Here is a 72,089-nt window from a genome sequence, read left to right as displayed (position 1 = left end):
TGTGTCCCGGGTAAAGTTGATAGGAGCATATGCTCCCAAACAACTTTGAGTGGAGTCGTTCGAAAAGAAGTTTCTATGGCCCCCTTGCTCATTTAACACTGCATCCGGGTGCCGATGGAGATACAGCGACCCTTGCTCACTTATCACTGTGCTCAGGCCACACAGCGCGCCACTTACGGGTGACGCCCTAGCTTTAGCGCGATTTTGTTCTGGATTCATTTTCATAAGGATTCGACGTGATCATGGAGTGCCGGCTGTCGACTACCTGACGCCCTCCCCCTCCTCCTTTATCCGGGCTTGGGACCGGCCATGTAAGACATAGGCGGAGTTTAGAAAACAAAAGATCAAAAAAATAAAAATAAATATGTACATCTAACAATTGAAAATTCCCTTCGACAAGAAAAAAAAACAATTGAAAAGTCCCAACTCTCACATCAAGAACAATTCCCAACAATTTCAAGCACCATCGTCAATCTTTTCCCGACGAAGATTTTGAAAGACGAAAAATCCATCATAGATTCAATTTATTTTTTTGTGACTGACATACGGAGTGATACACCACGTGTTACTATACAAATGGTGGGATATGTTTATTAAAAAGTTAATAACTTAAAAAATAAAATATCCTACAACTTATATAAAAACACGTGATGTACCACAGTGTTCCCGTCACAATAAAAAAATTGATTTTTCAGTGTGACCGTATTGGAAGATGAGTGTAAGTGGTTTAAGTAGGTTAGTTGTTTTCATCAGCTAAGAAGTGTAAGTAGGTTGGCTGTGTAAATCATCTGTCTTGTGTCCTTAATTCAAGGGATATCTAACTTGTGTCCTTAATTCAAGGGATCTCTCTTAACTGTAAAGCAATTTTAGGCGTGTGTTATGGGAGGTCAGAAGGTTATGTCTTCTACCTTGCCTATATAGTGTAACCAAGTCTCTTGTGTAAGATACAATTCATTAATATACAAAAACCTTCAAATTACAACATGGTATCAGAGCAGTAACCCTAACAGACCTGTCTCTGTATATCCTTGTGTGTTAAACTCCTTCTCAACCTTCTAGAATGGCTGAAGAGAGCTCAGTTAATCTAGAGGCAGAAACCTCTCATGCTTCTCCGTCTTCCATCTTGTCCGACGTTGATGTAAACCCAAACCAACGTCTAAGTTCAGTATTATTAAATGAATTTAATTATCTTCCATGGGAAAGAGCTGTGACACTTGCTTTGGGAGGACGATCGAAACTCGGCTATGTCAATAGAGCCTTTCCTATTCCTGAAATCGAGTCACCAAAGTATGACGCATGGCTCTGCAAAGATCAGCTTGTTATGTCATGGTTGCTTAACTCTATGGAACGAAAGATTGCTGAGATCTTCAGCTATGCCAAATCTTTCATGCATCTTTGGAAAAATCTTAAAGAGATGTATGGAAACCAGAATAATGTTGCTCGAGTTTTTCAACTTAAGAAAGACATTGCTGGGTTGCAACAGAAAGGGAAATCATTTGTACAGCACCTTGGAATATTGACAACGATGTGGAATGAACTCAATGTTTATCGCCCTCACACCACCGACACTAAAGTGCTGCTGAAACGTGCCGAGGAAGACAAAATATTCCAACTATTGGCAAGCTTAAGTTCATACTTTAAGGATCTTCGAAGCCACATTCTCATGAACGTTAACCTTCATTCTTTTTCAAGCATCTGTGCTACTATTCAAAGGGAGGAAGTTCGTAGAAAGATGATGAACATGGAGGTGAAAACTAACCTACCTGAAAATAGGGCTTATGCTTCAAATTATAAACCTATTGAGGAAAGAAGTTACAAAGGAAAGAAAGGGGATTTGAAGTGCAGCTATTGTAATAATGGTCATCACTCATGGGATAGGTGCTAGATTCTTCATCCAGAATTAAAGCCTAAATTCTTGAGAGATCACAAGGCTCCCTTGAAGGCTACGTATGGCTTGCCTCACAAAGCTAATCTCGCAGCTTTTGATCTCGTAGCTTCGGCCCCCTCTGATGAGATGTCCAAATTCACTACTAATCTTGTAACTCTAATCAATGAGTTTACAGCTTTCCTTCACAAGAAACAAGGGGTCAGAGAATGTGAAGAAGGTTCCTCAAATCAGACAGCTCTACTTGGGCATTTTGCAGGGTTTCTAGCTGAAAATAAGAGCATTGCTTCCAAAGATATCCCAGGTATTCTGAAATCTTTTTCAACTGCTCTCTCAGTTAGTAGTGCACATGATTATTGGATTATAGATTCAGGTGCTTCTGATCACATGACAAATAAGGTTACAACCTACATAATTTTGAAACAATCTCCGCACCCTCTCATGTGTCAGTTACCAATGGCAAAGGGGCTTAAGTTCTAGGAAAAGGGAAAATAAACTTGATATCCAACAATGTTGAGTCAAATGTTCTTTATGTTCCGTCATTTCCTTTCCAGCTTTTATCTGTTGGCTAACTCATAAACTCACTCAAATGTCTTGCCATTTTTTCTCCATGCAATGTCTTGTCTCAGGATTTAGTCACCAAGAAGAAGATTGGTGAAGGTTTTTATTTAAATGGTCTCTATTATGTGTCCAGGGAAATCCACGTACCCAAAGCTTTTCAAGTCAGTACAAACCAAGCTCAAGAACAAATTTTGTGGCACCAACGATTAGCACACCCCTCTGAGAAGGTCTTGACCTCATTGTTTCCAAACCTATGCAAAAATGTAAACCAATGTGATGTTTGTCACTTGTCTAAGTTTGCTAGGTTACCATTTTCTTCTTCAATGTCTAGAGCTAGTAATCCTTTTAAAATCGTGCATTCTAATATTTGGGGGCTAGTTTTAGAGTCCTTTGATGGATACAAATATTTTGTAACCTTTGTGGATGATTTCACAAGGATCACTTGATTATACCTTTTGAAATTTAAGAGTGAAGTTATGGATGTTTTCCAAGATTTTCACAAACTTGTCACTACTCAATTTTCGTCAAAAATTCATATCTTAAGATCAGATAACGACACTGAATATATGTCCAATAAGATGTCACACTATATGAGCACACAAGGTATACTACATCAAACAAGTTGTGTTGGAACACCCCAACAAAATGGGATTGCCAAAAGAAAAAATAGGGACCTTCTTGAGAAAACTAGGGCTCTAATGTTTCACATGAATGTGCCAAAGAAGTTTTGGTCCCAATGAGTGTTTACTGCAACCTATCTCATTAATAGGTTACCAAGTAGAGTTTTGAATTTCAAATCACCTCATGAAGTTTTGAAAGGAAAATCTCTAAATCTACCACACTTGAGAGTATTTGGATGCACATGTTTTGTTCATGTTCAAACACCCCATCAAGATAAGTTGGATCCAAAGGCTACAAAGTATGTGTTTTTGGGTTATCCATCCACTTAAAAGGGTTATAGATGTTACAATCCAACAACAACAAAAATGATGATCTCAAGCAATGTAAAGTTTGAGGAAAACATGCCCTACTTTGCTCGTCCAACTAAGTATTCTAGTCAAAGGGAGCACTTGATGGATCTTTTTCCCATGCCTCACTTGGGCATTATTGAGCATGATGTCTTAGAGCCTCTTCCAAGCCAACTCCCATTGTTTGGGAGGAACTTGATGAGCAGAAAATATCTTTGGCACTTGAACAGTCGTCCAGTCCAAATGACACCATCCCCTCAATGATGGCACCAACTCCACAACCTATCAATCAAGCTCATCGTAATCCTTCACGACAAAGAAACCCTCCACCTAGATTGCATGATTATGTGACCTATAATGCCAAATACATGTTGACAAGTGTTCTTGATTATAAGAAGTTTTCGTCTAACCATGATGTCTTTTTAACGGCAATCACAAATGCACATGAGCCCCAGACCTTTGATGAGGCAAACATTCATGATGAATGGAAAAGAGCAATGGAAGAAGAACTTCAGGCTCTCCATAAAAATCACACATGGACTGTTGTCAAACTTCCTAAGGGAAAGAAGGTTGTGGGGAGTCTATGGATATACAAAATTAAGTTCACGTCTCATAGAACCATTGAGAGGCATAAAGCTCACCTGGTTGCTCGTGGATTCACACAAACTTATGGGGTTAATTATAAGAAGACTTTTGCCCCTGTAGCAAAAATGAACACTATCCGAGTTCTCTTATCAATTGCCATCAATTGTGCATGACCTCTTTTTCAAATGGACGTCAAGAATGCCTTCCTATATCGTGATCTCCAAGAAGAAGTTTATGTGAAACTTCCACCAGGCCACTCACAAGTAGGTGACAAAGATATGGTGTGCAAATTACATAAGTCCATCTATGGTCTTAAGCAATCTTCTCGAGCATGGTATGCCAAACTCAGTTTGATGCTGGAAAATGTTAGTTTTCGATGGAGCAATGCTGATTCATCTCTCTTCATTCGAATTGGTTCCACTGGAAAACTTGTTGTACTCATCTATGTCGATGATCTTATTGTGACCGGTGACAACATATCTGAGATTCACTCCCTCAAGCAGTATCTTCGCAACAAATTTGCTTTCAAAGATCTTGGTATTCTCAAGTATTTTTTTGGGATTGAAATGGCTCGTTCTAGCAAAGGTTTATTCTTAAACCAACGAAAGTATATTCTTGATCTCCTGCAAAAAGCTGAAATGTCAGCATACAAACTAGCTCGTGCCCTAATGGACACCAATCTTAAACTAGACATTCAAGGAGAGCCACTCACAAATTTGAACTACTATCAACGAATGGTTGACAAGCTCATTTATCTTACCATTACAAGACTTGACATCTCATATGATGTGAGCCTTGTTAGTCAATTCATGCATTCCTCAACTATAACTCACTTGAAGATTATACATCGCATTCTTCGTTATCTCAAAGGTTCAGTTGGTAGGGGCATGTTGATGAAGAACAACAACCATACAACAATCGTAGGCTACACGGATGCGAATTGGGCAGGCAACTCTATGGATCATAAATCAACTACAGGTTTTTGCACGTTTGTTGGTGGAAATCTTATCACTTGGAAAAGTAAGAAACAAAGTTTTGTGGCCCGATCAAGCGCAGAGGCTGAGTATTGTGCAATGGCATCCACTTGCCTGTGAACTAATTTGGCTTAAAGGTCTTCTTGGTGATTTGGGTTTCTTTCATACTCAACACATGTCTATGTTTTGTGACAATCAAGTTGTAATGCACATGCATCCAACCCTATGTTTCACGAACGCATAAAGCATATCGAAGTTGATTGTCACTATGTTTGCACCCAGGTTCAATCCAATATCATTGATACTCACTACACGTAAAGCCATGATCAGTTAGCCGATATTTTCACCAAAAGTCTTGCTTCTACTGGTTTTCAGCATATTTTGGTCAAGCTTGGATCAATCAACCCCTTTGATCCAACTTGAAGCGGAGTATTGGAAGATGAGTGTAAGTAGGTTTAAGTAGGTTGGCTGTTTTCATCAGCTAAGAAGTGTAAGTAGGTTGGCTGTGTACATCATTTGTCTTGTGTCCTTAATTCAAGGGATATCTTACTTGTGTCCTTAATTCAAGCAATCTCTCTTAGCTGTAAAGCAGTTTTAGGCGTGTGTTATGGGAGGTCAGAAGGTTATGTCTTCTACCTTGCCTATATAGTGTAACCAAGTCTCTTGTGTAAGATACAATTCATTAATATACAAAATTCTTCAAATTACAACATACCAGCCCACAGAGTGATACACCACGTGTCACTATACAAATGGTGGGATATGTGTGTTAAAAAGTTAATAACTTAAAAAATAAAATTTAAAATTTCCCCTTATTTAGAGCAAGTCAGTGAATTTGTAGGGCTTGTGAAAGCGTCTGAATGAGTGTTGCATTCACGAGTTTTCAAAATGGTACAAATGGTACTGAAGTGGAGATGATCAAATATCTTTCTTACATAATTGATTTGAAACAATACTTGTCAGATTGGGTAATTGTTGGGTTCTCTGCTGCTATCGGTCAAGATATTGCTGTTCATAAGATCATTCCATGGAATTTCACTTCAACTGCTCTAGTTGAGAATCAAGATGAATTGCGAGCTTTTTCACCACAAAGTCTTTTGCCATTCGGAGGCCTGCTAGTAGGGCCTCGTACTCTGCTTCATTGTTGGATGCTTTGAAGCCTAGAGTGATCGCCTGCTCGAGCATTGAGCTGTCTGGGGTGACAAAGACCACGCCTGCTCCTAAGCCTTTATAGTTGGACGCGTCGTGTATAAACCTGGTACTGCACACCTTACAGCGTATTTTGATGTTGATTATGCTGGGAATCCTGATACACGGCATTCCACAGGTGGTTTTTGCATTTACTTAGGGTCTAATCTCGTGTCTTGGAGTTCTAAAAAGCAGAAAACTGTCAGTAGGTCGAGTTCAGAAGCTGAATATAGGCAGTTTGCTTATACTGCTGCAGAATTATCATGGTTCCTATCTTTATTTCGTGACCTACACTTGCATCTTGATCGACCAACAATCTGGTGTGACAATGTTTTCTCCATTGCCCTCGCTTCAAATCCAGTTTTTCACTCCCGTACAAAGCACTTGGAGGTGGATTATCATTATGTTCGTGAGAAAGTGGTTCGTCAAGAGTTATTTGTGAATTTCATATGTTCTCAAGACCATATTACTGATCTTTTTACAAAAGGATTGTCCTCTTCACGGTTCAAGCATCTTGTTTCCAAGCTTTCAGTTGTTTCTCCTCCTGTCAGCTTGCGGGGGGCTGTTAGACCAAGTCCGAGTCTGGTGGTGGTTTCCTAAAATTCAGGAGGTTGTGATCAACCTAAACTCTTATCCAAGAAGAGTTAGATTAGTTCAAACTTCTTTTCGAATGTTAGTTGTTTTCCGTAATACATTTTGTAGCTTATGTTGTAATTTTGAATTTGAAACAGCCTTGTAAATAGGGATTTCAATCCCTGATGTAATCTGAACGTGAATATAAATACATGCAGCCTCTCTTTGAAAGGGCATGCAATTAAAGTGAAACCTTGAGAGTTCTTAAGTTTTACAAATAGGGTATCAAGTCAGTCTAAACAGGGGATGAAGGAGTACGCGGCGAAGTAAGGATCATCAGTCGACTTAGGCATCGGAATCTAGTGCAACTCATTGGTTGGTGCCACAAAAAAAAAGAGCTCATACTTGTTTACGAGTTCATGTCCACTGGAAGTCTAGATTCCCATTTGTTCAAACCGAAAACCTTGTTACCTTGGGAGGCAAGGTACAGAATCGCTCAAGGCTTGGCATCCGGGTAGTTCTATCTACACGAAGAATGGGAGCAATGCGTGCTACATAGGGATATCAAATCTAGCAACATCATGTTAGACTAAAATTTCAACGCGAAACTTAGGGATTTCAGGTTAGCTCAGCTTGTGGACCATGGAAAACAATCACAAACAACAATATTGGCCGGAACTATGGGCTACATGGCTCCTGAATGTCTTACCACAGGAAAGGCTATCAAGGAAACATATTTCTACAACTTTGGAGTTGTTGCTTTGGAGATAGCTTATGGGCGAAAACCCATTGATCCCAAGTCGGAAAAGAGTAAAATCAATATGGTGGAGTGGGTTTGGGAGCTTTATGGGGAAGGAAAAGTCATTGAAGCAGCTGATCTCTTCTGACACCGTTTTCAATCTCATCGACTTACAATACTGATTCGGAAAGAGGTCAGGCAGAGTCTTCAGGTCATGGTTACAACACTAAATCTTCGTAGTTTTCCTCATCTTCTGCATCCAATTCTTCATCTGCCTCACTTTTGTACCCAAAATAAATTTAATCTAGAGTAAATGACAAAAAACTACCTCAATTATTAGTGTCACGACACTTTCATACCTCATCTTTTAAAGTTGACAATATCATACCTCATCTTACGAATTTGTGTCAATGTTATTCCTTCCGTTAATTGACCGTGAATTTTTCAGTTAAATGCTGACGTGGCTTGGTTCAGACCCATTTTTATTAAAAAATTAATAAATTATTATTAAAAAGTTATTTAATATTTTTTTAAATATTAAAATAATAAAGGAAAAAAAACCTCAGGTCAGTTCGTTCCTCCCCCCTATCTCTCCCCATCTTCCTGCAACCCAGAAAGAAGAAGAAAAAGGAAGAAGAATGAGCGAGGAAGAAGAAGAAGAAGAAGAAAAAAGAAAGAAAAGAAAAAAGGAAGCACCCAGTTCGTTCGCCCCGCCCCACCCCACCCCCACCCCCACCCCCACCCCCACCCCCAGTCCCACCCACCAAACCTACAGAATAAGGAACACCCAGTCCGCCTGCCCCACCCCACCCCCACCCCACTCCCACACACCCAACCTTAAAAAAAAGAAGAAGAAGAAGAAGAAGAACAAGAACAAGAACAAGAAAAACAAGAAAAAAAAAAAAAAAAAAGGAAACCCAGTTCGTCTGTCCCCCCCTCCCACCCTCCCACCCTCTTCCATCCACACTCATTCCTCCCATTTTCTCTGCACCCATGTTCTTAACCTTCAAAATCGGCCTGCCGAAGGTTTCCCAATTCCACCTCAACGGGATCTGGGTTTTTTTTTTTTTTTTTTGGTTTTCAGGTAGTGGGTGCGAAGGTGGGGAGGTTGGGTGCGGAGAGAAGAGGGGGTGGGGATAGGGGAAGACAAATTGGTGTTTTGTTTTTCTCTTCTTTTTTCTGGGTTGCAGTTGCAGGAAGGGGAAAGAAAGATGGAGATAGGGAGAAGAGAGAGATGGGGGGGAAGGGGACGAGTGTTGATTTATTTATTTATTTATTTTTGTAATATTTAAAAATATATTAAATGATTTTTTTTTAATTTTTAATAATTTTTTAATAGAAAATTGGCCTCGGATCAAGCCACGTCAGCATTTAATTGAAAAATTCACGGCCAATTAACGGAAAGTATAACATTGGCACAAATTCATAAAATGAGGTATGACATTGTCAACTTTAAAAGATGAGGTATGAAAGTGTCGTGATACCAATAGTTGAGGTAGTTTTTTGTAATTTACCTTTTAATGTAACTCTGTTATAAAGTATACAAATTTTTGTGTAATTTATTTTATGTAGTGAATATCTTGAAGTAAATATGCCGACGACATTGTTGTTACTTCAATGATAATAAAGTAACAACATCATCTCCCACGAGTCTCCATCACCATCGCGCTACTCTTCAGTTTTGATCCAAATATTTTAATTTCAAGTTGACAATGAAAATTCTGACAAGTAGAAACTAAAATGAAATGGATATCAATGCAGCCCATTTGTAACATGACAAAAAATGCACCGACACTAAATAAAAGGATAATACTTGTTCTCTTATGGGGCAACCTACTTGTTTTCCCATTTATGATTAATGTATCTTTATCGTTTGAACATCATAATCGGAACAACTTATTCTCTTTATGATCATCTAAAGATTATATCTAAGATCTTTCAATTTGGTGATAGTTTAGTCATTATGTGTCAACCCAGTCAACTATTTTCGTAACAAGTAGCATCCTCCATCTATTTATTTTATGCATATGAAAGGCTAAACGATCTCCAAATTGAATAAGTTTTTGTATATATGATCTTTAGATGATAACAAGACAATGAACAGTTCGGTTATGATGTTCGTACAGTAACATTCTTTAATCATAAGTGGGTAGGCAAGTAGGTTCGCCCATGAGGGGAACACTAACATTATCCTTAAATAAATTAATACTTCTTTTTTATCATTAAAAAGGGAGTTGAACTTCAAACATCATTAAACATGGAGAACTCAAGTTTTTCAATAAGATGTCAAGATTTCATTTTTTTTAATGCATACATTGAAGAAGAAGTTTATGTGGAGCAGTTGCAACGATATAGTGAAAAAGGAAGGAAGACAAAGTTTGTCGATTTCAGAAAGCATTGTATGACTTAAAGTAAGGGCCATGAGCCTGACATAGCAAAATTGATCAATACTTTCGTCAAAGTGGATTTGTAAGAAGTCCAAGTGAGCCATCACTTTATCTCAAGAAAGAAGGTACATGTGAATTTCTTGTTGCATGTCTTTATGTTGATGACTTAATTTATACAAGTACCAAACCAAGGATGGCAGAAGCATTCAAGAAGGGCATGATGAAAGAATCTGAGATGACAAATTTGGGCACTATAAAGTATTTTCTAGGAATTGATGTCCAACAATTGGATGAAGGGACTTTTATGTATCAAGAAAAGTATGTAGAAAACCTCTTGAAAAGATTAAATACGTTGAATTGCAAGCCAATTGATGCTTGGATGGCAATTAATTCAAAGCTTCAAGTGATAACCAATTGTCAATATGGGGAGTAGTTCAATTACTTATAAGTACATATAAAGCCCATTTTCTCATCAATGTGATATTTATTCTCAACACACCCCTTTACTTGTAGCGAATTTTTCAAGCCTAACACGTGGATACCATAACTTGAGTGATGTAGAGCACGTGTGGCCGTTGGGCTTCACACATGGACAACATGCTCTGGTACCAAGTAAAAAATTGAGGTTCCACCTAATCCGATGAGGGATTTCTACTCTCAACACCCCCCAAGTTTAGCGAATTTTTAAGCGCATAATCAAGGTAATATGGATCACAAGTGGCTGGTGTGCTTCACACGTGGGATAACCATACCATCTAGAAAGTTGAGGTTCCACCATAAAACCAATTGGTTTTATGGTGGAACCCCATCTTGCTTACCAAGAGTTGATGCTTCTATGCATAGACGTGTTGTTGGCTCACTAATTTATTTATCTAATACAAGACATATATAGTTTACACAATCAGTGTAGTATCTCGATTCATGAATGATCCAAGTGATCATCATTTGTTGTTGTGAAATGAATACTAAGATAAGGAACCAATGACCACAAGTCCCCCTTGGCCTCTTTGTATGCAATGGTTTATTTGTTTGGACTGCATTCGAAAAATGACTTTCTATGCATCTTACATATATAGCGAAGGAAATGTTGTTGCGGACAATTTTTCTAACATGAGCTTGTCTTCTCCAACTTTAATATGACATGATTACCAGAATCCGTATTACACTTGGAGAATCCCAAAAGATATCTAGGAGTAGATATTGCATCCTCTTTTAAGTGTGAGTACTTACTTCGCACGCAAAATCCTTAAATTGTAAGAATCTCCAAAAATATAAGAAACCTGGCTGATTTCATACCGGATCAGGTTTTCGTATCTTGGGGAGAAAGACTGGTCAGTCTCAGCGAAGTCGACGGACTTCACTCACTTATCCGATCAGGATGATGGTGGCATCGCTGGTCTGTTTGTGTAGATGTGCGATAAAAGTTGTTGAGTCCATGACCAAACTTTTGAGATATTCGTATTCCAATCTGCCTTGCTTGTCGTCTATAGTTAATTAATTCTCAGTTGGTTAAGAGCATTCTTCTTTATACTCAAAGTCCCATTTTTTAGTCCCTCTCTCTATAAATTAATGTAACTTATCCTACTTGTTACAAAACATAATATAAAATAAAAGTAGTTATAACTCATTTGTCGTATCATTCATGTAGTTTCTCTTCACCTCATTAGTAAACAAAAGACCAAAAAAATCAAAATAAATATGTACATCTAACAATGGGGATCTGACCTATCTCTCGCAAGGCGCCTACTATTATTCATGTCCTTTGGTCTCCTCCTTGGTTTCCTTGGATTAAACTTAATACAGATGGTTTATCTAAAGGAAATCCCGATCCTACTGCTTGTGGAGGAGTTTTCAAGAATTGCCATGGTCATTTTCTTGGTGGTTTCTGCTAGTGGATTGGTTATCGCAACTCTTTTTTTTTTTTTGCAGAATTATCTGCAATTATTATTGGTATGGAGTTTGCATATGAAAAGTGACAGCTCTAGTGTTATTTCTGCTCTTCAATCGTCTGATTTTGATCCCCCATGGCCTCTTCGTACACAATGGTCTATTTGTTTGGACCGCATTCAAAAAATGACTTTCTACTCATCTCACATATATCGGGAGGGAAATTTTGTTGCGGACAATTTTGCTAACATGGGCTTGTCTTCTCCAACTTTAACTTGGCATGGTTCTCTTTCGCCAGCGGTTCGTGTTGCATTGTTTTCGGACTATGTTGGCTTGCCTGGTTACCGCTTCTCAAATTAATGTGCATCTTCACATCCATGTTTGTCTTACTTTTTTTTTCCCCTAACTTTGTGGTGTTGCTCAACTTGTTTTGTAGGTTTAGACCTTTAGGTTTGGTTTCAGAGGGGTTAGGTTTCATATATCCCCCTCTTTTCTTTGTATCTCTTTTGTTTTCGTTTCTAGAAGGGTATGGTTTATGTCCCCCCTTCTTTTTCATGTATTGTTTCCAAGCACCATCGTCCCGACAAAGATTTTAAAAGACGAAAAATCCATCATAGACTCAGTTTTTTGTTCCCACAATGAACGCGTAGTGGAATCAGAGTCGGCGTTGGGAGAGTGCGACCGGTTCGATGGCATAGGGTCCTCAAAACCCCAAAAAAAAATATTTTTGAATATAATAATATATATAAAATAATATTATATAAAAATAATATATAAAGATATTAATCAAATCAAAATATATACATATAAAAATCAGATGGGTCAAAATCAAATCAAAATATATGCATAAAAAATTTTGATGGGCCAAAAGCCATCAGACTACTACCCATCAAAGTCATATTACTAGTACCTAAAAGCCATCACCCATCAGACTACCTACAACTTATACGAAAATATATAAAAAAATAATTAACAAAGGGCAAAGTTAATCAGAGAAGCCCACTGACCAATTACCTAAAAGCCATCACCCATCAGACTACCTACAACTTGTACGAAAATATATAAAAAAATAATTAACAAAGGGCAAAGTTAATCAGAGAAGCCCACTGATCGAGGCAAACAATTCAAAGACAGTATTCCTCTCACGCCAAAATCCCATCACTATGTTCCACTTTCTTCTTTTCACAGCAGACTACCAGTACAAAAGCACCGGAATCATAGACGTTGTGTGACATCCCAAATCACCCGGGGAATGATCTTCAAATGTACATTCTCATCCCTACCTAGCACGAGGCATTTCAGGAGCTAACTGACTTCGGGTTCAATAGGAACTCTGAAGTTAAGCGAGAAGGAGGCCAGAGCACTCTCAGGATGGATGACCCACTGAGAAGTTGCTCGTGAATTCCCAGAAACAATAACCATGAGGGCTTGGTTGGGGCCCAAAGCAGACAATATCGTGCTACGGTGGTGGAGCAGGCCGGGGAAGTGATATGCCCCGGTCTGGGATGTAACACGTTGTGCCAATGTCCTAGATTCCCAGTGTAATTCCCTTCTCTCTTCGTCCCATTGTTAGATTTCCCACAAATTATTAAACCTTAATTTATAAATTTATGAAATTAAAGAGAAACTTCCAAATTATCAGAATGAAGGAGACTTCGATCAAAGCATGATATTTACTAATTTAAGTATATTGACTCGAAATTTGAAGATTTGGCTATTTTTCATCTATAATGTTTTTTTTTTGGTACTTTTCAGGGCAAAATGAAGAGAAGAGCAGTCACAAAAAATCGTTAGACGCACACATATTACGGGTTATCATGTTTCATCGTTCATACTTACTATAGTTTTATTGTGATCTTGTTTGAGATATAAAAGATAGCACTTATTAGAAAATATACATCTAGCTACTTGAAGCGTCAAAGAAAAAGAAAAGTTAAACAATTGATTCAGCCTAAAAAATGAGCTATTTCGATATTGTTTTTTAACATCAATACGTTGTTCAATTTTTTTTAAGATGTCGTATAAGAAGGGCCCTTTTATGAATTTCACAGAACCTCCAAAACCTCAGAAACAGCCCTGAGTTGAATGAGCGCAAATTTTCCACCATCGTCTATTCTTCAACCACGCAACAAAAATCTTGGGCAATTTTAATCCATGACAGTTCAATTTTTCGTAAACTGTTTTCGGCTCTACTTTATTGATAATTTATTTAATAGTTTTCAATTAAAAAACCAACGAAACTACAAGTTAAAAACAAAATAATTATTAAACTGCCCCTAAGCGCCAGTCTACTAGCCAATGTTGCTTGTTGGATTGCAGAGTGCGGTTTATCTAATGATGGTAGCTTCCCTTGGTTAGAGACTTACAACACCTTTGTACAAGATTTTTTAACCCCAACCGCAGAGTACTTAATTTTTTCAAAAATAATAAAGTTTACCTCCAACCATCGAGTTTCCCAAATAAATAAAAATATGCCGTAGATGTATTAATTAAACTTTTGAATTGGATCGATGGACATGACCAATGACATTTCAGCAAAAGAAAAACCCAACTCGATAAATGGGGCTGCTGATTAGATTAGAGCAAGTCAGTCAAGCTACATTATTTCGAAAAACAAAGTTTCAGTGTGATCGGGAGATTATAAACATGGTGGTTGTCCTTCTTCTCAAACTTCTCTTGTTTCAGCTACTTCCTTGTGCAGCTCCATTATCCTTCAACTTCTCCTCCTTCCCAAAAGTCCCCCGCAATTTATCTCTCGAGGGAGATGCTTCCGTCGACGGCACGTTCCTCCGTCTGACTATTAGTGCTGCCGACATCCAACGGAACAAAAGTGTCGGCCGAGCCACCTGTTCTCAACCCTTCCTCCTCCGCGAGAACGCCACCGGAAAACTCGCTGATTTCACCACAAACTTCACATTCGCCATCGACTCCTTAGGCAATACGCGCTACCGCGACGGACTCGCCTTCTTTTTGGCGCCAAACGGGTCCTCACTCAACACCACAGTAGGCCTAGGCGGCTATCTAGGCCTCCCCGTCATAGAGCTGCCAAATAATGAATCGACGAATCTGTACCCCTTTGTGGCAGTGGAGTTTGATATCTACAAGAATAACCGAATTTCCATCAAAGATCCTGACGGCGGTCATGTTGGTATTGACATGAACTCTCTCAAGTCTAAAGTTACAAAGCCTTGGAATGGATCCATTACAACCGGAGGGGAAAATACTGCTCGGATTCGCTACGATTCTGGATCCAAAAATCTTAGTGTTGTTTACACTAGTTTTGAGAATGCTTCCCTAGTGTGGAGGAATATTAGTTACATTGTAGACCTGAATGAGTACTTGCAGGGTTATGTTGTTGTTGGGTTCACTGCCGCGACAGGGACTCTTACAGCTCTACATAAAATCAACTCATGGAATTTTAGTTCTACAGAACTGCGCGATGAGAACGAGTTTAACAACTCGGCGCCAGTAAACGGGGTCAATGTCGGACTGCTTGTTGGGTTGGTTGTTGGTGGGTGTGTGGTTTTGGCTGGTGGGTTGGTTTTGGTTTGGTGCATTTGTTGGAGGAAGGGAAAAACAGGGGGAAGTAGTGATGATGAGGATCCTACGGTGAACGACTCGATCGATGAGGAATTCGAGAAGGGGACGGGCCCGAAGAAGTTTTCGTACAAGAAATTGGCTCAATCCACGGGTAATTTCGATGAGAAAAGCTTGGAGAAGGAGGATTTGGTGGGGTTTATAGAGGGTTCATAAAAGACTTGGACTCGTATGTTGCCGTTAAGAGGGTGTCAAGTCGGTCTAGACAGGGGATGAAGGAGTACGCGGCGGAAGTAAGGATCATCAGTCGACTTAGGCATCGGAATCTGGTGCAACTAATCGGTTGGTGCCATGAAAAAGGAGAGCTCCTGCTTGTTTACGAGTTCATGTCCAACGGAAGCTTAGATTCCCATTTGTTCAAACCGAAAACCTTGTTACATTGGGAGGCAAGATACAGAATTGCTCAAGGCTTGGCATCCGGGTTGTTCTATCTACACGAAGAATGGGAACAATGTGTGCTGCACAGGGATATTAAATCGAGCAATATTATGCTGGATTCAAATTTCAACGCCAAACTTGGGGATTTCGGATTAGCTCGACTTGCGGATCATGGAAAACAATCGCAAACCACGGTTCTGGCTGGAACCATGGGATACATGGCTCCGGAATGCGTTACCACAGGAAAGGCAAGCAAGGAAACAGATGTCTACAGCTTCGGAGTTGTTGCTTTGGAGATAGCTTGCGGGAGAAAACCCATTGATCCAAAGTTTGGAAGGACTCAAATTAACATGGTGGAGTTGGTTTGGGAGCTTTATGGAGAAGGGAAAATCATTGAAGCAGCTGACCCTAAATTGTGTGGAGAGATCGATGTGAAACAGATGGAGTGTTTGTTGATTGTTGGGCTGTGGTGTGCTCATCCGGATTACATGATGAGGCCTTCGATACTACAAACAATTCAAGTACTTAACTTCGAAGTTCCGTTGCCCATTCTCCCATCAAAGATGCCGGTGGCCAGCTACGTATCTCTTCCGGTACCATTTTCAATCTCGTCGAGTTACAATAGTGATTTGGAAAGACGTCAGACAGAGTCTTCGGGTCATGGTTACAACACCAACTCCTCACAATTCACCTCATCTTCTGCATCCAATTCTTCTCCATCAGCCTCACTTTTGTATACAAGATAAATTTAATCTCACTCTATTATACAAATATATAAATTTGCGTGTAATACACTTTTTATAGTTAATATCATTAAGTAAATATGTTCGACGACATATATAGTTGTTACTTTGATGATAATGAACTTACCATCATGTCGTAATTATATGTTATACTCATAAATTTATAACAAGAGATTGCAAGAGGGTTTGAACTGGGAAAGCAGTAAGTGAAAGAGAGGCTCTTTCTACCAGGGCATTCAGAAACGTACATGTCAAAATGCACAGAGAAAGAGCGTTAAAAGAAAAACCCAATACTCAAATATGACCACCAAGTTCAATCGACGACATCCATGTCCTCGGAATCTCAATGCATTCGGACAACAAAACATAAACAAAAAATCAGCTGCCGTCCATTCGTTCCTTCAGTGTTCGGCTGCCGTCCATTCATTCCTTCAGTTTTTACATCAAACAAACCAAAACACATATAGATAAATATATTATACACTATTGAATCTAGATACTATTGTAGTTTCAACAAGACAGTGAATCCAAAAAAGTCTTCTTGTAAAGTGTGAACAATGCAAAATAAAATACAGCAAAGTTCATTATTTTTGTAGTTTTGGAATGAAACAGAACCATTGATCAGCTAGTCCAAGGATATTTTCGACTTGAGTTCGATGAAAACGATGACCGTGTGCTGTAAAAACACTCGTTTCTTGGTTTACAAGAAAAGATGATCGCTCTACTTATTAGTTGACAAGTAATGTGCAAAATGTCTCTACATAAAGTTCGATACCATGGTTATCCATTCCGCAAAGCTTCTACCCCTCCTCCTCCTCTTCCTTCTGTTTATCCCTTCCGCATCTCCATTGACCTTCAATTACGACAGCTTCACCATTGGCAACACTGGTATATTTCTCGAGGGAGCAGCTTACATAGATGAGCAACTCATCAAACTCACCAGAAGCACCAGACAAAATAAAAATGTCGGTCGAGCCACCTACTATCAACCCTTCCTCCTCTGGGAAACCTCTACAGGAAAAATCGCTGATTTTACCACACACTTCATAGCTCCAAATGGTTCCTTACACAACATTCCAGCAGGAGGTGGTGGCCATCTTGGCCTGCCCGTCGAGGAACAACCAGGAGACACCACAAGGACGCTATATCCTTTTGTGGCTGTGGAGTTTGATATCTACAGGAATGAGCAGCCAGTAATCAGGGATCCGGTCGGTGATCATGTGGGCATTGACATCTACTCTCTCAAGTCTAACATTACCACTCCCTGGAATGGTGATATTAATGAAGGAAGACGAAACGATGATTGGATTAGTTATAACTCCATCTCAAAAAATCTGAGTGTTGCATTCACTAGTTTTCAAAATGGTACAAATGGTACTGAAGTGGAGGTGATCAAATATCTTTCTTACATAATTGATTTGAAACAATACTTGCCAGATTGGGTAATTGTTGGGTTCTCTGCTGCAACCGGTCAAGATATTGCTGTTCATAAGATCGTTTCATGGAATTTCACTTCTACTGCTCTGGTTGATGACGATCCTGTAAGAATGTGAGTATGAGATAGAGGAGTTTTAGGACCGGATATATGTGTTCAATTGGATAGAAAAGTCTTGTTAATAAAAGGAATGCTAATCCCTTATGAAGAGGGATTCTGTACAGCATGAAGATCAGAACAAGGAGACAAGAATTTGTTTCCTACATGGATTTTGATAGGGAATCCTAATCAGTTATGGTAAAGATTATATGTATATATATAGTGGCCTCTCTTCTCACAGGAAAACGCTGATATTCTGGACTTAATCCTATTTATAAGTCGAGCTCTTGATAACCTGCAAGAGAAGAGAAGGTGCACTGAAAGTTTGCTGCTATGGCTTCGGGTTCTGCTACAAGTGCAGGTATGTTCTTCTTGCTGTGTTTCTCAGATACATAAATTGAATATTTCTCTCTAAGTTGTAGTTCATGTTTTGGTCTTGGTGATTATGATTAAGGGTCTTACAGATCCTACGTACAACAAACCAGTATCTATTGCACCATTCCCCGGTGTTAAACCCAGGCCGGGAAAATCCAAAATGGGACTCCTGCTCGGGTTGGGTATTGCTGGGTTGGGTTTGGTTTGGTTCATATATCGGAAGAAAAGCAAAGCAGTAGACGGACGTGATGAGAATCCCTTTTGTAATAAACTGATTGATAAAGAACTGGAAAATGTAACCGGCCCAAGGAAGCTCTCTTACCACGAGTTGGCTCAAGCAAGCGACCAGTAATTTTGAGGAGGGAGAGAAGCTGGGAGAGGGAGGATTTGGATGGGTTTACAAAGGCTTCATAAAAGACTTTATTATTTTTTTTTTTTGGAAGGCGTAAAAGACTTAAACTTACAAGTTGGATCTAAACGAGGGTTTGTGGTTACCCAAGGGGAGTGTCATAAAGAAAGTGGGTGGATAACCCACTAAACCCACTTGAAATTAAAAAAATGGGGCCTTATGACCAAAACACCAAAGCATGAGTATGCTTTCTCTATATAAAAGGTCCACTAGTTCACACACACAAAAATGTGTGCACAGACGGAAGAGAGGAAGAAGATATGACAAAATAAGTTGGATCTAAACAAGGGTCTTTGGTTATCCAAGGGAAACAAGGGTCTGTGGTTATCCAAGGGAAGTGTCATAAAGAAAGTGGATGGATAACCCACTAAACCCACTTGAAATTAAAAAAATGGGGGCTTATGACCAAAACACCAAAGCATGAGTATGCTTTCTCTATATAAGAGGTCCACTAGTTCACACACACAAAAATGTGTGCACATACCGAAGAGAGGAAGAAGGTATGACAAAACAAGAGTTATCTTTGTACTTCTATTATTTCAGATAATGAAAAAAAGTAATATTGTTTTCCTAAGAACGTACTTCAGTTACAATTTCTATTAAGAAACCTCATAAATATTATATCTTATTTCATTTATTCCATTACACACATACTGTCGATTTTACTGGTTTTTATTGTTAGACAAATTATCCATGGAAACAAAATCAGTTATTCTCGCTGGTGGCCACCCTGACACACATTGACATGACTTTTCAATAGTTGAAAATATTAAAAATCAAATAATGACGACGTATTTTAATCAGACATTCACACCACTTGCGATTAGTTAAAAACAATATACCGACAAAAATCAAGAAAATTAAAAAGGGAGTTTTAACGAAAAGTCAATGGTACTGTTTACTTTTACGAAAAATCATATTTTTACATTAAAAAGTCAAACCTAATACTATTCATTTTACCCTTTATTTCGTCTTTATCGTTAAAACTCAAAGTTTTCAAACTCTTTTTATTAGTTTTCCTAATTAAAAATCCCTTTTTAAGCAGTTTCCAAGAAATGAAGGATAAAGAGTTGCAGATTGAACGTGTTGAAACTTGCTGGTTTCCGAACACTTTCAGTCGCTACGGTCAGTCAACCAGGTCTTCAAGTCCTTTCTATCCAACTTCTACATTTAACAATTGAAAAGTCCAACTCTCAAATATAAAACAAATCCCGACATTTCCAAGCATCATCGTCAATCCTTTTCAGACGTACTCTTCAAAAGAAAAGAAAAATCCATCATAGACTCATCTTTTGTTCCCACATGACCTAGGTGGTATGAGCTTATCCTTTCCAGCATCGACTATTCTTCAACCATACAACTAAAATCTTGGGAAATTTATCCACGAGAGTTCAAATTTTCGTAAATTGTTCAGTTTTTATGTTTTAGTTTTCAGTTTTACTTTGTAAGCAAAAAATTGATAATTTATTTGATAGTTTTCAGTTAGAGAAAAACTAAATTAAAAATTGAAACAAAATAATTACTAAACCGCCTCTAAATAACTTAAATGAGTCTTAGTGACTGACTAAGATCTAGTTACTAGCACTAATAAATAGTTAAAATGAACAAACCGTCACATGATTTTCATACGCTTATTTTTTACCTCTTTGGTGCAATGTCCACATCTTTTAGATGACACAAAACACATACGATTATGGATATTAGTCTTTCTACACACGTCCATGCACATAAGCACATGTAAAAATAAGTAAAAATATGCCGTAGATGTATTAATTATGCATGACGGTGTATCTAGAAACTTTTGAATTGGATCGTTGGACATGACCAATGACATTTCAGCAAAAGAAAAACCCAACTCAATAAATGGGGCTGCTGATTAGATTAGAGCAAAAAAAATTTCAGTGTGATCGGGAGATTATAATAAGTAACCAATGATATTTTAGCAAAAGAAAACTTCCGCTACAGAACAAGTCAACTGCTCATTTTCAAGTGAACAATGGCGGCTGCAGATAAAAACCCTAAAAAAAAATTAAAATAATAATAATTAAACTCTACAATCTCTGCTATATTTTGAGATGATCACAGTTTAATCTGTAAAAGCATTACAAACATACTATTAAAATGGTGGTTGTCCTTCTTCTCAAACTTCTCTTGTTTCAGCTACTTCCTTGTGCAGCTCCATTATCCTTCAACTTCTCCTCCTTCCCAAAAGTCCCCCACCATTTATCTCTCGAGGGAGATGCTTCCGTCGACGGCACGTTCCTCCGCCTGACTAATAGCGCTGCCGACATCCAACGGAACCGAAGTGTCGGCCGAGCCACCTGTTCTCAACCCTTCCTCCTCCGCGAGAACGCCACCGGAAAACTCGCTGATTTCACCACAAACTTCACATTCGCCATCGACTCCTTAGGCAATACGCGCTACGGCGACGGACTCGCCTTCTTTTTGGCGCCAAACGGGTCCTCACTCAACACCACAGTAGGCCTAGGCGGCTATCTAGGCCTCCCCGTCATAGAGCTGCCAAATAATGAATCGACGAATCTGTACCCCTTTGTGGCAGTGGAGTTTGATATCTACAAGAATAACCGAATTTCCATCAAAGATCCTGACGGCGGTCATGTTGGTATTGACATGAACTCTCTCAAGTCTAAAGTTCCAAAGCCTTGGAATGGATCCATTACAACCGGAGGGGAAAATACTGCTCGGATTCGCTACGATTCTGGATCCAAAAATCTTAGTGTTGTTTACACTAGTTTTGAGAATGCTTCCCTAGTGTGGAGGAATATTAGTTACATTGTAGACCTGAATGAGTACTTGCAGGGTTATGTTGTTGTTGGGTTCACTGCCGCGACAGGGACTCTTACAGCTCTACATAAAATCAACTCATGGAATTTTAGTTCTACAGAACTGCGCGATGAGAACGAGTTTAACAACTCGGCGCCAGTAAACGGGGTCAATGTCGGACTGCTTGTTGGGTTGGTTGTTGGTGGGTGTGTGGTTTTGGCTGGTGGGTTGGTTTTGGTTTGGTGCATTTGTTGGAGGAAGGGAAAAACAGGGGGAAGTAGTGATGATGAGGATCCTACGGTGAACGACGCAATCGATGAGGAATTCGAGAAGGGGACGGGCCCGAAGAAGTTTTCGTACAAGAAATTGGCTCGATCCACGGGTAATTTCGATGAGGGAGAAAAGCTTGGAGAAGGAGGATTTGGTGGGGTTTATAGAGGGTTCATAAAAGACTTGGACTCGTATGTTGCTGTTAAGAGGGTGTCAAGTCGGTCTAGACAGGGGATGAAGGAGTACGCGGCGGAAGTAAGGATCATCAGTCGACTTAGGCATCGGAATCTGGTGCAACTAATCGGTTGGTGCCATGAAAAAGGAGAGCTCCTGCTTGTTTACGAGTTCATGTCCAACGGAAGCTTAGATTCCCATTTGTTCAAACCGAAAACCTTGTTACATTGGGAGGCAAGATACAGAATTGCTCAAGGCTTGGCATCCGGGTTGTTCTATCTACACGAAGAATGGGAACAATGTGTGCTGCACAGGGATATTAAATCGAGCAATATTATGCTCGATTCAAATTTCAACGCCAAACTTGGGGATTTCGGATTAGCTCGACTTGTGGATCATGGAAAACAATCGCAAACCACGGTTCTGGCTGGAACCATGGGATACATGGCTCCGGAATGCGTTACCACAGGAAAGGCAAGCAAGGAAACTGATGTCTACAGCTTCGGAGTTGTTGCTTTGGAGATAGCTTGCGGGAGAAAACCCATTGATCCAAAGTTTGGAAGGACTCAAATTAACATGGTGGAGTGGGTTTGGGAGCTTTATGGAGAAGGGAAAATCATTGAAGCAGCTGACCCTAAATTGTGTGGAGAGTTCGATGCGAAACAGATGGAGTGTTTGTTGATTGTTGGGCTGTGGTGTGCTCATCCGGATTACACGATGAGGCCTTCCATACAACAAACAATTCAAGTACTTAACTTTGAAGTTCCGTTGCCCATTCTCCCATCAAAGATGCCGGTGGCCAGCTACTTATCTCTTCCGGTATGATTTTCAATCTCGTCGAGTTACAATACTGATTTGGAAAGACGTCAGACAGAGTCTTCGGGTCATGGTTACAACACCAACTCCTCACAATTGACCTCATCTTCTGCATCCAATTCTTCTCCATCAGCCTCACTTTTGTATACAAGATAAATTTAATCTCACTCTGTTATTCGAATATATAAATTTGCGTGTAATACATTTTTTATAGTGAATATCTTTATGTAAATATGTTAGGCAACATATATAGTTGTTACCTTGATGATAATGAAGTTGCCATCATGTCGTAATTATATGTTATACTCATAAATTTATAACAAGAGATAGCAAGAGGGTTTTTACTCGAAAAGCGGTAAGTGAAAGAGAGGTTCTTTCTACCAGGGCATTCAGAAACGTACATGTCAAAATGCACAGAGAAAGAGCGTAAAAAGAAAACCCCAATACTGAAATATGACCACCAAGTTCAAACGACGACATCCATGTCTTCTCAATGTCAATGCATTCGGACAACAAAACATAAACAAAAAATCAGCTACCGTCCATTCGTTCTTTCAGTGTTCAGCAGCCGTCCATTCATTCCTTCAGTTTTCACATCAAACAAACCAAAACACATGTAGATAAATATATTATGCACTCTTGAATCTAGATACTATTGTAGTTTCAACAAGACAGTGAATCCAAAAAAGTCTACTTGTAAAGTGTAAACAATGCAAAATAAAATACAACAAAGTTCATTATTTTTGTAGTTTTGGAATGAAACAGAACCATTGATCAGCTAGTCCAAGGATATTTTCGACTTGAGTTCGGTGAAAACAATGACTGTGTGCTGTAAAACACTCGTTTCTTGGTTTACAAGAAAAGATGATCGCTCTACTTATTAGTTGACAAGTAATGTGCAAAATGTCTCTACATAAAGTTGGATACTATGGTTATCCCTTCCGCAAAGCTTCTACCCCTCCTCCTCCTCTTCCTTCTGTTTATCCCTTCCGCATCTCCCTTGGCCTTCAATTACGACAGCTTCACCATTGGCAACAGTGGTATATTTCTCGAGGGAGCAGCTTACATAGATGAGCAAGTCATCAAACTCACCAGAAGCGCCAGACAGAATAAAAATGTCGGCCGAGCCACCTACTATCAACCCTTCCTCCTCTGGGAACCTCTACAGGAAAAATCGCTGATTTTACCACACACTTCACATTCATGATCGATTCAGGTCATGCCGACGGGATGGTGTTTTTCATAGCTCCAAGTGGTTCCTTACTCAACATTTCAGCAGGAGGTGGTGGCCATCTTGGCCTGCCCGTCGAGGAACAACCAGGAGACACCACAAGGACGCTGTATCCTTTTGTGGCTGTGGAGTTTGATATCTACAGGAATGAGCAGCCAGCAATCAGGGATCCGGTCGGTGATCATGTGGGCATTGACATCAACTCTCTCAAGTCTAACATTACCACTCCCTGGAATGGTGATATTAATGAAGGAAAACGAAACGATGCTTGGATTAGTTATAACTCCAGCTCAAAAAATCTGAGTGTTGCATTCACGAGTTTTCAAAATGGTACAAATGGTACTGAAGTGGAGGTGATCAAATATCTATCTTACATAATTGATTTGAAACAATACTTGCCAGATTGGGTAATTGTTGGGTTTTCTGCTGCTACCGGTCAAGATATTGCTGTTCATAAGATCATTTCATGGAATTTCACTTCAACTGCTCTGGTTGATGACGATCCTACGCACAACAAACCAGAATCTATTGCACCATCCGGTGTTAAACCCGGGCCCGGAAAATCCAAAATGGGACTCCTGCTCGGGTTGGCTATTGCTGGGTCTCTAATTTTGTTTGCTGGGTTGGGTTTGGTTTGGTTCATATATCGGAAGAAAAGCAAAGCAGTAGACGGACATGATGAGAATCCCTTTAGTAATAAACTGATTGATAAAGAACTGGAAAATGTAACCGGTCCAAGGAAGTTTTCTTACCACGAGTTGGCTCAAGCGACCAGTAATTTTGAGGAGGGAGAGAAGCTGGGAGAAGGAGGATTTGGAGGGGTTTACAGAGGCTTCATAAAAGACTTAAACATACAAGTTGCTGTTAAGAGGATATCCAGCGGATCTAAACAAGGGATGAAGGAGTACGCATCAGAAGTACGGATCATTAGCAGACTTAGGCATCGGAATTTGGTGCAACTCATTGGTTGGTGCCATGAAAAAAGAGAACTACTACTCGTTTATGAGTTCCTGCCAAACAGAAGTTTAGATTCCCATCTTTTTAAAGAAAATAGCTTGTTGAGTTGGCAGGTGAGATACAACATTGCCAAAGGGTTGGCCTCTGCGTTATTGTATCTACATGAAGAATGGGAACAATGTGTGCTTCACAGGGATATCAAGTCGAGCAACGTTATGCTGGATACAAACTTCAACGTGAAACTTGGGGATTTTGGGTTAGCTAGACTTGTAGACCATGGAGAACAGTCACTAACAACAATTGTGGCAGGAACCCGAGGCTACATGGCTCTAGAATATGTTACCACAGGAAAGTCTACCAAGGAATCAGACATCTACAGCTTCGGAGTTGTTTCTTTGGAAATAGCTTGTGGGAGAAAACCCATCGATTTCAAATTAGAAAGTAGCCAAATCGAACTGGTGAAGTGGGTTTGGGGGCTTTATGAAGAAGGGAATGTTATTCAAGCAGCCGATCCAAAACTCTATGGTCATTTTGATGAGAAACAAATGGAGTGCTTGATGATTGTTGGGCTATGGTGTGCTCACTCGCAATATATATTCAGACCTTCAATTCAACAAGCGATTCAAGTGCTTAACTTCGAAGTTCCATTGCCCATTCTCCCATCAAAGATGCCGGTGGCGACCTATATTGCTCCTCCAACATTATTCTCAACATTGGTCAGTGACAGTGACACTATTACTTCTGAAAGAGGTCAAACTGAGTCTTCAGGAACGCCCCATAGCCTCACAATCACCCCATCTTCTACAACAAAATTTGTGACACCGTCAACAACATTTCAAAGTGCACAATAAACATATATTTCAATGTAAAATCGCATTCATTATCCAATATACCAAAGTAATGCAGACGGTGCACTTCAAATCAATTCCCATTTCTGATTTCTGTGAAGACCACAACGTCGAATCTAACATTAGTAGTAGCAACTGTGTTTTCAATTGTAAGTTTTCACACAAAGAAATGTCAACATGCACAATAAAAGAGTAGCAAAATTTGTACCTGGTGATGAATGAAGAACTGAACTGTATCTTTTGCATTCAAAGAGGTTGGTCGGCTCATGAACGTTCAATTGTTGATCTTTCATCTTTTTAATTAAAGCTTAATCCATACCGAAATTAATCAAACAAAATTGATCAAGATTCAAGACCCACATTGAAAAAAATGATCAAACAACCAAATTAAAAAAAAAAAAAAGGAAGAGATAATGAGTTTTGCCTAAAATACCAGAAATCGTGATTATTATTTATTTTATTTTTTTGTGGAAAGTTGCCTTATTCCAACATAATAATTACACAAGAAAAGACACAGATACATATACATAAACAAAACAAAAAAGGACCTCATAAGCAACTAAAAATCCCAAAACAAAGAAAACACAAGAAATCGTGATTAGGCACCAATTTTAGAATCTGGAAGTTCCCCGAATAGAGAGTGATGAGAATGACGCAACCTATAACAATTGAAAGAAGGAAAAATGAAGTTTTTGTTATCTACCTTTTCCGTTGATTAATTCAATCTAATGACTAGAAAGAAAGAGGGAATTCATTAGCACTTGGCATAATTAAGGAGAAAGAGTGGAGAAAGAAAAGCTCTTACAGAATTTACGCCTAGAATCTCCCCTGATGCTCGTTTCTTGCAATGCAAGCAACCTGCTTCACAAAACGGATGGACCGACTTTACCATTTTAACATGTGTCCCATATGTTTGATGAACATAACAATGGGGAGACTAAACCAATTACATTGAGAAAATGTCCTACATATTAGAGACACAAGTTCCTTCCCCAAGGTGCTCTACTTGAGAATACTATTCATGTCCAGTCCCAACCACCAAACGGAGTTGAACTCAAATAGTTTTGTCGACTAATTCAAATTTCAATAGTCTCTTTTTTTTTATCCTACTTTGGTTCAAATTTTCATCCCTATCGAAATCAAAACTAGTCAAACAAAATTTACTTGTCTCCTCACATTCATAGTATATGTGTGATTGCTAGTAAAAACGGAAGAGAACACAAATTTCACCAAAAATAACCACAAACCAAACCTTACTACAATGTCACCATACCATATCATCGAAAGAAGAAAAGTAATGTGAAATTTGTAGAAAATCTCCTGTGAATTTGTTCATATTTCACCGGACCTTTTAGTTTTTTGTTCTTATTTTTTTAGCAAACCCTGTCTTTTGCTCATGGTACCTACCAGCATTTTTTTTTACTTTTTACTGTTTAAGCATTCTTATTAGATAAAATCTCTTTCATGTATGAAGGGGTCAAATACTCCTAATATTATTAATATCAGGTCATTCTCCACTTCTATAATTTACTTCTTTTATCCGTTCAAGATAATGGTTATGACCAAAACAAATTAAGACAAAACAAACAAACAAAACAAAAAAAGACAGAGAAAATAATAGAAAGAAATGAGGTCATGACTAGGAGCGTAACTTAGATGGTATGGTTACACTACTGCGGTATCTCGTGCCAATCATACAAAATAATGTAAACCAAAATATATATATATATATATATATATATTTGTATTATTGACACGGGACACAAAAAGGTTTATACGTATTATGTAAGTCTTTCTCCATAAATAGATCAGTAGAAGAACCTCACTCTAAGATATGATTTCTAACCATTTCCAAGCCGTTTCTGTGTCAATGCATTTTAGACAAAAAAAATTTCACTTGCCACACTACATGAGCCGACCTTTCTTTAATTTAGACAAGAAATTTTATTGGTGACGTCATGTGTCGATCCTAGATGAATGTCGGGATCAGGGAGTGACAGCTTAGCACTTGGCATAATTAAGGAGAAAGAGTGGAGAAAGAAAAACTCTTTCAGAATTTACGCCTAGAATCTCCCTTGGTGCTCGTTTCTTGCAATGCAAGCAACCTGCTTCACAAAACGGATGGACCGACTTTACCATTTTAACATGTGTCCCATATGTTTGATGAACATAACAATGGGGAGACTAAACCAATTACATTGAGAAAATGTCCTACATATTAGAGACACAAGTTTCTTCCCCAAGGTGCTCTACTTGAGAATACTATTCATGTCCAGTCCCACCACCAAACGGAGATAGTTTTGTTGACTCATTCAAATTTCAATACTCTTTTTTTTTCCCTACTTTGGTTCAAATTTTCATCCCTATCGAAATCAAAACTAGTCAAACAAAATTTACTTGTCTCCTCACATTCATAGTATATGTGTGATTGCTAGTAAAAGCGGAAGAGAACACAAATTTCACCAAAAATAACCACAAACCAAACCTTACTACAATGTAACCATACCATATCATCGAAAGAAGAAAAGTAATGTGAAATTTGTAGAAAATCTCCTGTGAATTTGTTCATATTTCACCGGACCTTTTAGTTTTTTGTTCTTATTTTTTTAGCAAACCCTGTCTTTTGCTCATGGTACCTACCTGCATTTTTTTTTACTTTTTACTGTGTAAGCATTCTTATTAGATAAAATCTCTTTCATGTATGAAGGGGTCAAATACTCCTAATATTTTTAATATCAGGTCGTTCTCCACTTCTATAATTTACTTCTTTTATCCATTCAAGATAATGGTTATGACCAAAACAAATTAAGACAAAACAAGCAAACAAAACAAAAGAAGACAGAAAATAATAGAAAGAAATGAGGTCATTTCTGCAAAGGAGGCTGATTGTCTGGCTCTGGTGCCTTTTCATGTCTTCCTATTTTGTGCGGTCACTGTTAAGCCACGTCAACATTTTATATTAATTTTTTAATAAAGATAATAAGACAAAAAGTAATAAAAATATAAAATGTTGACGTAATTTAACCGTGACCACACAAATAAAAGGGCATGGAAGGACACCGCAACTAGGAGGCAGACAATCTGCCTCCTTCAGCAAAAGGAAACTTCCGTCTCAGATCAAGTCAACTGCTCATTTTCAAGTAAACAAAGGGGGCTGCTGATAAAATATTAAAAATTAAAAAATAAAAAATAAAAAAAATAAAAATTAAACTCTACAGTCTCTGCTATATTTTCAGATGATCACAGTTCAATCTGTAAAAGCATTACAAACATACTATTAAAAATGGTGGTTGTCCTTCTTCTTCTCAAACTTCTCTTGTTTCAGCTACTCCCTTGTGCAACTCCATTATCCTTCAACTTCTCCTCCTTCCCAAAAGTCCCCCACAATTTATTTCTCGAGGGAGATGCTTCCGTCGACGGCACGTTCCTCCGCCTGACTAATAGCGCTGTCGACAGCTACCAGAACTGGAGCGTCGGCCGAGCCACCAATTCTCAACCCTTCCTCCTCCGCGAGAACGCCACCGGAAAACTCGCTGATTTCACCACAGACTTCACATTCGTCATCAACTCCGATGGCAAAACGCAATATGCCGACGGACTCGCCTTCTTTTTGGCGCCAAACGGGTCCTCACTCAACACCGCAGTAGGCGTAGGCGGCTCTCTAGGCCTCCCCGTCACAATCCCGCTAAATAATGAGTCGACGAATCTGTACCCCTTTGTGGCAGTGGAGTTTGATATCTTCAGGAATAAACAAACTTGCGTCAATGATCCTGTCGGCGATCATATTGGTATTGACATCAACTCTGTCAATTCTAAAGTTTTAAACCCTTGGAATGGATCCATTACAACCGGCGGGGAAAATAATGCTCGGATTCGCTACGATTCTGGATCAAAAAATCTTAGTGTTGTTTACACTAGTTTTGTAAATGGTGTCCCAGTATGGAGGAATATTAGTTACACTGTAGACCTGAATCAGTACTTGCAGGGTTATGTTGTTGTTGGGTTCTCTGCCGCGACAGGGACTCTTACAGCTCTACATAAAATCAACTCATGGAATTTTAGTTCTACAGAACTGCGCGATGAGAACGAGTTTAACAACTCGGCGCCAGTGGTTCCTGTGCCAGAGCCGAACCCCATTGTTGAGCCCGGGAAAGGAAATGGGGTCAACGTCGGACTGGTTGTTGGGTTGGCTGTTGGTGGGTGTGTGGTTTTGGCTGGTGGGTTGGTTTTGGGTTGGTGCATTTGTTGGAGGAAGGGCAAAACAGGGGAAAGTAGTGATGATGAGTATCCTATGGTGAACGACTCGATCGATGAGGAATTCGAGAAGGGGACGGGCCCGAAGAAGTTTTCGTACAAGACATTGGCTCAATCCACGGGTAATTTCGATGAGGGAGAAAAGCTTGGAGAGGGAGGATTTGGTGGAGTTTATAGAGGGTTTATAGAAGACTTGGACTCGTATGTTGCTGTTAAGAGGATATCAAGTGGGTCTAGACAAGGTATGAAGGAGTATGCTGCAGAAGTAAGGATCATCGGTCGACTTAGGCATCGGAATCTGGTGCAACTCATCGGTTGGTGCCATGAAAAAAGAGAGCTCCTGCTTGTTTACGAGTTCATGTCCAACGGAAGCTTAGATTCCCATTTGTTCAAACCTAAAACCGTGTTACATTGGGAGGCAAGATACAGAATTGCCCAAGGCTTGGCATCCGGTTTGTTCTATCTACACGAAGAATGGGAACAATGTGTGCTGCACAGGGATATCAAATCCAGCAATATTATGCTGGATTCAAATTTCAACGCCAAACTTGGGGATTTCGGATTAGCTCGACTTGTGGATCATGGCAAACAATCGCAAACCACAGTTCTGGCTGGAACCATGGGATACATGGCCCCAGAATGCCTTACCACAGGAAAGGCAAGCAAGGAAACAGATGTCTACAGCTTCGGAGTTGTTGCCTTGGAGATAGCTTGCGGGAGAAAACCCATTGATCCAAAGTTGGGAAGGACTCAAATTAACATGGTGGAGTGGGTTTGGGAGCTTTATGGAGAAGGGAAAATCATTGAAGCAGCTGACGCTAAATTGTGTGGAGAGTTCGATGCGAAACAGATGGAGTGTTTGTTGATTGTTGGGCTGTGGTGTGCTCATCCGGATTACACGATGAGGCCTTCGATACAACAAACAATTCAAGTACTTAACTTCGAAGTTCCGTTGCCCATTCTCCCATCAAAGATGCCGGTGGCTAGCTACTTATCTCTTCCGGTATCATTTTCAATCTCGTCGAGTTACAATACTGATTTGGAAAGACGTCAGACAGAGTCTTCGGATCATGGCTACAACACCAACTCCTCACAATTCACCTCATCTTCTGCATCCAATTCTTCTCCATCAGCCTCACTTCTGTATACAAGATAAATTTAATCTCACTCTGTATAATAATACATAGGAGATTTTGGGTGAAAAATTGTAAAAGGATGTTTTGAGAATCATCTGGAGAATACCTCTTTAATTCTCACTTTCTCCTTAAGAGTTGTAGTTCTGGGCAGTGTGATGGTGAGATATTTTTAAATTTGTTCCAATTATAGTAAAAGGTAGCATACTTTTCTTCTCGTGATTCACTATCTCTTGGTTATTTAAATTCTCATCAGCTCGGTTCACCCATCTTTTGGTTATTTAAATACTTATCAGCTCAGTTCCCTCATCTCTTGGTCATTTAAATTCTTTAGAAATGCCTGTATTGATTTGTGATTTTGTTGGATTTACTTTGGTGAAATGTGTGTTATCTGCATTGGTACATTTTAGGGTGTGACTCCGTTCGTACCGTCTTTGTAGTGCATCTTTCTTGCAAATTATTCATGCCTGTTGTGGACAAAGGTTTCAAAACCCATAGCGAAGCGCGTGCAATTTTTCTAGTAACAACTGAAACAAGGAAAGATGAAGTTTTTGTTATTTACCTTGTTTTTCCGTTGATTAATTCAATCTAATGACTAGAAAGAAAGAGGGAATTCATTATCACTTGGCATAATTAAGGAGAAAGAGTGGAGAAAGAAGAGCTCTTTCAATTTTACGCCTAGAATCTCCCCTAGTGCTTGTTTCTTGCAATGCAAGCAACCTGCTTCACAAAACGGATGGACCGACTTTACCATTTTAACATGTGTCCCATATGTTTGTTGAACATAACAATGGGGAGACTAAACCAATTACATTGTGAAAATGTCCTACATATTAGAGGCACAAGTTCCTTCCCCAAGGTGCTCTACTTGAGAATACTACTCATGTCCAGTCCCAACCACTAAACGGAGTTAAATTCAGATGGTCTTGTCGACTAATTCAAATTTCAATAGTCTCTTTTTTTTTCCTACTTTGGTTCAAATTTTCATCCCTATCGAAATCAAAACTAGTAAAATAAAATTTACTTGTCTCCTCACATTCATAGTATGTGTGATTGCTAGTAAAAACGGAAGAGAACACGAATTTCACCAAAAATAACCACAAACTTTACTACAATGTAACCATACCATATCATCGAAAGAAGAAAAGTAAAGTGAAATTTGTAGAAAATCTCCTACGAATTTGTTCATATTTCACCGGACCTTTTAGCTTTTTGTTCTTATTTGTTTAGCAAACCCTGTCTTTTGCTCATGGTACCTACCTGCATTTTGTTTTTACATTTAACTGTTTAAGCATTCTTATTAGCCATTTCTATAATTTACTTCTTTTATCCATTCAAGATAATGGTTATGACCAAAACAAATTAAGACAAAACAAACAAACAAAACAAAAAAGGACAGAAAATAATAGAAAGAAATGAGGTCATGACTAGGAGCGTAACTTAGATGGTATGGTTGCACTACTACGGTATCTCGTGTCAATCATACAAAATCATGTAAATCAAAACTTATATATATTTTTGAATCATTGACATGGAACACAGACGGTGTACACGTATCATGTAAGTCTTTCTCCATAAATAGATAAGTAGAAGAACCCAACTCTAAGGTCTCGTTTGGCATACCGTATAAGACCATCGGATAGTACTAATAATACGAAACCGATGTATGGTAAGTTTGGTATTAAATAAGCACCGAATTATTTAATCCGGCCTCACCATTTCCAAGCCGTTTCTATATCAACGCATAGACAAAAAATTTTCACTTGCCACGCTGCATGGCCCCGCCTTTCTTTAATTTAGACAGGAAATTTTGGACCGTCACCGTGGTATCACACTGTCACACTCTTTTGACTCTTTCTGCAAACAATTGAAGACTACTATGCAACAACATACGAGATTCAACAGCGCGTGGTGATGATTGAGGACAACGGTGACAATCTAATGTTCCAGTCTCCTAACCTTCATGCACGTGTTTACATGCGTACAAAAATTATTATTTGAATCAAGACTGTTATGTGTGAATTATACATTTTAAATGTATTTATATGCGTGAATTGTTTTAATTATGACAAAAAGAAAGTCAAACATTTGGACTAAATGAATAATTTTATACTATGCTAGGAAAAAAAAATCTCTCATAAACCAATCAAAGTAGCTGAATTCATATAATAAAATTGATCTTTCAAATTCCACTACATTCTATTGAATTTACATTAAAAATAGAGAAAATAATATTTAACAAACAACTGATTGAATCACATTATTGTGTGTGTGCGAAAGGTTTTTTTTTATCATCAGCTCTACACGCCTCTTAAGATGTTTTGAACGTGTTTAAAAATAGAGAAAATAATATTTAATAAACAACTGATTGAATCACATTATTGCTAGCTCATTGTGAGGTACTAATTACAACAAAAAAAAATATTATTAGAAAACACTGTTTTTATGACAAAATTACCTCTGTATTATTTGATGCATTATTTGAGCTGCTTTTGAAAATTTTTGTTTGGGGGCATTTCTCTCCAAAACATTTTGGTGAAACCTATGAGCGCAGGACCCTAAATGGAGCATGCACGCTTCATATATAAAAGATTGGTTAAATAGCCAAAATGGTCCCTAAGATTTACATAACACATCACTTTGGTCCCTGAGATTATCCATCATCCATCATTTTGGTTCTTCTATTAAAAACTCTTTGGGCAATTTTCAAAGCTTCGTAACTCAATCGTTTCTTAACCAAATTCGACCCATAATATATCAAAAATGAAGATAGGAAAGTGTATAACAAGATTATACCTATTTGGAAACCCAATAGTTGCCGGAGATGGCTGGAAAATAGCCTCAAAGGTGACTGGCCCGCGGGAAAACTGGAAAACTCGACGGAAACTAGGTAAACTTTAAATGTTCATAACTTCTTCAATAATCAACGAAATCGAGTGATTTAAAAATGAAAACCATACTTCTCGACGAGACAAAAAGAATGGTATCTTTCTCGACGGCTAACTTGCCGTGGTTTGGCCTAAAAATGGCTCGAAAGTGGCTAACTCAAAAACGGTTAGCCACTTTCGAGCCGTTTTCTTGCCAAACCACGATGAATTAGCAATTAAGAAAGGTACCATTATCTTCGTCTCGTCGAGAAGTATGGTTTTTGTTTTTGAATCACTCATCTCGTCAAGAAGTATGATTTTCGTTTTTAATGGTAGGTTTGTTTGGCTAAAGGACCCTGGTTTTACTCGTAGCGTCCTATAGAAGATTTCTTAAGTAAGGGTTAGGTTTTATGCCTGAGTACTTGAATTTTCCAAATAATAAAGTTTACTTCCTAAGGTTTGAGTTCTTAAAAAAAATTAAAAATATGAAATAAAATATTACTGGTGTTATTTCTACATTTTTTTTATCTCACACACATCACTGTTAATTTTGTCCATTGATCTGTTTCAATTCGTTCAGTCTGACCATCGAATATTAAAAATAACATGTGAAAAGTAAAAGAGGTGTATAGATAGCACAACTTTAACGTATGCTGTATTTAATATTAATTATTGCAAAAAGGCACTAGAAACTTTTGAAAATGACCAATGACATTTCCCCACAAGAAAACTCCCTGGAATAGTATTGCCAGTTTTCAAAAAAAAAAAAAAAAAAAAAAAAGAAGACTTCCCCTACCGCTAAATTGGAGCCAGTCTATGTCTACTGCTCATTTTCAAGTAAAAGTATTTTGATTTGAACTGGTAAACAAAGGGGGCTGCCGGCTGCTGATAAAATCCCTGAAAAAAATTAAACTCTACAATTTCTGCTATATTTAAAGATGATTACAGTTTTATCTGTAAAAGCATTACAAAATACTATTAAAAATGGTGGTTATCCTTCTTCTCAAACTTCTCTTGTTTCAGCTGTTAACTTATCTCATACTTCACGACCAGACATAATCAGTTAAGCCATTCAATACAACCAACATAAAATAATATACAATCCCAGTAAACCTTAAAACGAATAAAGAAAACATACTTGTTGTCGAAGACATCATGCATGGATATTAGGTTTAGCCTTCTCTTCTCTGGTGTTTGATACAATACAACCTTCAATGGGACTAGTTTTCTTTTTGGAATCACACGGAGAAAAGAGACCAAGAACCTCTCTTTTATTTACATGGAAATACAATAACTGCTACCCCCCATTAGGGTTTCGGTTATTGCCAGTTACTCAGAGTTGTTAACCAACTCTAATTCAAACATTATAACTTAATGTTTTTCCCTCCATTTATCTATATGGCCATATAATCTCTCATCTTGATGTCGGCATATATATAAATACACTAAGGTTTGATTACACTCACCCTATAAAATCTTACATTCTCCCACAAGTGTATTCAAAACTGTGATTCATATTATGCTCAACAGCTAAAGAGCAATCACTTAGTCATGATAAGTGCAATAAATCTTTCCAAATAACTACATATGTTTATCAACTGAGTCATAGACAACTTAATACAAATATAAAGTATCAGTGTACTATAACCACAAATTGATTGTACAAATGAAAGTTTGGAACATGAGGGAATTTTAATGAGAGTCTATTTGTATACCATAATAACTCCCACATTTCTTGGTACTCAAGACACTGCAGATGTCTTCTTTATTTCAATCTCTGCAAGATTGACAAACATTATAGTTCTTGTTAGAATGAGCTTTTACGAACTGATCACATCATCATGCAATTCAGTTCATAGTCTTAATAAGCACAACTTTAGTACAAGAAATCATAAAATATAGTCATAACTGTGAGAAAATTACCTTACTCCCACATTCAAATATTTTCCATGGATGATTGCAATCCCATATTAGGTAGGTGTCTGCGAAAGACAGTGACATGTAATGCCTTTGTTAAAGGATCTGCAACCATATGGAATGTGCCAAGATGTTCAATATCCACAACTCCTTCTCTAATTTTGTCTTGAAGCTTCAAGTATTTGATATCCATAAGTCTTGAAGCTTCTGATCGCTTATTAGTCTTGGCAAAGAACACTGCAGAAGTGTTATCACAGTATATCTTAATCGGTTTCTCTATACTGTGCAAAACTCCCATATAATGAATCAAATTCTTTAGCCATCCAGCTTGCCTCATAGCTTCAAAACACCCTATATATTCAGATTCCATTGTTGACACAGCTCTGGTGGTTTGTTTCTTACTTCTCCATGAAATAGCACCTCCAGCCAATGTGAATACATAGCCACTTGTTGACATTCTGTCATCTACACAACCTCCCAAGTCTGCATCACTATAACCAACAACTTCTAAAACTTTAACTTGATGAAATACCAGCACATGATCTCGGGTTCTTTTTAAGTATCTGAGTACTTTCTTTCCTGCATTCCAATGAGCAATGCCAAGATTTGATTGAAACCTTCCCAATACACTGAGTGCAAATGCCAAGTATGGTCTAGTACATACTTGAGCATACATAACACTCCCCACCAATGAGGCATATGGTTTCTATTTCATCTGTTCAATGTCATGGATTGTAACTGGACACTGAGCAAGTGAAAACTTGTCACCTTTAGCTATAGGAACATCACCACCATTACAATTCTCCATGTTAAATCTCTTAAGCACTCGATCAATATAATTCTTCTGAGACAAACCTAAAGACTTCTGCAATCTGTCTCTTGTGATTTCAATCCCCAAAACCTAATGAGCCACACCTAAATCTTTCATATCAAAGCTTTGAGACAACATTTGTTTTGTTTCTTTTAACAAATGTACACTGGAGCTAGCAAGAAGTATGTCATCAACATAGAGAACCACGAAAATAAAGTCTGATTTGGCTTGTTTCATATAAATGCAATTGTCAATCTTATTTTCTGAGAAACCAAATGAATTGACAACCTGATCAAACTTCTTATACCATTGCCTAGAAGCTTGTTTAAGGCCATAAATAGACTTGGTAAGCTTGCAGACCATACTTTCCTTCCCCCTTTCAATAAATCCTGGTGGTTGCTTCATATAAATGTCTTCCAATAAGCTGCCATTGAGAAAAGCAGTCTTGACATCCATTTGATGCAATTCCAAATCATAATGAGCTGTTAATGCCATAATAACTCTAAAAGAATCTTTTGTAGACACTGTTGAAAAAGTTTCAGTGTAGTCAACACCTTCTCTTTGTGTGAAACCTTTAGCAACAAGTCTAGCTTTGAATCTTAAAACATGTCCTTGTGCATCTCATTTTGTTTTGAACACCCACTTGCAGCCAATGGGTTTAATATCACTGGATCCTTCAACTAGACACCAGACTTCATTCTTTGCCATTGAATCCAGTTCATCTTTCATTGCAGCATCCCAAAGTGAAGCATTTTTACTTTCCATTGCTTCCTTATATGTGACAGGATCATCATCATCACCAACATCAAACTCCACTTCTTGCAGATAAGCAACATAGTCATTTGACAATGTTGGTTTTCTTACTCTTGTGGATTTCCTTACAATTGGTATCACCTCATTTACATTTTGTGCATTTTCAACTTTTGCAGCATTATTTAACTCATTTAGGACTTCTGCAGCATGCAAATTCCCTTCTGGTTGAGTCAAAATCATTTGATCTTCAGTATTGGAAGTAAGTGGCAAAGAAAATAAATTTGAAACTACACCAGATGAAATTGGCAAGGTAATATGATTAACTGTAAGTAAGGGAATTGAAGTTTCCTCATCTCTTTCTTCAAACACATATGAATTTCTGGAATGGGAATGTGGTGCTCCAAAATCTTCAATAAACTTGGCATTGCTGCTTTCAACCAATCTGGTATAAGAACCTGGACAATAAAACCTGTAACCTTTCGATTTCTCAGCATATCCAACAAAAAAGCAACTGGTAGTCTTTAAATCCAGTTTCTTTTCATTAGGATTATATAATCTTGCCTCACATCTGCAACCCAAACTGTGAAAATGGCTAAAACTTGGTCTCCTACCTGTCCAAACTTCGAAAGGAGTAGACTTGACTGCCTTGGTTGGGACTCGATTAAGTATGTAGTTTGCAGTTTTGATAGCTTCACCCCAAAGGAATTCTGGTAGCTGTGAATGAGATAACATGCTCCTAACCATGTCTTTCAAGGTTCTATTTCGTCTTTCAGCCACTCCATTTTGGGAAGGAGTCCCTAGAGTAGTGTACTGACCAACAATCCTTTCTTGCTGCAAAACAATGCGAAAGAATCCTTTTGTTGTCCTACTTCAGTGTATCTACCAAAATATTCTCCTCCACAATCGGATCTCACAATCTTAATTTGTTTGTTTAGTTGTTTTCAACCTCAAGTTTGAAAATTTTAAAACAATTAAGTACTTATGACTTTTCTGAAATAAAAAATAGGTAAGTATATCTTGAAAAATCATCTATGAAGAGTACAAAATAGGAATTGCCACATATAGTCTTTGTTGGAAATGGTCCACACACATCTGTGTGTATTATCTCCAAGAGATCATTGCTTCTGGTAGCTTTTGATTTGTTTGTTGAATTAGTTGTCTTCCCTTTAAAACAGTCTATGCAAGTCTCAAGTTCATTTGGATTAATCTCTGTCAATGCACCATCTTTCACTAGTCTCATCATTCTCTCTTTTGATATGTGCCCAAGTCTTCGATGCCAAAGCATAGAAGATGTTTCATTAGTGAGCAGCCTTTTAAATGCAGAATGATCAACATTAAGACAATCATGAAAGTAAGTACACTCAATTTGCCAAAGATCACCATTAAGAAATGCATATCCAAGGAGATTGTCAAACTGGTTATTTAAATAAAAACTAATTTGAGTTTCATTACCAACATATGCAAACCATCTCTTACAAACTGTGTTACAGAAAACAGATTCCTTCTCATAGAAGGTACATAAAGAACATTGTTTAAAACTAATACATAGCCATAAGACAATCTCAACTTTACTTTACCAACTGATTCAACAGTCACTTTATTTCCATTTCCAACATAGACATTGTAGATTTCCTTATTTGTCTCCTTCAGGCTTTGAAATCCCTGCAAAGAGTTTGTTATATGTGTAGAACAGCCAGTGTCAAACCACCAAGAATTTTGAGGTATAAAAATCATATTCGATTCAACTGTGACAAAAACATCAATGGTTTTCATACCTTTTTTAATGAGCCAACCTTTAAATCCTGGACAATTTTTCCTCAAGTGTTTAGTGGATTGACAGTAATAACATTTCTTAAGATGGATTGCATTTGGTCTGAGACCAGTGCTCGTGGAAGCAGCATTATTTTTAGCAGATACAACTGAGTGTTTTGCATTTTTCTTTGAGGGAAAGTGAGAACCTACATTATGTGGCTTTGATCCCTTGTAGTTGCTGTTCTTGTAAGGAATGATTGTTTTTCCCTTGCCTTTCTCAGCTGGAACAACATTAACAGTCTCAATCTCAGTTATCTTCATCCTCTCCTCCTCTGACAGCATATTGCAATGAGTTCATTAATGCTCCAGGTCTCTTTTTGAGTGTTATAATTGACTTTGATTTGCTCATAGTCACTTGAAAGTGAGTGCAATGCCATGTGCACCAGAAATTGGTCAGTGATGCCAATGTCCAGTGCATTCAGCTTGTTGGAAATGTTCACCAGTTTGAAAAGATGCTCCCTAATACTACCAACGTCATCATGCTTAGCATTGATAAATGCTGAGAGGTATGAACCAGTTTCTGCCTTATCAGATCTCTTAAATTTTTCTTCTACCTTATCCATATAAGCCTTGGCCAAGTCACATGCAGGAATGCATCCTCTTACATGTTCTTCCATTGCATTCTGCATAATCAAGAGTGACATTTGATTTGCCCTCTCCCACTTGGCAAACAGGTCCCTTTGAATTGTTGTGCTATTATCAGAAAGTGCACTTGGTTGAGGTAGCTTAAAAGCAATGTCAAATTCCAACATTCCCAAGTGCATTTCAATTTGCTGCTTCCAAGTCTTAAAATTGTTGCCATTCAGTTTCTCAATGCTAATAAGATTCAACATATTGAAATCTGCATAATGTGTATTCATTACAAACTGATTAATTCACTTGCACTTGTGACAAAAATCAATAACTTAACGATCTTATCACACTTAATCTATGGAACCAGTCACACCTTTGGGCAAGAAACTGTCCATATAATACATTAAGTATGTGAATATCAATTCTTGTATAATCTTGAACAAAAAATACAGTAACTTATGTAAACTGCACACCTTTAGGCATGAACTTTTACAAAACTACAACCTTTTTATAGAGATTATACACTGATTTATAGCAAACCCAGCAGATCAATTCTTTGGAATTTAACTCTACTTGTTAAATGTTTGTAAATCATCATTTTTGCAGAAAATGAAACCTTAAATTCATGAGTATAAATATATCATTTTGATGATGTATTTAAGTAGTGATAAGTATTTCAAACCAGCAAGTAGTCTTCATCAATTTTAAGATTATTCATAATGTTGATCTATTCATCAGATCAACTAACTTTATTCTCATGCATAGTTACAGAGTATAACAATGCAGTCGCAAGATATCATAACATATGATAAGCAATAGCAGCGGAAACTAGAATCAATTTGCATAAGACAAAACGAGTTCAACGCTTTAACTGTTGGCTCTGATACCACATGTTAACTTATCTCATACTTCACGACCAAGACATAATCAGTTAAGCCATTAAACTACAACCAACATAAAATAATATACAATCCCAGTAAACCTTAAAACGAATAAAGAAAACATACTTGCTGTCGAAGACATCATGCATGGATATTAGGTTTAGCCTTCTCTTCTCGGGTGTTTGATACAATACAACCTTCAATGGGACTAGTTTTCTTTTTGGAATCACACCGAGAAAAGAGACCAAGAACCTCTCTTTTATTTACATGGAAATACAATAACTGCTACCCCCCATTAAGGTTTCGGTTATTGCCAGTTACTCAGAGTTGTTAACCAACTCTAATTCAAACATTATAACTTAATGTTTTTCCCTCCATTTATCTATATGGCCATATAATCTCTTATCTTGATGTCGGCATATATATAAATACACTAAGGTTTGATTACACTCACCCTTTAAAATCTTACATCAACTACTCCCTTGTGCATCTCCATTAAACTTCAGCTTCCCCTCCTTCACAAACGACCACCAAAATTTATTTATCGAGGGAAATGCTTTCGTCGACGACAAGTCCCTCCGACTGACCAAAAGCACTGCCGGCAATGCACTGGACAAAAGCGTTGGCCGAGCCACCTACTCTCAACCCTTCCTCCTCCGCAAGAACGCCACCGGAAAACTCGCTGATTTCACCACAAACTTCACATTTTCCATCAACTCCGAAGGCAACACGTCCTACGCCGACGAACTCGTCTTCTTTTTGGCGCCAAACGGGTCCTTACTCAACACCACATTAGGCAGAGGCGGCGGTCTAGGCCTCCCCGTCATAAACCCGCCAAATAGTGAGTCGACGAATCTGTACCCCTTTGTGGCAGTGGAGTTTGATATCTTCAGGAATAACATCATTTCCGTCAAAGATCCTATCGGCGATCATGTTGGTATTGACATCAACTCTCTCAAGTCTAAAGTGACAAAGCCTTGGAATGGAAACATTACAACCAGACAGAGCAATACTGCTCAGATTCGCTACGATTCTGGATCGAATAATCTTAGTGTTGTTTACACTAGTTATGTAAATGGTGTCCCAGTATGGAGGAATATTAGTTACATTGTAGACCTAAATGAGTACTTGCAGGGTTATGTTGTTGTTGGGTTCTCTGCCTCTACAGGGGAAGTCACTTCTATACCTATAATCAACACATGGAGTTTTAATTCTACAGAACTGCGCGATGAGCCGCCGCCTTCTGATCCAGGAAATGGGGTCAACGTCGGATTTTTTGTTGGGTTGGTTGTTGGTGGGTGTGTGGTTTTGGCTGGTGGATTTGTTTTGGTTTGGTGCATTTGTTGGAGGAAGGGCAAAACATGGGAAAGTAGTGATGATGAGGATCCTATGGCAAACGACTCGATCGATAAGGAATTCGAGAAGGGAACGGGCCCGAAGAAGTTTTCGTACAAGACATTGGCTTAATCCACGGGTAATTTCGATGAGGGAGAAAAGCTTGGAGAGGGAGGATTTGGTGGGGTTTATAGAGGGTTCATAAAAGACTTGGACTCGTATGTTGCTGTTAAGAGGGTGTCAAGTCGGTCTAAACAGGGGATGAAGGAGTACACGGCAGAAGTTAATAGGAAAATTATATTTCCATTTCATATCAAATAAAATTACACTTTGAGTATATATACACAATTATATTATAGCCACTAAGATATCTAAAATATAACTAACTAACAGATATCTTAACCACTAAGTAATATCTCTAGATAGTGTAGTTACAATATTACCCTTTATATCCCCCCGCAAACGAAACTGAGGTAACCGAAGATGAAGTTTGTCTCGGAGATACAAGAACCTGGACTTGGATAGGGACTTGGTGCAGATATCTGCCACCTGTTCTTGAGTGCCAATGAAATGCACAGAAATCTGTTTTGCCAAGACTTTTTCCCGAATGAAGTGATAGTCAATTTCCACATGTTTTGTTCGAGCACGAAATATTAGATTCTTAGCAAGAGATATGGCAGAAATATTGTCACACCATAGCTGAGGAGAGCAAGGTAAGCAATAACCAATATCAGCTAGGAGTTTACAAATCCAGGTAATCTCAGAGGCAGTATTGGTAAGAGATCTGTATTCGACTTCAGTGGAAGAACGAGCTACTGTGGGTTGCTTCTTAGCACTCCAACTAATTAAGGAGTTTCCCAGAAAAACACAATAACCTCTAGTTGATCGCCGATCAAGGGCACATCCTGCCCAATCTGCATCAGAGAAGGTAGTCATTGCAGGAGAAGTGGAACACTTGGAAAACCATAAACCAAGATCAATAGAACCCTTAAGATATCGGAGGATTCTTTTGACTGCCTGAAAATGAGAAATTTTGGGGCTATGCATAAATTGACAAACAAGATTGACAGCAAAGCTGATATCTGGTCGTGTCCAGGTAAGATACTGTAGAGCACCAACTAAAGAACGATACTCAGAAACATTGTCATGTAATGGTGATGCATGATCAAGTTTAGAAGTGCTCAGAGGTGTACTGCAAGGTTTAGTCCCTGCCATGTTGGCTTTAGATAACAAATCCAAGATGTACGTTGTCTGAGATATGAATATACCTGAAGACAATCTTTTTACTTCAATTCCAAGAAAGTAATGGAGAGCTCCAAGATCTTTGATAGGAAAAAGAGAACTAAGTTGTTGTATCACTTGTTTACAAGCTGCAGAATTAGGACTGGTGACCAAAATGTCATCAACATAAATAAGAATGAAGACCAAATCTGGAGCCTTTTTGGTGAACAGAGAGTGATCACTTTGAGATCCTACAAATCCAAGAGATTGAAGAGCCCCATGAAGCTTCTCATACCAAGCTCTTGGAGCTTGTTTTAAACTATACAAGGATTTATGCAAGTGACAGACATGAGAGGACTGTGTAGAATCTTCAAATCCAGAAGGTTGAAGCATGAATATTGATTCAGTTAGAGTACCATGTAAAAAGGCATTGCTAACATCAAGTTGGTTCAAAAACCAATCATATTGAGCTGCTAGAGTAAGAGGTAGCCGGATAATGACTGGTTTGGCAACATGACTGAATGTTTCTGAGTAGTCAAGACCTTCCTGTTGGTTGAAACCCTTTGCAACTAACCGAGCCTTGTACCTGTCGACAGTACCATCAGGTTTTCTCTTAATACGAAATACCCATTTGCATCCTACAATATTTTAGGAGAAAGATTTAGGAACAAGAGACCAAGTTCCATTATTAATGAGTGCATTTACTTCTTCCTGCATTGCTTGGCGCCAATGCGGGTACTTTGAAGCTTGAAGATAGGTTGTAGGTAAATAATCTACTGAAAGATGAGATGGTAAGGGGTGTTTGGTAGCAATGAGAGCTTTGGGCTTGAAAATACCAGATTTGGACCTGGTTTGCATTGAGTGAGTATTTGGAGGTTGGATGAGATTGGTGGGTTCTGAAATGGCCGATGAAGAACTGGAAGGTGAAATGATGGAAGGGACAGATTGGGAGGGAGAAACTGAAGAACTTGAAGATGAAGCTAAATGGTGTATTGGGGAAGTGGTAGATGAAGAAGAAGGGTGAAAGGTGGGACAATTGAATGTAAGAGTAGAAGGAATGGTGGGACTTGAGGTAATAGGTGAGTGTGTAGGGTCAGGTGTATGAGAAGTGGATAGATGATGAAAAGGAAAGTCAAACTCATTAAACAGAACATGTCTTGAGATGTAAAGTCAATTGGTTGCAGGGTTAAGACAGTTATAACCCTTGTGATTCAAACTATAGCCAAGAAATACACAAGCTTTGCTTCTTGGATCCAACTTTAAGGAAGTGTAAAGCTTTAACCAAGGAAAACAGGCACAGCCAAACACTTTCAAAAAATTATAATTTGGTGGTATGTGATACAAGGATTCCCAAGGCGATGCTCTGGAGATAGTAGGTAGCCGATTGATAAGGTAGATTGCTGTGTCAAAAGCCTCAACCCAGTAGATGTGAGGTACTTTAGAAACTGCCAAAAGAGTTCTAGCAGTCTCCACTAAATGGCGATGCTTACGTTCTGCACACCCATTTTGTTCAGGGGTGTGTGGACATGTAAGTTGATGCTGAATGCCATGTCTAGCCAAAAAACTTGAGAATGAATTACTCACATATTCTCCACCAGAATCTGACCTTAAGGTAATAATCTTGGTGCACAAAGAATTTTCAACCATAGATTTGTATTGAATAAAGGAGGCTAATACATCAGACTTGTATTTCAATGGATAGAACCAGCAATATCTTGTATAGTCATCCACAAAGATGACATAGTACCTAAAACCTTGAGTAGAGGGTGTGGGTGAAGGACCCCATACATCTGTATGAATGAGTTCTAAAGGTTTACTAGTGGTACAAACTGCATGTTGATGCACAAAATCGGCAAGGACTTTGGACTAACAGAAAATGTTGAGTTTGTGACCTTCGCTAGATTGCTCCGGTCACTGGTGTGGATGGATACATAAATGGATAGAGACAGGGAATCAAACAACACAAGATGTACGTGGTTCACCCAGATTGGCTACGTCTACGGAGTAGAAGAATTCTCATTAAGTGTGAAGGGGATACACAAGTACAAAGGTTTAAGCTCTCCTTTAGTGAATTCTAGTGAATGATTTAGTACAAATGATATTAGGAAATATTGTGGGGGAATGACCGCTATTTATAGAGAAACTTGTAGCTTTGTCACATTGACATGTGTCATGTTGTGATTGGTTCTTGATATCGACACGTGCCGCGCCTTGATTGGCTTCTAATCTTGACACGTGTCGAGTAGTGATTGGCCTCCTGGTTTGAGGGGGAGTCTTGTGGGTCTGTGATAGTATAATGTTGACCGGTGCTTGGTAGTTTCGAGATTGATCAAGTATGGTACAAACAGTGCTCCCCTAAGTTCCCGAGTGAGGGAAGCTCCTCGGTTGGGGACTTGCAAGGTCCAAGCCACTGAGTAATTCTGAAACTTCCAAGTACTGAAGTGTGGTGTCGTTTTCACTTGCCTTTTCTATTCCATAGGTGGAAGTGACATCTTCTCGGGAAGTACTTCTCCTCCATTCCCCTTTACTCTCTCTAGCCGATGTTGACACACAAGGTAATGTATCATTTTCACTTGAAGCATACTTGTAGTTTCAGGCTTGGTCAAGTGTGATACAAACACTATAGTAGAAGTCCCCCCAAGTCTCTGAGCGAGGAGATTTGCCGAAATAGGTGACAGACAAGGTAAGCAATCAGACTTCCAAGCAAGCAACCCAGGATCGGAGGTTCGACTTCGGCTTCCGGTTGATTGTTCTCATTCTCTTTGTGTTGTAAACAGCAACAAGGATAAGGAGAAGTAAATGGAGAAGAGATGATATGAGATACTTTTGCTTTTGAAGAAGTAACTTTCCACAGGCTTATTCTTGAACTGGGCTAGAGGGTTTTCTGTTTTCCTCCAAATGAGCGAGCCAACTCAGGAATTTGAGGGTCAAAACAAGTCCGTTAAATCTAGAGTACGCGCGACCCTGATGATATGGGATACTCTTGATGTTGACAAAGTAGTGGGTGTGGTATGGTGAGGCTTTGCTCTTTGGCGACGGTGCCAGCGAAAGGTTGTTGAGGCTTCTCGAGGCCTTCGGCTAGGGCAGGGATGCGGAGCTTGGATTTGACGTAGACTCTTCCGTCTGGATTGTGCGGTTCTGCAAGAAAGGCGTCATGCTGTAGTGATCTATTCTAGCACATCATTGATCATTCTGCTTCAATCCTTTGCATTTAAATGATCCTTCAGAACATTACTTCACAGCGACTCATCCATGCTTGGCAGCTTCAGTGTAAAGAGCCAATATCTGATCAACTGTCCTGGGGTAGTTGCCAGAGGAATTCGTGACCTTGATAGCAGTTGAGGATGAGTACTCGAGAGCAATACAAGGTAAGCAAACAGGCAAAGGTTCCAGGCAGTCGGTTCCTGACTGGAGATTTAAGTGGAGGTTCGGACATATTGCTTTCTTTATCCTTGTTTTTGCAGGTAAGAACAAGGACAGAGGAAAAAAAGGGAAAAAGCATGATATGGGATACTCTTGCTTTTAACCCTGGTGATATGAGATACTCTTGCTCTGGTGTGGCTGGTTTGCAGAGGTATTATCAAGGAGGAGGAAAGCTAAGTATTTCGGGAGGCTTCGTTGGGAGTGCCCTTTCGGATGTGAAGAAGAGTTGAGCATTTTTGCAGGTTTACTTGGCCATGGAGGATGAAGGTCGACATATATAGGGATTTCCCCAACAGCAAGTAGTAATGCTATTCCTTTACCCTTCTCGGTCATAGCAATGTAGTGGGAGCTGCAAGATTCACGTGTTTTAACTTTGTCAGAGATATTTTGATAAAGTGGTCCGTGATCCGGAAAGCTGATGTTGCTTGTGAAAAGTGCCGACAAATCATATCCAGGAAAATCTGGCTCTTCGAAGTTCGAAGAGAGGCGCCTCTTCTATTTTTGAACAAGCCGGTATGTTGAAGATCTGGCTCTCAAAATTCGGAAAGTGTTGCCTCTTCGATTTTTGAACAAGCAGATATGTTGAAGGTGTGTTCTTAAGGATGAGGAAAAATTAGGCATTCTTGCAAGTCTGATTTGCGATGGAGGACATAATTGACCCGTATATAGTGATTTCCCAATTAGCAAGTAGTGGTGCTATTCCTTTATCCTTGTGCGTAATAGTAGGGTAGCTGGAACTTCGAAATTCTCGTGCCTTAACTTTGTCAGAGTTCTTTGGTAAAGTTACCATTGGTATCCGAGGAACTGACATTGCGTGTGAGAATTGTTGAAAAATCTTACCCAAGAAAATTTGCTTCTCGAATTCCAAAAAATGGTGCCTCTTCGATTTTTTAACAAACGGCTCCGTTGCCCTTTCTTTTATAAGGGCACCAATTGTGTTCAAGAAGTACGTTCAGATAGTTACTGCTTGTAGGAGTTTCCCCTTATTTTAATACTTCTGGGATTTATTAGATCTCATTTTTCCTTCATCATAACTGAAAATGTCTGGCTCATCCGATCGTCGTTTGGACTTGAATGTTGTGAAAGAGGCAGTTATGTCTCCTCAAGATAACATATGGCGCCCATCCTTCTTATCCCCTATTGGTCTTCTTACCATTATGGACTCTGTGATGAAGAATGACATGACCGCTGCGGTGGTGGCCAAGAATCTTCTCACCCCCAAAGATAACAGACTACTTGCCAAGCGGTCTGATGAGTTGTCTGTTAAGGATTCCCTGGCTCTCAGTGTTCAATGTGCGAGTTCTGTGTCTAATATGGCCCAACGCCTATTTGCTCGTACCCGCCAAGTTGAATCATTGGTGGCTGAAGTGATGAGTCTCAAACAGGAGATTAAAGGGCTCAAGCACGAGAATAAACAGTTGCACATGCTTGCACATAGCTATGCTACAAGCATGAAGAGAAAACTTGACCAGCTGCAGGAATCCGAGGGTTGGATTTTAAGTGTCATCAGAGGTTTGTAAGTTTGTTCGAAAGGCATCTACTGCCTTCGTCGTCTGGGGCTGTACCACGTACTGAAGCTCCAAATGATCAACCTCCGGTGTCTTCTCTTTTTGGGGTTCCTCCCAGTACTGAGGCTCCGAATGATCAACCTCTAGTGCCTCCTCTTTCTGGGGTTCTACCAAGTGCTGAGGCTCTGAATGATCAAATTTTGTGAAGGCTCCCTCTTGTTTGTTTGTTTTGATTCTTGTGTATGCACATATCTTGTAACTTATCGAAGATATCAATAAATAAACTTCACTTCATTCAGCGTACTATGTTAAATACACCAAGGCATCCTCCCCTAATTTCCCGAGTGAGGAAAGCTTCTCGATTGGGGACTTGAAAAATCCAAGTCATTAAGTAATAGTAGACAGTAGGAGTCCCCCAAGTCTCTGGTCGAATGAGTTGACGAATGAGGTGTCTTGCTAGTACTCGATTTTCCGAATTAACAAAACTTCACCCTTTTTTTTTTTTTTTTTTTTTTTGGGTGGTAGCCCAAAACCTTTTCTTCACATATTTTCTTCTTAAAGGTTGCTAGGCCCGAATAAGTGGAATTGCAGAGGGTGTAACCGTTGGTAGCTGTTTTATGGAAAACCATCTGACTATGATAGTCTTACACATGATGACTATAGGGAGATACACACACATACTGCTATGATAGAGGGTGTAACCGTTGGTGCCCTAACATCATAATGGAAGCATCACAATGATGAAAGCATCACAATGATGAAAGTATCATAATGATGAAACATCATAATGATGTTTCTTTGGTGGAATTGTTTTTCATTTCCACTAACAACCTGAATTGTTTTTTCAATATAGCACCATACTCTGTAGCTCGAATCACAAAGTTGTCTTCATGAAAGTCGTTCCTTAATTCCTAAACTACAACATATCCAAATTTGAGAGTCATCGGATCAGTACAAGTCCAGAAATTCAGGTATGATGAGTGACTGTTCATCATTTGTCTGTCAACCTGTCAGACCTGTTGTGAGCTTCGAAACTCCATTTTAGCTTGCTCAGATCACCATACTTTCTTCATCGAAGTTGTTCCTCATTGTCTCTTCCATAACATATCAAAAATCCAGAATGGACTAACAGTTAAATAGTTCCAGATCTTCGAAACATCACAGCAGCTTTGAAATCTGCAAGAATCTGACTGTCATGTTTGGAGCTTCAACACTCTAACTTCCGTCGCTCAAACAGAAAAATTTCCTTCTTGAAAGTTGTTCGTCTGCTCAAGAACTATAAGATGTCCAAAATTCAGCTCCACTGAAGAAGAGCAGAAGTTGCAGAAATTTGATAGAAGAAAGGAGACGGAAGAGGGGGAGAGAGAAAGAGGCTTGACTAGTTGAAGCTTTTTTTTTAGGACACAAAATTTGATTTAGCTTCACACTATCTTGATCAAGAATGTGTGAAGCTCTTGCATGTTTTAGTGTTGAAATTTTGTAAAGAAGCTTTGTAGGTGAAGCTTTATATGGTGAAGCTTTGAAGCTTTGTAGGTGAAGCTTTGTATGGTGAAGCTTTAAAGCTTTGATGGTGAAGCTTTGAAGCTTGGAAGCTTTGATGGTGAAGCTTTGAAGCTTGGAAGCTTTGTAGGTGAAACTTTTATGTTGAAGCTTGGAAGCTTTGAAGCTTTGAAGGGTGAAGCTTTGATACTGAAGCTTTGAAGCTTTGAAGCTTTGTAGGATGAAGCTTTGATGTTGAAGCTTTGAAGGGTTGTAGGGTGAAGTTTTTATGTTGAAGCTTTGAAGCTTTGTAGGGTGAAGCTTTTATGTTGAAGCTTTGAAGCTTTGAAGCTTTGAAAGGTGAAGCTTTTTATGTTGAAGCTTGGAAGTTTGGAAGCTTTGAAGCTTTGTAGGGTGAAGCTTTTATGTTGAAGCTTTGAAGCTTTGTAATTGTAGCCCTGAGGCTTTGTAATTGTAGCTCTGAAGCTTTGTGATTGTAGCCCCGAGGCTTTGTAATTGTAGCCCTGAGGCTTTGTAATTGTAGCCCTGAAGCTTTTTTTGACATGAGTTGTGCTCATGAATGTTGACATGAGTGATGCTCATGGATGTTGACATGATTGATGCTCATGAATGTTGACATAAGACTCATGAATGTTGGTATGAGTGATACTCATGGATGTTGACATGAGTGATGCTCATGGATGTTGACATGAGTGATGTTCATAGATGTTGACATGAGTGATGCTCATGAATGTTGATATGAGTGATGCTCATGAATGTTTATGTTGATTGACATGGGTTTGGCCCACCGCATTGACTGCCTGGGGGCGGGCATTATCGTGGCGATACCCTTGGTTATCGCGATAGTGTCCCTTACTCTTTTTACTGAAATGAGAGTGGTGGGGATGGAAATCCTTCCTTTTGCCCTGAGATTGATACGTCTGTTGATTTGGCGAAGCATTATGCAAGGCATGGGGAGGCGTCATTGCCGTTTGGAAAGTTGAGGTCTTTTCATTTATGTGGATCTGGCTTCCACTCCCTACTTGCTGATAGGGGATGGTTGTAAGGGGTTTCTCTTGGTATGTCTTTGCTTCGGCTGAGGCATGGTTATAAGCCTGCGCCATCACCTCAGGGTAAGTCTTCCAAGTGTTGGCATTGATCATGTACTTAAAGAAACAGTCACGTAGGCCTGCCGTGAAGGCTTTGAGGGCAGTTTTGTCATCAGCACAACGGGAGTACTCATGGCTGAAGCGGCCAACATACATACGTAATGACTCGTCTAGCTTCTGGCGGATAGTGTATAAGTCATCTGCAGAGTGCAAGCGATCGGTCTAGAAAATATGTTGGGAAACAAATAGTTTCCTCAATTCCTCAAATGAGTCTACCGTCTCAAGTGGAATACGACAATACCAATTTAGAGCTCCGCCAAAGAGGGTGGAGGGGAAGAGGAGACATCGCTCTTCGTCGGTGTACATCCGGTATGCCATGGTGGACTAAAAAAGGTTAAGGTGTTCAATCGGGTCCTCTTTTCCAGTATAGAGTTGCAAGCCAAGCTTCTGTTTTGTCTTTGCTTGAAGGGGGTGTTGATGATCCTCCTTGTAAGAGGGCCATGCCTAGGCTGGTTACAGTCAGGTATTTCGGCCAGACGTTCAGCCTTCAACTTGTTTACTTCCTCAATGAGCTGTAGGACAAGGGGGTCCTGAGTAGAGTCATGTACCACTGGAGCTTTCTTTCGTAAATCTCCATCGCCTCTTGGAAGTAGGAAGGTTTGATCAAGAGCATGTGATTTTTCCCTGGACTCGCCATACTGGCTTCCAAGGTATGTCTGTCGGAACATCTCTGAGTCCCATGTACCCTCATGTCTCTCTAGGACTTGTTGTCCCTTCCCCAAATTGGTAGCCGGCTTGGGCCGTGGTAGGGGACCGAGTCTCTCAGAAACCCTTGGGTCATTGATCTTTGAGCTTATGTGGATGGAGTTCTCTCGACGTTGCTTCAGGAAATCCCGACAATCGCGATAAACAGCTTTCGATCATTCTGCCCCTTCCGCAAAGAGGTGTCTCCCTCCACTTCTCCTGCTTCGGGTCGAAGCAACTGGGTTAAGAGAAGTCTCATGTTGATTATCAAATCGAGGGGTAGCTCGTTCCCTATCAGGGATATCTATGTTGAAGGCATGTGATCCTCCGTGTTGGGGGGCACCCAATTGATGGTTGACTTCCACGAGGGCAACGAGCTCGCGTGTCTGAGCTTGCCTAGCTTCGTGGATCGTCTCGAAGAGCTTCTCATATTGCTCCTGGAGGACCTCATTCTTCATTGCTATCTTGTTGTTCTGAGCTTCTAGCTCATCGACTTTAGCTTGAAGAAAAACTTTTTTTCCTTCTTTCTTTCGTTGTTTCGCATTATGTGCAAGAGGGGTGTCATTCTGTGTGTTGTGGCTTCCTTCGCTCCCCATGTTGGAGAGGGATGCCTGGTCAAAAGAGAGTGTACGAATGGTAGAAACCAGCTTGACACAGCTGAAGAGAGTAGGAATAAGTGTCGCTTCCCACAGATGGCGCCAAATGTTGATGCACAAAATCAGCAAGACTTTGGACCAACAGAAAATGTTGAGTTTGTGACCTTCGCTAGATTGCTCCGGTCACTGGTGTGGATAAATATGTAAATGGATAGAGACAGGGAAGCAAACAACACAAGATGTACGTGGTTCACCCAAATTGGCTACGTCCATGGAGTAGATGAGTTCTCATTAAGTGTGAAGGGGTTACACAAGTACAAAGGTTCAAGCTCTCTTTTAGTGAATTCTAGTGAATGATTTAGTACAAATGACATTAGGAAATATTGTGGGGGAATGACCCCTATTTATAGAGAAACTTGTAGCTTTGTCACATTGACATGTGTCATGTTGTGATTGGTTCTTGATGTCGACACGTGCCGTGCCCTGATTGGTTTCTAATCTTGACACGTGTCGAGTAATGATTGGCCTCCTGGTTTGAGGATGAGTCTTGTGAGTCTGTGACAGTATAATGTTGACATGTGCTTGGTAGTTTCGGGATTGATCAAGTATGGTACAAACACTGCAGATACAAAAGAAAGCCTAGAACATTTTCCTAGGGCACAAGCTGAGCAAAAAGACTTAGCAGCATTAGAGGAAATTGAAATACAAGATTGAGATGCTATTTTATTGACAATCTTAACAGAATGATAACCCAATCGATTGTGCCAGAGATCTCTGGAGGCTTTCACAGATGCAGTAAGAGCTTTAGAAGAACCATGTGTTTGTGATGAGAAAAGAAATGGATAGAAACCATATTGAACTGGTCTTTTAAAACGCATCATCCCCGAAGAAATATCCTTCACAGTGAAGTGAGAGGGATAAAGATGTAAAGAACAGTGATTATCAATCAGAAATTGATTTGCAGATAGTAGATTATGTTTCAAATCAGGAACAAATAAGACTTTATTCAGATTGAAGGCACTAGTAGAAGTATTTAAAATAGTAGAGCCTGAGTGAGTGATGGGCAAACCTTTGCCATCACCGATGTAAACTTGTTATGGACCAGTGTATGCTTCAGGATTTTGCAGATTAGCATAAGAATTTGTCATGTGAGAGGTGGCTCCTAAATCCACAATCCAAGTAGGAGTGGAAGATGATGTGTTGGCAACCATTGCTGAATGAGAAGATTTCCCACCATAAGTTGGATTCATGCGATGAGGACAATCACAGGCCTCATGATCAAACTAATGACATATCTGACAAGAGTTCTTCTTGTGGTAGGAAGAAAAAGTATTTTGGCCTCCTCGATTATAACGCTGATTGGTGTTGTTGAAGCGATTATAGTTGTTTGACCTCTGATTATTGAAGAATTTGGAATTTCCTCGATTAAAGTTTCCACGATTGTGGTGACTTGGTCCACGACCTTGATTGTTGAATGTAGGAGCCTGAGCAACATAGGTTGAAGAGACAGTATTTGATGCAGGAAGTGGAAGAATACCAACAGAGGTATTGAGAGCCTGAAATGATGATGAGTCAGAGGAACTTTTCTTGCGATTTGTCAATTGTATCTTTTTGCTAAGAAGCAGACCATGAAGTTCATCAATAGTAGTGGATCCAAGGCGAAATTGAATGACATCAACAAACGAGTCATACTCAGGAGGAAGACCATGAAGAGTAACCGAGATCAAATCTGAGTCGTCAACCGGAGAACCGGCACTAGCAAGTGCATCAGCAATGGCCTCAATGTGTTGGAGATATTGAGCAGCAGTAGATTCACCTTTTGTAAGATTGCGAAGGCGAGAGCAAAGCTCATGAATATGAGACTGAGAGGCCGTGGCAAGCCTGGACTCCAATTTCGCCCAAAGTTCACGAGCGGAATTCACACCGACGGTATAAGGAATGAGAGATTCAGAAAGTGTTGAGTTGATCCAGATAAGAATGTTTTGATCATTCTCACACCACGCAACATAGGAGGAATTGAGGATGCGATTCCCTGAAGAATCAAGAACAAATTGAGGCGGTGCCGCCATAGATCCATCAATCAAGCCAGTCAGATTGTACTGGCGGAAAATTGAAGCAAAGAGAGCACTCCAAGTCAGATAATTGGTGGTGGTGAGTTTGATTGGCACCATGGATCCAATGTTTTGGATCGTAATCGATGAGGAGATCGAAGAATTAGGGTTTGAAGGTGCAGTCGGAAGAGGATGAACTAGAGAATCCGATTCCGACGAAGGAGATGCAGAGGTTGCCATTAACAGATAGCGATGAAGATCTCAAGGCATGATCAAGAAATCAAAGAGAGATGCAGAAATCAGAGAGAGAGATGCAGAAATCGATCAAGAAATCAATCGGAGAAGAAGGAAGTCACAGAGAAAGCACGACGTTTGGGGATCAAAGAGAGAGAGTCGTGAGACAGCTAGGCGGATGATACCATAATAGGAAAATTATATTTCCATTTCATATCAAATAAAATTACACTTTGAGTATATATACACAATTATATTATAGCCACTAAGATATCTAAAATGTAACTAACTAACAGATATCTTAACCACTAAGTAATATCTCTAGAGATATCTTAACCACTAAGTAATATCTCTAGAGATATCTTAACCACTAAGTAATATGTCTAGATAGTGTAATTACAATATTACCCTTTATAGAAGTAAGGATCATCAGTCGACTTAGGCATCGGAATCTGGTGCAACTAATCAGTTGGTGCCATGAAAAAGGAGAGCTCCTGCTTGTTTTCGAGTTCATGTCCAACGGAAGCTTAGATTTCCATTTGTTCAAACCGAAAACCTTGTTACATTGGGAGGCAAGATACATAATTGCTCAAGGCTTGGCATCCGGGTTGTTCTATCTACACGAAGAATGGGAACAATGTGTGCTGCACAGGGATATTAAATCGAGCAATATTATGCTGGATTCAAACTTCAACGCCAAACTTGGGGATTTCGGATTAGCTCGACTTGTGGATCATGGAAAACAATCGCAAACCACGGTTCTGGCTGGAACCATGGGATACATGGCTCCAGAATGCGTTACCACAGGAAAGGCAAGCAAGGAAACAGATGTCTACAGCTTCGGAGTTGTTGCTTTGGAGATAGCTTGTGGGAGAAAACCCATTGACCCAAAGTTGGGAAGTACTCAAATTAACATGGTGGAGTGGGTTTGGAAACTTTATGGAGAAGGGAAAATCATTGAAGCAGCTGACCCTAAATTGTGTGGAGAGTTCGATGCGAAACAGATGGAGTGTTTGTTGATTGTTGGGCTGTGGTGTGCTCATCCGGATTACACGATGAGGCCTTCGATACAACAAACAATTCAAGTACTTAACTTCGAAGTTCCGTTGCCCATTCTCCCATCAAAGATGCCGGTGGCCAGCTACTTATCTCTTCCGGTATCATTTTCAATCTCGTCGAGTTACAATACTGATTTGGAAAGACGTCAGACAGAGTCTTCGGGTCATGGTTACAACACCAACTCCTCACAATTCACCTCATCTTCTGCATCCAATTCTTCTCCATCAGCCTCACTTTTGTATACAAGATAAATTTAATCTCACTCTGTTATTCGAATATATAAATTTGCGTCTAATACATTTTTTATAGTGAATATCTTTAAGTAAATATGTTAGGCAACATATATAGTTGTTACTTTGATGATAATGAACTTGCCATCTTGTCGTAGTTATATGTTATACCCATAAATTTATAACAAGAGATTGCAAGAGGGTTCGAACTCAAAAAGCAGTAAGTGAAAGAGAGGCTCTTTCTACCAGGGTATTCAGAAATGTACATGTCAAAATGCACAGAGAAACAGCATCAAAAGAAAAACCCAATACTGAAATATTAGTAGTCAAAATGTACATGTTCAAACGACGACATCCATGTCTTCTCAATGTCAATGCATTCGGACAACAAAACATAAACAAAGAATCAGCTGCCGTCCATTCGTTCCTTCAGTTTTCACATCAAACAAACCAAAACACATGTAGATAAATATATTATGCACTCTTGAATCTAGATACTATTGTAGTTTCAATGCAAAATAAAATACAACAAAGTTCATTATGTTTGTAGTTTTGGAATGAAACAGAACCATTGATCAGCTAGTCCAAGGATATTTTCGACTTGAGTTCGGTGAAAACAATGACTGTGTGCTGTATAAACACTCGTTTCTTGGTTTACAAGAAAAGATGATCGCTCTACTTAATAGTTGACAAGCAATGTGCAAAATGTCTCTAAATAAAGTTCGATACTATGGTTATCCCTTCCGCAAAGCTTCTACCCCTCCTCCTCCTCTTCCTTCTGTTTATCCCTTCCGCATCTCCCTTGGCCTTCAATTACGACAGCTTCACCATTGGCAACACTGGTATATTTCTCGAGGGAGCAGCTTACATAGATGAGCAAGTCATCAAACTCACCAGAAGCGCCAGACAAAATAAAAATGTCGGCCGAGCCACCTACCATCAACCCTTCCTCCTCTGGGAAACCTCTACAGGAAAAATCGCTGATTTTACCACACACTTCACATTCATGATCGATTCAGGTCATGCCGACGGGATGGTGTTTTTCATAGCTCCAAGTGGTTCCTTACTCAACATTTCAGCAGGAGGTGGTGGCCATCTTGGCCTGCCCGTCGAGGAACAACCAGGAGACACCACAAGGACGCTGTATCCTTTTGTGGCTGTGGAGTTTGATATCTACAGGAATGAGCAGCCAGCAATCAGGGATCCGGTCGGTGATCATGTGGGCATTGACATCAACTCTCTCAAGTCTAACATTACCACTCCCTGGAATGGTGATATTAATGAAGGAAAACGAAACGATGCTTGGATTAGTTATAACTCCAGCTCAAAAAATCTGAGTGTTGCATTCACGAGTTTTCAAAATGGTACAAATGGTACTGAAGTGGAGGTGATCAAATATCTATCTTACATAATTGATTTGAAACAATACTTGCCAGATTGGGTAATTGTTGGGTTTTCTGCTGCTACCGGTCAAGATATTGCTGTTCATAAGATCATTTCATGGAATTTCACTTCAACTGCTCTGGTTGATGACGATCCTACGCACAACAAACCAGAATCTATTGCACCATCCGGTGTTAAACCCGGGCCCGGAAAATCCAAAATGGGACTCCTGCTCGGGTTGGCTATTGCTGGGTCTCTAATTTTGTTTGCTGGGTTGGGTTTGGTTTGGTTCATATATCGGAAGAAAAGCAAAGCAGTAGACGGACATGATGAGAATCCCTTTAGTAATAAACTGATTGATAAAGAACTGGAAAATGTAACCGGTCCAAGGAAGTTTTCTTACCACGAGTTGGCTCAAGCGACCAGTAATTTTGAGGAGGGAGAGAAGCTGGGAGAAGGAGGATTTGGAGGGGTTTACAGAGGCTTCATAAAAGACTTAAACATACAAGTTGCTGTTAAGAGGATATCCAGCGGATCTAAACAAGGGATGAAGGAGTACGCATCAGAAGTACGGATCATTAGCAGACTTAGGCATCGGAATTTGGTGCAACTCATTGGTTGGTGCCATGAAAAAAGAGAACTACTACTCGTTTATGAGTTCCTGCCAAACAGAAGTTTAGATTCCCATCTTTTTAAAGAAAATAGCTTGTTGAGTTGGCAGGTGAGATACAACATTGCCAAAGGGTTGGCCTCTGCGTTATTGTATCTACATGAAGAATGGGAACAATGTGTGCTTCACAGGGATATCAAGTCGAGCAACGTTATGCTGGATACAAACTTCAACGTGAAACTTGGGGATTTTGGGTTAGCTAGACTTGTAGACCATGGAGAACAGTCACTAACAACAATTGTGGCAGGAACCCGAGGCTACATGGCTCTAGAATATGTTACCACAGGAAAGTCTACCAAGGAATCAGACATCTACAGCTTCGGAGTTGTTTCTTTGGAAATAGCTTGTGGGAGAAAACCCATCGATTTCAAATTAGAAAGTAGCCAAATCGAACTGGTGAAGTGGGTTTGGGGGCTTTATGAAGAAGGGAATGTTATTCAAGCAGCCGATCCAAAACTCTATGGTCATTTTGATGAGAAACAAATGGAGTGCTTGATGATTGTTGGGCTATGGTGTGCTCACTCGCAATATATATTCAGACCTTCAATTCAACAAGCGATTCAAGTGCTTAACTTCGAAGTTCCATTGCCCATTCTCCCATCAAAGATGCCGGTGGCGACCTATATTGCTCCTCCAACATTATTCTCAACATTGGTCAGTGACAGTGACACTATTACTTCTGAAAGAGGTCAAACTGAGTCTTCAGGAACGCCCCATAGCCTCACAATCACCCCATCTTCTACAACAAAATTTGTGACACCGTCAACAACATTTCAAAGTGCACAATAAACATATATTTCAATGTAAAATCGCATTCATTATCCAATATACCAAAGTAATGCAGACGGTGCACTTCAAATCAATTCCCATTTCTGATTTCTGTGAAGACCACAACGTCGAATCTAACATTAGTAGTAGCAACTGTGTTTTCAATTGTAAGTTTTCACACAAAGAAATGTCAACATGCACAATAAAAGAGTAGCAAAATTTGTACCTGGTGATGAATGAAGAACTGAACTGTATCTTTTGCATTCAAAGAGGTTGGTCGGCTCATGAACGTTCAATTGTTGATCTTTCATCTTTTTAATTAAAGCTTAATCCATACCGAAATTAATCAAACAAAATTGATCAAGATTCAAGACCCACATTGAAAAAAATGATCAAACAACCAAATTAAAAAAAAAAAAAAAGGAAGAGATAATGAGTTTTGCCTAAAATACCAGAAATCGTGATTATTATTTATTTTATTTTTTTGTGGAAAGTTGCCTTATTCCAACATAATAATTACACAAGAAAAGACACAGATACATATACATAAACAAAACAAAAAAGGACCTCATAAGCAACTAAAAATCCCAAAACAAAGAAAACACAAGAAATCGTGATTAGGCACCAATTTTAGAATCTGGAAGTTCCCCGAATAGAGAGTGATGAGAATGACGCAACCTATAACAATTGAAAGAAGGAAAAATGAAGTTTTTGTTATCTACCTTTTCCGTTGATTAATTCAATCTAATGACTAGAAAGAAAGAGGGAATTCATTAGCACTTGGCATAATTAAGGAGAAAGAGTGGAGAAAGAAAAGCTCTTACAGAATTTACGCCTAGAATCTCCCCTGATGCTCGTTTCTTGCAATGCAAGCAACCTGCTTCACAAAACGGATGGACCGACTTTACCATTTTAACATGTGTCCCATATGTTTGATGAACATAACAATGGGGAGACTAAACCAATTACATTGAGAAAATGTCCTACATATTAGAGACACAAGTTCCTTCCCCAAGGTGCTCTACTTGAGAATACTATTCATGTCCAGTCCCAACCACCAAACGGAGTTGAACTCAAATAGTTTTGTCGACTAATTCAAATTTCAATAGTCTCTTTTTTTTTATCCTACTTTGGTTCAAATTTTCATCCCTATCGAAATCAAAACTAGTCAAACAAAATTTACTTGTCTCCTCACATTCATAGTATATGTGTGATTGCTAGTAAAAACGGAAGAGAACACAAATTTCACCAAAAATAACCACAAACCAAACCTTACTACAATGTCACCATACCATATCATCGAAAGAAGAAAAGTAATGTGAAATTTGTAGAAAATCTCCTGTGAATTTGTTCATATTTCACCGGACCTTTTAGTTTTTTGTTCTTATTTTTTTAGCAAACCCTGTCTTTTGCTCATGGTACCTACCTGCATTTTTTTTTACTTTTTACTGTTTAAGCATTCTTATTAGATAAAATCTCTTTCATGTATGAAGGGGTCAAATACTCCTAATATTATTAATATCAGGTCATTCTCCACTTCTATAATTTACTTCTTTTATCCGTTCAAGATAATGGTTATGACCAAAACAAATTAAGACAAAACAAACAAACAAAACAAAAAAAGACAGAGAAAATAATAGAAAGAAATGAGGTCATGACTAGGAGCGTAACTTAGATGGTATGGTTACACTACTGCGGTATCTCGTGCCAATCATACAAAATAATGTAAACCAAAATATATATATATATATATATTTGTATTATTGACACGGGACACAAAAAGGTTTATACGTATTATGTAAGTCTTTCTCCATAAATAGATCAGTAGAAGAACCTCACTCTAAGATATGATTTCTAACCATTTCCAAGCCGTTTCTGTGTCAATGCATTTTAGACAAAAAAAATTTCACTTGCCACACTACATGAGCCGACCTTTCTTTAATTTAGACAAGAAATTTTATTGGTGACGTCATGTGTCGATCCTAGATGAATGTCGGGATCAGGGAGTGACAGCTTAGCACTTGGCATAATTAAGGAGAAAGAGTGGAGAAAGAAAAACTCTTTCAGAATTTACGCCTAGAATCTCCCTTGGTGCTCGTTTCTTGCAATGCAAGCAACCTGCTTCACAAAACGGATGGACCGACTTTACCATTTTAACATGTGTCCCATATGTTTGATGAACATAACAATGGGGAGACTAAACCAATTACATTGAGAAAATGTCCTACATATTAGAGACACAAGTTTCTTCCCCAAGGTGCTCTACTTGAGAATACTATTCATGTCCAGTCCCACCACCAAACGGAGATAGTTTTGTTGACTCATTCAAATTTCAATACTCTTTTTTTTTCCCTACTTTGGTTCAAATTTTCATCCCTATCGAAATCAAAACTAGTCAAACAAAATTTACTTGTCTCCTCACATTCATAGTATATGTGTGATTGCTAGTAAAAGCGGAAGAGAACACAAATTTCACCAAAAATAACCACAAACCAAACCTTACTACAATGTAACCATACCATATCATCGAAAGAAGAAAAGTAATGTGAAATTTGTAGAAAATCTCCTGTGAATTTGTTCATATTTCACCGGACCTTTTAGTTTTTTGTTCTTATTTTTTTAGCAAACCCTGTCTTTTGCTCATGGTACCTACCTGCATTTTTTTTTACTTTTTACTGTGTAAGCATTCTTATTAGATAAAATCTCTTTCATGTATGAAGGGGTCAAATACTCCTAATATTTTTAATATCAGGTCGTTCTCCACTTCTATAATTTACTTCTTTTATCCATTCAAGATAATGGTTATGACCAAAACAAATTAAGACAAAACAAGCAAACAAAACAAAAGAAGACAGAAAATAATAGAAAGAAATGAGGTCATTTCTGCAAAGGAGGCTGATTGTCTGGCTCTGGTGACTTTTCATGTCTTCCTATTTTGTGCGGTCACTGTTAAGCCACGTCAACATTTTATATTAATTTTTTAATAAAGATAATAAGACAAAAAGTAATAAAAATATAAAATGTTGACGTAATTTAACCGTGATCACACAAATAAAAGGGCATGGAAGGACACCGCAACTAGGAGGCAGACAATCTGCCTCCTTCAGCAAAAGGAAACTTCCGTCTCAGATCAAGTCAACTGCTCATTTTCAAGTAAACAAAGGGGGCTGCTGATAAAATATTAAAAATTAAAAAATAAAAAATAAAAAAAATAAAAATTAAACTCTACAGTCTCTGCTATATTTTCAGATGATCACAGTTCAATCTGTAAAAGCATTACAAACATACTATTAAAAATGGTGGTTGTCCTTCTTCTTCTCAAACTTCTCTTGTTTCAGCTACTCCCTTGTGCAACTCCATTATCCTTCAACTTCTCCTCCTTCCCAAAAGTCCCCCACAATTTATTTCTCGAGGGAGATGCTTCCGTCGACGGCACGTTCCTCCGCCTGACTAATAGCGCTGTCGACAGCTACCAGAACTGGAGCGTCGGCCGAGCCACCAATTCTCAACCCTTCCTCCTCCGCGAGAACGCCACCGGAAAACTCGCTGATTTCACCACAGACTTCACATTCGTCATCAACTCCGATGGCAAAACGCAATATGCCGACGGACTCGCCTTCTTTTTGGCGCCAAACGGGTCCTCACTCAACACCGCAGTAGGCGTAGGCGGCTCTCTAGGCCTCCCCGTCACAATCCCGCTAAATAATGAGTCGACGAATCTGTACCCCTTTGTGGCAGTGGAGTTTGATATCTTCAGGAATAAACAAACTTGCGTCAATGATCCTGTCGGCGATCATATTGGTATTGACATCAACTCTGTCAATTCTAAAGTTTTAAACCCTTGGAATGGATCCATTACAACCGGTGGGGAAAATAATGCTCGGATTCGCTACGATTCTGGATCAAAAAATCTTAGTGTTGTTTACACTAGTTTTGTAAATGGTGTCCCAGTATGGAGGAATATTAGTTACACTGTAGACCTGAATCAGTACTTGCAGGGTTATGTTGTTGTTGGGTTCTCTGCCGCGACAGGGACTCTTACAGCTCTACATAAAATCAACTCATGGAATTTTAGTTCTACAGAACTGCGCGATGAGAACGAGTTTAACAACTCGGCGCCAGTGGTTCCTGTGCCAGAGCCGAACCCCATTGTTGAGCCCGGGAAAGGAAATGGGGTCAACGTCGGACTGGTTGTTGGGTTGGCTGTTGGTGGGTGTGTGGTTTTGGCTGGTGGGTTGGTTTTGGGTTGGTGCATTTGTTGGAGGAAGGGCAAAACAGGGGAAAGTAGTGATGATGAGTATCCTATGGTGAACGACTCGATCGATGAGGAATTCGAGAAGGGGACGGGCCCGAAGAAGTTTTCGTACAAGACATTGGCTCAATCCACGGGTAATTTCGATGAGGGAGAAAAGCTTGGAGAGGGAGGATTTGGTGGAGTTTATAGAGGGTTTATAGAAGACTTGGACTCGTATGTTGCTGTTAAGAGGATATCAAGTGGGTCTAGACAAGGTATGAAGGAGTATGCTGCAGAAGTAAGGATCATCAGTCGACTTAGGCATCGGAATCTGGTGCAACTCATCGGTTGGTGCCATGAAAAAAGAGAGCTCCTGCTTGTTTACGAGTTCATGTCCAACGGAAGCTTAGATTCCCATTTGTTCAAACCTAAAACCGTGTTACATTGGGAGGCAAGATACAGAATTGCCCAAGGCTTGGCATCCGGTTTGTTCTATCTACACGAAGAATGGGAACAATGTGTGCTGCACAGGGATATCAAATCCAGCAATATTATGCTGGATTCAAATTTCAACGCCAAACTTGGGGATTTCGGATTAGCTCGACTTGTGGATCATGGCAAACAATCGCAAACCACAGTTCTGGCTGGAACCATGGGATACATGGCCCCAGAATGCCTTACCACAGGAAAGGCAAGCAAGGAAACAGATGTCTACAGCTTCGGAGTTGTTGCCTTGGAGATAGCTTGCGGGAGAAAACCCATTGATCCAAAGTTGGGAAGGACTCAAATTAACATGGTGGAGTGGGTTTGGGAGCTTTATGGAGAAGGGAAAATCATTGAAGCAGCTGACGCTAAATTGTGTGGAGAGTTCGATGCGAAACAGATGGAGTGTTTGTTGATTGTTGGGCTGTGGTGTGCTCATCCGGATTACACGATGAGGCCTTCGATACAACAAACAATTCAAGTACTTAACTTCGAAGTTCCGTTGCCCATTCTCCCATCAAAGATGCCGGTGGCCAGCTACTTATCTCTTCCGGTATCATTTTCAATCTCGTCGAGTTACAATACTGATTTGGAAAGACGTCAGACAGAGTCTTCGGATCATGGCTACAACACCAACTCCTCACAATTCACCTCATCTTCTGCATCCAATTCTTCTCCATCAGCCTCACTTCTGTATACAAGATAAATTTAATCTCACTCTGTATAATAATACATAGGAGATTTTGGGTGAAAAATTGTAAAAGGATGTTTTGAGAATCATCTGGAGAATACCTCTTTAATTCTCACTTTCTCCTTAAGAGTTGTAGTTCTGGGCAGTGTGATGGTGAGATATTTTTAAATTTGTTCCAATTATAGTAAAAGGTAGCATACTTTTCTTCTCGTGATTCACTATCTCTTGGTTATTTAAATTCTCATCAGCTCGGTTCACCCATCTTTTGGTTATTTAAATACTTATCAGCTCAGTTCCCTCATCTCTTGGTCATTTAAATTCTTTAGAAATGCCTGTATTGATTTGTGATTTTGTTGGATTTACTTTGGTGAAATGTGTGTTATCTGCATTGGTACATTTTAGGGTGTGACTCCGTTCGTACCGTCTTTGTAGTGCATCTTTCTTGCAAATTATTCATGCCTGTTGTGGACAAAGGTTTCAAAACCCATAGCGAAGCGCGTGCAATTTTTCTAGTAACAACTGAAACAAGGAAAGATGAAGTTTTTGTTATTTACCTTGTTTTTCCGTTGATTAATTCAATCTAATGACTAGAAAGAAAGAGGGAATTCATTATCACTTGGCATAATTAAGGAGAAAGAGTGGAGAAAGAAGAGCTCTTTCAATTTTACGCCTAGAATCTCCCCTAGTGCTTGTTTCTTGCAATGCAAGCAACCTGCTTCACAAAACGGATGGACCGACTTTACCATTTTAACATGTGTCCCATATGTTTGTTGAACATAACAATGGGGAGACTAAACCAATTACATTGTGAAAATGTCCTACATATTAGAGGCACAAGTTCCTTCCCCAAGGTGCTCTACTTGAGAATACTACTCATGTCCAGTCCCAACCACTAAACGGAGTTAAATTCAGATGGTCTTGTCGACTAATTCAAATTTCAATAGTCTCTTTTTTTTTCCTACTTTGGTTCAAATTTTCATCCCTATCGAAATCAAAACTAGTAAAATAAAATTTACTTGTCTCCTCACATTCATAGTATGTGTGATTGCTAGTAAAAACGGAAGAGAACACGAATTTCACCAAAAATAACCACAAACTTTACTACAATGTAACCATACCATATCATCGAAAGAAGAAAAGTAAAGTGAAATTTGTAGAAAATCTCCTACGAATTTGTTCATATTTCACCGGACCTTTTAGCTTTTTGTTCTTATTTGTTTAGCAAACCCTGTCTTTTGCTCATGGTACCTACCTGCATTTTGTTTTTACATTTAACTGTTTAAGCATTCTTATTAGCCATTTCTATAATTTACTTCTTTTATCCATTCAAGATAATGGTTATGACCAAAACAAATTAAGACAAAACAAACAAACAAAACAAAAAAGGACAGAAAATAATAGAAAGAAATGAGGTCATGACTAGGAGCGTAACTTAGATGGTATGGTTGCACTACTACGGTATCTCGTGTCAATCATACAAAATCATGTAAATCAAAACTTATATATATTTTTGAATCATTGACATGGAACACAGACGGTGTACACGTATCATGTAAGTCTTTCTCCATAAATAGATAAGTAGAAGAACCCAACTCTAAGGTCTCGTTTGGCATACCGTATAAGACCATCGGATAGTACTAATAATACGAAACCGATGTATGGTAAGTTTGGTATTAAATAAGCACCGAATTATTTAATCCGGCCTCACCATTTCCAAGCCGTTTCTATATCAACGCATAGACAAAAAAATTTCACTTGCCACGCTGCATGGCCCCGCCTTTCTTTAATTTAGACAGGAAATTTTGGACCGTCACCGTGGTATCACACTGTCACACTCTTTTGACTCTTTCTGCAAACAATTGAAGACTACTATGCAACAACATACGAGATTCAACAGCGCGTGGTGATGATTGAGGACAACGGTGACAATCTAATGTTCCAGTCTCCTAACCTTCATGCACGTGTTTACATGCGTACAAAAATTATTATTTGAATCAAGACTGTTATGTGTGAATTATACATTTTAAATGTATTTATATGCGTGAATTGTTTTAATTATGACAAAAAGAAAGTCAAACATTTGGACTAAATGAATAATTTTATACTATGCTAGGAAAAAAAAATCTCTCATAAACCAATCAAAGTAGCTGAATTCATATAATAAAATTGATCTTTCAAATTCCACTACATTCTATTGAATTTACATTAAAAATAGAGAAAATAATATTTAACAAACAACTGATTGAATCACATTATTGTGTGTGTGCGAAAGGTTTTTTTTTATCATCAGCTCTACACGCCTCTTAAGATGTTTTGAACGTGTTTAAAAATAGAGAAAATAATATTTAATAAACAACTAATTGAATCACATTATTGCTAGCTCATTGTGAGGTACTAATTACAACAAAAAAAAATATTATTAGAAAACACTGTTTTTATGACAAAATTACCTCTGTATTATTTGATGCATTATTTGAGCTGCTTTTGAAAATTTTTGTTTGGGGGCATTTCTCTCCAAAACATTTTGGTGAAACCTATGAGCGCAGGACCCTAAATGGAGCATGCACGCTTCATATATAAAAGATTGGTTAAATAGCCAAAATGGTCCCTAAGATTTACATAACACATCACTTTGGTCCCTGAGATTATCCATCATCCATCATTTTGGTTCTTCTATTAAAAACTCTTTGGGCAATTTTCAAAGCTTCGTAACTCAATCGTTTCTTAACCAAATTCGACCCATAATATATCAAAAATGAAGATAGGAAAGTGTATAACAAGATTATACCTATTTGGAAACCCAATAGTTGCCGGAGATGGCTGGAAAATAGCCTCAAAGGTGACTGGCCCGCGGGAAAACTGGAAAACTCGACGGAAACTAGGTAAACTTTAAATGTTCATAACTTCTTCAATAATCAACGAAATCGAGTGATTTAAAAATGAAAACCATACTTCTCGACGAGACAAAAAGAATGGTATCTTTCTCGACGGCTAACTTGCCGTGGTTTGGCCTAAAAATGGCTCGAAAGTGGCTAACTCAAAAACGGTTAGCCACTTTCGAGCCGTTTTCTTGCCAAACCACGATGAATTAGCAATTAAGAAAGGTACCATTATCTTCGTCTCGTCGAGAAGTATGGTTTTTGTTTTTGAATCACTCATCTCGTCAAGAAGTATGATTTTCGTTTTTAATGGTAGGTTTGTTTGGCTAAAGGACCCTGGTTTTACTCGTAGCGTCCTATAGAAGATTTCTTAAGTAAGGGTTAGGTTTTATGCCTGAGTACTTGAATTTTCCAAATAATAAAGTTTACTTCCTAAGGTTTGAGTTCTTAAAAAAAATTAAAAATATGAAATAAAATATTACTGGTGTTATTTCTACATTTTTTTTATCTCACACACATCACTGTTAATTTTGTCCATTGATCTGTTTCAATTCGTTCAGTCTGACCATCGAATATTAAAAATAACATGTGAAAAGTAAAAGAGGTGTATAGATAGCACAACTTTAACGTATGCTGTATTTAATATTAATTATTGCAAAAAGGCACTAGAAACTTTTGAAAATGACCAATGACATTTCCCCACAAGAAAACTCCCTGGAATAGTATTGCCAGTTTTCAAAAAAAAAAAAAAAAAAAAAAAAGAAGACTTCCCCTACCGCTAAATTGGAGCCAGTCTATGTCTACTGCTCATTTTCAAGTAAAAGTATTTTGATTTGAACTGGTAAACAAAGGGGGCTGCCGGCTGCTGATAAAATCCCTGAAAAAAATTAAACTCTACAATTTCTGCTATATTTAAAGATGATTACAGTTTTATCTGTAAAAGCATTACAAAATACTATTAAAAATGGTGGTTATCCTTCTTCTCAAACTTCTCTTGTTTCAGCTGTTAACTTATCTCATACTTCACGACCAGACATAATCAGTTAAGCCATTCAATACAACCAACATAAAATAATATACAATCCCAGTAAACCTTAAAACGAATAAAGAAAACATACTTGTTGTCGAAGACATCATGCATGGATATTAGGTTTAGCCTTCTCTTCTCTGGTGTTTGATACAATACAACCTTCAATGGGACTAGTTTTCTTTTTGGAATCACACGGAGAAAAGAGACCAAGAACCTCTCTTTTATTTACATGGAAATACAATAACTGCTACCCCCCATTAGGGTTTCGGTTATTGCCAGTTACTCAGAGTTGTTAACCAACTCTAATTCAAACATTATAACTTAATGTTTTTCCCTCCATTTATCTATATGGCCATATAATCTCTCATCTTGATGTCGGCATATATATAAATACACTAAGGTTTGATTACACTCACCCTATAAAATCTTACATTCTCCCACAAGTGTATTCAAAACTGTGATTCATATTATGCTCAACAGCTAAAGAGCAATCACTTAGTCATGATAAGTGCAATAAATCTTTCCAAATAACTACATATGTTTATCAACTGAGTCATAGACAACTTAATACAAATATAAAGTATCAGTGTACTATAACCACAAATTGATTGTACAAATGAAAGTTTGGAACATGAGGGAATTTTAATGAGAGTCTATTTGTATACCATAATAACTCCCACATTTCTTGGTACTCAAGACACTGCAGATGTCTTCTTTATTTCAATCTCTGCAAGATTGACAAACATTATAGTTCTTGTTAGAATGAGCTTTTACGAACTGATCACATCATCATGCAATTCAGTTCATAGTCTTAATAAGCACAACTTTAGTACAAGAAATCATAAAATATAGTCATAACTGTGAGAAAATTACCTTACTCCCACATTCAAATATTTTCCATGGATGATTGCAATCCCATATTAGGTAGGTGTCTGCGAAAGACAGTGACATGTAATGCCTTTGTTAAAGGATCTGCAACCATATGGAATGTGCCAAGATGTTCAATATCCACAACTCCTTCTCTAATTTTGTCTTGAAGCTTCAAGTATTTGATATCCATAAGTCTTGAAGCTTCTGATCGCTTATTAGTCTTGGCAAAGAACACTGCAGAAGTGTTATCACAGTATATCTTAATCGGTTTCTCTATACTGTGCAAAACTCCCATATAATGAATCAAATTCTTTAGCCATCCAGCTTGCCTCATAGCTTCAAAACACCCTATATATTCAGATTCCATTGTTGACACAGCTCTGGTGGTTTGTTTCTTACTTCTCCATGAAATAGCACCTCCAGCCAATGTGAATACATAGCCACTTGTTGACATTCTGTCATCTACACAACCTCCCAAGTCTGCATCACTATAACCAACAACTTCTAAAACTTTAACTTGATGAAATACCAGCACATGATCTCGGGTTCTTTTTAAGTATCTGAGTACTTTCTTTCCTGCATTCCAATGAGCAATGCCAAGATTTGATTGAAACCTTCCCAATACACTGAGTGCAAATGCCAAGTATGGTCTAGTACATACTTGAGCATACATAACACTCCCCACCAATGAGGCATATGGTTTCTATTTCATCTGTTCAATGTCATGGATTGTAACTGGACACTGAGCAAGTGAAAACTTGTCACCTTTAGCTATAGGAACATCACCACCATTACAATTCTCCATGTTAAATCTCTTAAGCACTCGATCAATATAATTCTTCTGAGACAAACCTAAAGACTTCTGCAATCTGTCTCTTGTGATTTCAATCCCCAAAACCTAATGAGCCACACCTAAATCTTTCATATCAAAGCTTTGAGACAACATTTGTTTTGTTTCTTTTAACAAATGTACACTGGAGCTAGCAAGAAGTATGTCATCAACATAGAGAACCACGAAAATAAAGTCTGATTTGGCTTGTTTCATATAAATGCAATTGTCAATCTTATTTTCTGAGAAACCAAATGAATTGACAACCTGATCAAACTTCTTATACCATTGCCTAGAAGCTTGTTTAAGGCCATAAATAGACTTGGTAAGCTTGCAGACCATACTTTCCTTCCCCCTTTCAATAAATCCTGGTGGTTGCTTCATATAAATGTCTTCCAATAAGCTGCCATTGAGAAAAGCAGTCTTGACATCCATTTGATGCAATTCCAAATCATAATGAGCTGTTAATGCCATAATAACTCTAAAAGAATCTTTTGTAGACACTGTTGAAAAAGTTTCAGTGTAGTCAACACCTTCTCTTTGTGTGAAACCTTTAGCAACAAGTCTAGCTTTGAATCTTAAAACATGTCCTTGTGCATCTCATTTTGTTTTGAACACCCACTTGCAGCCAATGGGTTTAATATCACTGGATCCTTCAACTAGACACCAGACTTCATTCTTTGCCATTGAATCCAGTTCATCTTTCATTGCAGCATCCCAAAGTGAAGCATTTTTACTTTCCATTGCTTCCTTATATGTGACAGGATCATCATCATCACCAACATCAAACTCCACTTCTTGCAGATAAGCAACATAGTCATTTGACAATGTTGGTTTTCTTACTCTTGTGGATTTCCTTACAATTGGTATCACCTCATTTACATTTTGTGCATTTTCAACTTTTGCAGCATTATTTAACTCATTTAGGACTTCTGCAGCATGCAAATTCCCTTCTGGTTGAGTCAAAATCATTTGATCTTCAGTATTGGAAGTAAGTGGCAAAGAAAATAAATTTGAAACTACACCAGATGAAATTGGCAAGGTAATATGATTAACTGTAAGTAAGGGAATTGAAGTTTCCTCATCTCTTTCTTCAAACACATATGAATTTCTGGAATGGGAATGTGGTGCTCCAAAATCTTCAATAAACTTGGCATTGCTGCTTTCAACCAATCTGGTATAAGAACCTGGACAATAAAACCTGTAACCTTTCGATTTCTCAGCATATCCAACAAAAAAGCAACTGGTAGTCTTTAAATCCAGTTTCTTTTCATTAGGATTATATAATCTTGCCTCACATCTGCAACCCAAACTGTGAAAATGGCTAAAACTTGGTCTCCTACCTGTCCAAACTTCGAAAGGAGTAGACTTGACTGCCTTGGTTGGGACTCGATTAAGTATGTAGTTTGCAGTTTTGATAGCTTCACCCCAAAGGAATTCTGGTAGCTGTGAATGAGATAACATGCTCCTAACCATGTCTTTCAAGGTTCTATTTCGTCTTTCAGCCACTCCATTTTGGGAAGGAGTCCCTAGAGTAGTGTACTGACCAACAATCCTTTCTTGCTGCAAAACAATGCGAAAGAATCCTTTTGTTGTCCTACTTCAGTGTATCTACCAAAATATTCTCCTCCACAATCGGATCTCACAATCTTAATTTGTTTGTTTAGTTGTTTTCAACCTCAAGTTTGAAAATTTTAAAACAATTAAGTACTTATGACTTTTCTGAAATAAAAAATAGGTAAGTATATCTTGAAAAATCATCTATGAAGAGTACAAAATAGGAATTGCCACATATAGTCTTTGTTGGAAATGGTCCACACACATCTGTGTGTATTATCTCCAAGAGATCATTGCTTCTGGTAGCTTTTGATTTGTTTGTTGAATTAGTTGTCTTCCCTTTAAAACAGTCTATGCAAGTCTCAAGTTCATTTGGATTAATCTCTGTCAATGCACCATCTTTCACTAGTCTCATCATTCTCTCTTTTGATATGTGCCCAAGTCTTCGATGCCAAAGCATAGAAGATGTTTCATTAGTGAGCAGCCTTTTAAATGCAGAATGATCAACATTAAGACAATCATGAAAGTAAGTACACTCAATTTGCCAAAGATCACCATTAAGAAATGCATATCCAAGGAGATTGTCAAACTGGTTATTTAAATAAAAACTAATTTGAGTTTCATTACCAACATATGCAAACCATCTCTTACAAACTGTGTTACAGAAAACAGATTCCTTCTCATAGAAGGTACATAAAGAACATTGTTTAAAACTAATACATAGCCATAAGACAATCTCAACTTTACTTTACCAACTGATTCAACAGTCACTTTATTTCCATTTCCAACATAGACATTGTAGATTTCCTTATTTGTCTCCTTCAGGCTTTGAAATCCCTGCA

The 72,089-nt window shown here is 38.7% G+C and overlaps 2 protein-coding genes and 3 pseudogenes across 2 annotated transcripts; all 5 read left to right on the top strand.

Moving 5' to 3' along the window:
- The first annotated feature begins 14,391 nt into the window (after window positions 1–14,391).
- LOC126617446 (L-type lectin-domain containing receptor kinase IX.1-like) lies at window positions 14,392–31,476 on the top strand (annotated as a pseudogene).
- On the top strand, window positions 20,890–23,120 carry LOC126617447 (L-type lectin-domain containing receptor kinase IX.1-like). The gene has a single exon (XM_050285508.1). The coding sequence runs from the start codon at window positions 20,905–20,907 to the stop codon at window positions 22,834–22,836; it is 1,932 nt and encodes a 643-aa protein (XP_050141465.1). The 5' UTR covers window positions 20,890–20,904; the 3' UTR covers window positions 22,837–23,120.
- On the top strand, window positions 23,217–25,866 carry LOC126615367 (L-type lectin-domain containing receptor kinase IX.1-like; annotated as a pseudogene).
- Window positions 31,477–42,348: 10,872 nt separating the features above from the next.
- LOC126617449 (L-type lectin-domain containing receptor kinase IX.1-like) lies at window positions 42,349–55,989 on the top strand. The gene is made up of 3 exons (XM_050285511.1): window positions 42,349–42,468; window positions 47,421–47,431; window positions 54,982–55,989. The coding sequence occupies exons 1-3, from the start codon at window positions 42,461–42,463 to the stop codon at window positions 55,872–55,874; spliced, it is 912 nt and encodes a 303-aa protein (XP_050141468.1). The 5' UTR covers window positions 42,349–42,460; the 3' UTR covers window positions 55,875–55,989.
- Window positions 55,990–56,583: 594 nt separating this feature from the next.
- On the top strand, window positions 56,584–64,296 carry LOC126617151 (uncharacterized; annotated as a pseudogene).
- The last annotated feature ends 7,793 nt before the right edge of the window (window positions 64,297–72,089 follow it).

The sequence above is a fragment of the Malus sylvestris genome, chromosome 3 (assembly GCF_916048215.2).
Source record: "Malus sylvestris chromosome 3, drMalSylv7.2, whole genome shotgun sequence".
Lineage (NCBI taxonomy): Eukaryota > Viridiplantae > Streptophyta > Magnoliopsida > Rosales > Rosaceae > Malus > Malus sylvestris.
The sequence above is the reverse complement of the archived record's forward strand: the minus strand, read 5'-3'. Positions and strand labels throughout refer to the sequence as shown.

Bases quoted from the DNA above. Each gene is read 5' to 3' on its own strand.
- LOC126617447 (XM_050285508.1), top strand. From the start codon at position 20,905: ATGGTGGTTGTCCTTCTTCTCAAACTTCTCTTGTTTCAGCTACTTCCT.